Below are 72089 nucleotides of genomic sequence, written 5' to 3'. Positions count from 1 at the left end.
TTGAGTGATAGACATCAGCCACATGTTTTTAAAATGTCAATTAGGGGACCTAGTAGTGGACTTGATTTGATTAATAGAATGAGACCTGGTGGAAACTTGCAAGAAATGTGGGTTCATTTTGATCACATACATAGAGTTTCTGGTTGGCCCACAATGTCTGCATATGTATATGACCCGTATGTGCATTCTCTTTTGACTATTGCCACATGTGAGTTCAAGGTCGAGGATCGCTTTGCTCAGACTGAGTTTTGGAAAAAGTTGAATTCTGTGGTTCATGAAAATGGCTTTGAAACACCAGAGTTTCGTGGATTCATGGCAGATGAGGCACATGCAAATTGGCTTGCAGTGCGTGCAGTTTACTTTGGTGGGGCAAAAAAAAAGGTACCTGAAAAAGAGAGGAGTTGTACTTTCCATTGGGAGCAGAGCATGGTTCACCACACACGTAAGTGTATCCGTCCTTCATTTCAAGAGGAGCATAAATCCTTGTGTCGAAACTGGCGAAATGCACCATCCGACGTGGCTGCAGACAGCTGCAAGAATGAAACTAGAAAATTTTGGCATGCAGGTCATGCAATCAAGGGTGAGATACCATCATTGGAAACTTGGCTTGCTTGGTGGGATGTGAGAGCATTCCATTGGGGATCTTGGTTTGTGAGTCAAGATGAGTCGGGTATTTTTGTGCCACCACTAATCTAGCAGAGGCTAAACATGCAAGTATGCATGCTGGAGTTGGTTTTAAAAGCGAGATATCCCTTTATGAGGCCACAAGATTTGACATGTCAATGGCTATTTTGCAAAGTGTAAAGTGTAATGCATTCTTGAAAGGTATTCATGCTGGAACAGGCCCTGGAATACAAGATATGGCAGAGAGATTCAGTAGTCAAAATACAAGCCGGACATTGAATAGAAAACTAGCAGATCTTGCTCATTCATCTATGGTTGAAATGGGGATTTAGTCTCCGGAGATGCAACATTCTGCAATGTGTAAACGGAGTGTGCGTGCAAAGCGACCACTGCAGGTTGATCCAAGAAAGATCCTAGAAGAGGATAGTCATAGGCCAGAATTTGTAACTGTTACTGAGGGTCATAGTTACAAAAATAAACCAGAAGGTGAGAGAAAAGGAGAATATGTGGAGAGGAGGATTCCAAAGACAGTGTGGGCTATCAGAAGAACCGAACCAGGAAAGAAAATAACTTGTTTTGGACGATTACCAGGGCAAAGTGGAAGATGTGGAGCATACATTAATGCAGGGATTGATAATAGCAAAGATGGAGTACCTGTACCTTGCTTTTGGGGTTGAAGGAAGTATCCTGGAGGTCTTGTGGGTGGGTTTATTTGGTTTTGTAACTCATCCCCAACACAGTCTTGGGAGGTTAATGAGGACCATGTTGTTGGCTTGATTGGCCCTGCTCCAGGAGTATGGCCAGTGGATGAGGGAACTTTGTTGCAACCACAAGAGAAGCAAATCCTTGAGGAAAATGGATTTTCACTTGAATCAGGTAAAAGCTCAATCAAATCAACTACAGCAAATGCAACATCGAGCTCTTTGCAAGCGCTTAGTTCTTTTCGGCCAAAATTTAGAGATGGTAAGCTTGTTAAGTGGAGAGCAAATTTGACCAAAGAGTTCCAGTTTAGCATTCAGAAAGGAAGAACCTTGTCTGCGCAACTGGTTCGTGAGGCCATTGTTTTATGCAATGAGTCTCATATTTTCTATGTAAGTACTGAAGGCTCGCGAGCATCAGGTGTCAACTACTCAGTGACTCTGGGCGAGTTTCCTCGTTGCACGTGTGAGGGATTTCTGAAAAGAGAAAGCAAGTGCTTGACATACATGCCATGTAAGCACTTGTACTACGTGTATTTGCAAATATTGGGATTGGATTCATCATCTCACGAGTTCATTCACCAGGCAGCTCTCACAAAAGTAGAATTATATCAGGCTCTTAGTGGCAGACGCTGCAATGTCACAATTTGACAATCATGTGTGTGAGCATTAAAGGCAGCTGATTTTTTTTTGTCTTTTTGAGATGCAAATCGCGACCAAGCAACAACTAGAAACTTTTTGGTGTATATTTTACATCAATACAGAGATGCCTCTTTCGCTACTATCTAATGGATCGCAAACTATAGCAATATAAAATCAAAGAGCATACATTTTGCTACGAAGCTTGGAGTTCATTGCCATCATTGTTTTTACTTTTTGTTTTGACAGAGTGAATCATTGTAAATTATTCTTACATTTTGTTTCATTGATCGCACATGAAATCCTTATTTTCAGCTATAATCTGTTATGTCTTTTTGATAACAAAAATGTAGTATCCAAGAGTCTTCCATTTAAATGTGTATTGTTATTGTTGCAGTCTAGCATTCTCTCTCTCACACTCTCTCTCTCTCTCTAGACATGAGATTAGGGTGTATATAAATAAACAATTGATTTAGGCATTCCATTTGTATTGATCAATGTAGCATGTATCCTCTTGTAGGTAAAGTTCTCTATATCCTTTTCAAGCACCAAAATTCATTCTTGTCAATATGTATTCAAGAACGTGATCTAATTTATAGTTTTGTAGTTTTCATGGATAACTGCATACAAGACCACCTTGTCTAATAGGAGTACCCTTCTACGGAGTACCCTTCCACCAAGACCTGCTCGGAAACTAGGATCGCTCGGAAAACATCGCTCGGAGAACGGTAACACTCCATCTTGGAAGGTAGTGATCCCCCCCCCCCCCCCCCACCATTCTCTCTCTCTCTCTCTCTCTCTCTCTCTCACACACACACACACATTATCTAAACTCAATCCTTTCACTCTATCGTGGGCTCCACGACTCCACATCTCTATCTATCTCTCCTCTTTCTCTTTTTTTATTATCTCTCTCTCTCTCTCTCTCTCTCTCTCTCTCTCTCTCTCTCTCTCTCTCTCTCTCTCTCTCTCTCTAGGCAATGGTTGCAACTCCTCTTACCTTTGTCCTTGTAGGCTTCCGTCTCTCTGATCCCTACCCATTCCCTATTTGTCGCACGTTTTACACTCTCTTATCTCTTCCTCCCTCCCAATCCCTTTCTACCATTATTCCCATGTTTCTCTCTCTATGCTGACACCTCATCTCAATCTCCCGTTTCCTCCTCCTCTAAAAGTGGTAGAACTAAAAAACAATATCATTTCAAACTAAATTGCAAGTTCATTGCTAGGCCATTGTATTACAAGAAATAATGTCATTTCAAGTTCATCGCTAGGCCATTGTATTACAAGAAATAATGTCATTTCAAATTGAGTTTCCTTTTCACTTTTAAGCCAATGAATCAGAATAAAACCATATATGCATCAATATGTCATTATGTTAAATTTACAACCACAACCATTGTCAAACTATACACAATATTGATCGCCCAACGAGCACTTGTAATACGAAACAATATCAAACAAGGAAAATGCAGTACAAGTATATTCTTCATTACAAATGAATCTCTATTGCAATGTACATTGTACCACATGCACAATTTTGCAATTTGAAAACGTGACTTAAATGGGACCCTTATAGATAGCAAATTCTTGCAAACAATCTAAACCGAGACACGTTGCTACATCATGCACCTTGGTTTGCAAGAAGACAACAAGAAAAATATTAGTATGACATGTTCATTCATTGCCTTCTACAATGCTTGCAATCCCACACCCACATAACCTATTATGCGATGTTTGAAAACACACAATGTTAGTATGACATTTTCCTTCATTGCCTTCTACAATGCTTGCAAACCCCCCCCCCCCCCCCCCCCCAACACACGACCTACTATGCAATGTTTGAAAACACACGATGTTTAAAAATTATTAATTTGACATGTTCATTCATTGCCTTCTACAATGCTTGCAATCCCACACCCACACAACCTACTATGCAATGTTTGAAAAGAAACAAAAAAATACCACATGCTAGTCAATCTAGTATTCACTCTCTATGTAGGGTGTGTCTTTGAAGAAATCTTGAGGCTAGTTTCAAAGACGAATGAAGTGCTTCTAAATAGGGAAGTAAACTACATGTAGTACGTTGTTTTTGCTTGATCCGTTGTAGCTACTCATGTTGATGAATGAATGAAAAGGACTATCCACGGACTTCTTAGGATCATTGTCTACAAGGATATGTCAAGAGGTGATGTCATGAATTGAGTGACAAAAGAGGTGCTAAAGTTTTTCGCATGCAACACCCCATGCAGCAGTCTCCTTCTCTTGACATGCCTTTCCTCATAACGTGCATGGTTTAGCATAAATTTGAACCTAACCTCCTCGTACCTTGCCTCTTGATAGTTGTTTCTTACTTCGTTCAAATGGTGCTATTGCATTGAACTCTACACCCCGACTTCAAAGAGTTGGAAAACAACCTTGAGGAACAAAATCATGCCAGGACGAGTGACACAAGGGTCTAGCCTAAAATACGTAGTTCATGGTACACTTTGATGAAGCATTCTCCCAATGCCAATGCTTCAGTAGCACCCAATTCACATCAAGGACTAAAGAGTTTTTTGCTACTGCTTTGCATGCCTCTCCCAGCATGGGTGTCATTTCCAAGAACAATTGGTAAAGGATGGTCATTCGGTTCTTCTTTTGCATTCTTTAACAATCTTGAGCTTTTGTGTGAGAATGATGAGTTACCTTCAAGGAGTTTTGATAGCTCAAACACCACTATCTCTTCTCTATCTACAAGGGCAACATGTCGCCCCATGCATAGAGATGCTTACTTGATGACTCAGAGTGCCTACAAATGCCTATGATATCATTGCACCCTCCTATGTACATGTTTATCAACATCTCATGAAATTTAGTGCTCCTCTCCATCCCCCCACAAAACGAGAGAATTTCAGTATAAATGTAGTGTTCAAAACACAAATTACACTAACACACTAGAAGCATGTAGTGTTGGATACCTCCTCGTTACCTGTCCAAGGTGTCTCATCTTCCTTAAGCATCCAATGTTCTGCCTCTATATTTTTAAAAAAATCATCACTTACGTACATACGAGAGGCCTGCATACTACCTATCTTTATGTACACAAGTAGTTCCAGAGTCTGTAGTTGCTAGTAGAAATGAATTCAACCTTGACACTCTGGTTCTTGATGCCATTTCAACCAACCATGCAACCCACATTTACTGCGACCATTTTCCATTTTGAATGGAAAGGAGCACACAACCACCACCGAATGGTCCAAAAAAAAAAAATGATGGTCTTAGGCTAGTGTGGACAATCATAAGGCATGGTCCCTCTAGGCTAGCACCACTAGATTGCCACTCATACCCCCCGTTCCCCAAGAAAGGAGGAAAGTTGTGGAAATTGACGTGTGTCAAGCCGATTCCAAGTTGGAACGCTAGACCCTGCAATCGCTATGATAGTCGTACTTGTGGGAAGATGGAAAATGATTGCAATGTAGCATGTAGCGGTCCTCTCCCCTTAAATCCAAGTGTTTTTCTCATCTTGGAATTGATCCTTGATAAGAGATTTTGAAGCTTGTTGTGGGTGCTTGTTTCCATGTGATCAAAGGGATCTACTACTAGCACATTGGCCTCTTTAGCTACAGAATGCATGCAATGAGTATCGAACTTGTTAAAAGTTGGCAGCTTACTGTGCAAACATTTTTAAGCAAACACAACCTAGCAACAAATATGGAAATTGAAACTCCTCTCCACGTGGTGGGGTGTTGCACTGCATAATCATGCCTGAACAACCAATATCGATAAGCATTGGATTTAATTGTGACAACAATAGCTACAAGTAAGGTGGTTACATAGGCTTGAAATTATCCTCACCTCCAACAACAAACAATGGTTCATGTCTTAGGGCCCCAAACTCCACCATAGTAGAATCTCTCCTTGTTGTTTTGTTCCTTGGAAATGTCTACACACAATCTATTTAAAAGGCATGTCACAACTTAGAACAAAGTTTACCTACAATTTCTATCGCTTACCCAACCCCTTTTTTTGAGCCGTATTTTTTGACATAGACAAATCAGCCCTGCCATTGTTTTTTTGAGCACAACATTTTGCTTTGGATCCATTGGACCTTGTTGTGGTGAGAGCCTAGATTGCTACACCATGAATACATCCTCTAGTCTAGTCATAGCCTAGGTGGCATAGACCATGTGAAAGACCATGTGTAGACATGTGAGGCCACATGTGGAGGCATGTGAAGGGTCAATCCTCAAGAACATCACCGATGATGTCAAATGAAGCCTCTCTCTCTCATGCCTATATAAGAAGCCTCTTTGTACTCTCATTTCAATCTAACGCAATCAAGTTTTTTTAAACCATGAATGCTACTCTTGTCTTTTCCCCTTATCCAAACAATTGGTATCAAAGCTATCATGAGATTAGCATCTCCTAATCTCTTAGATCCTAGGTCTTGATTACACACTAATCTTTTGCCTAATTACTCCTCTAATGTGGGCATGTTCATGATGACATCTTGAGCCACTACCCATGTGGTGGAGTCTAATTAAGCACTTAGTTAGTGTGTGCATATCTTCTAATAAGATTTTGACAAGCATCTACCATTAGTACCTCATGAGTCTCTAATTAGCTATTTTCATTCGCACATAATCTTGTGTAGATTTCAATCTAATTCAATCAAGTTTTCTTTCACAATGAATGCTACTCTTGTATATCCCCCTAATCCCAATAGACCTATCTTTGAAGTAGGTGATTTTTAAATCATGAAGTAGTGTTGTCAAAGGATACCGCAAGCAATTAGTTGATAGTTATTGCTATCTGTGGCTATTATTGAGGGACTCAAGCCAGATGGCCTTGGTTGTGCTTGATGTTTTGCCAAATGGACAAGGTGGCTTCCACATTTGAAGGGGCATCGATGTTAGGAGGTTCTCCCCAATGATTTTTGTCAACGGTTTCGTATGCTGTAGTGGCTACTTCAACGATGGTGGCAGCAAAGACGTTGTTTCCTTCCCTTTCTTGTGGTTACTGCTCCGTTGGAAAGATAATTGACATGTAAATCAATTAACAAATAAAAAGGGATACCTATGAGAGCATACAAGAAGAGAAGGCTACCTCACATATGCTGGTTTGTGTAGCCTTTGTCACTTTTAGCCTAGGAGAAGGGGTGGGACATCGCTTCCATCAAGAACATCCTCATCATTTGAGGGCTACAACTTAAAGGGAACTTCTCCATTTTTGTGCTTTGATGGTCGATCCTAAAATTTCATCTTTGAGCAACACTTCAAACTCTGATTCCATCTCCTTTTCCTCATTTGTTTCCTTCTCTTTTAGCAATCAAAGATTTTGACCCTACAAAATGGCCCTTAAGGTTATGTGACACTTTCAAAAAGGGGTCACTTAACGAGGAACTTAGAGGAGATAACCTCCTATCTTTGGCAATAAATCCATTCCCTTTGGGCTTCTTTGAATTGGACTCATTCTTGTCGTGGGAACATGTATTTGGAAAAGTCTACAAATAAAAGAAAGCTCTCATAAAAATCCTTTGGTCACAATACTATCCTTTGTTCCTCTATATATATGTATGTAGTGTGCTTCAAGTTTAGCCAATCTTTGATCAAATCGATTTCTTGTCATTTTGTTTGTCAAATAAAGTGGTTAAAATAACATTACAAAACATCAAAATAAAATATTACAAACTCATACAATTTAATTTTCTGTATGCCTTCAGTCGCCCACATACTGCATATTCTAGTGTCCCGTACTACCATAATTGTAGACCAGAGGTTTCTAAAACTTGTCTCTCCACCCAACCTCTGCCCTTTATATAGGCACCCCTGAGCTTGGTTCAGACCCACCCATGGCCTGACATTACCATTATTGCCTCTCATCCCAATGCCCGAGAAAGACAATAAGAAACCTCTTTCACAAGATTCATTGACAAAATCCTTTATATCATGGCATTTTTGTACACAAACAGAAATCAAGAAACAGTGAGTAACCTGCTAAATCATGATTGAAATGCAATTACACAGAGAATCTGAATTTGATAGCGCATAGAACCTTCATCCTCTTCCATACACAAGATCCCCATAGGTTGCTCCTCTTCCCATGAAGATACGAGTAGTTACAACTTTCAGGTTCTTGAAAACTGCCCAATATCCAAAAACAAGAACTAAGGTATAGACGAGTGTCTACATTAAAGTAATGTCCATAGTCTAAGAAGGTATGCCCAAAACACCGTTTAATACATGGCACAGTCTGGTGGTAAAAAGTTTTTCCCAGCAAAAACATTTGACTCGATACCCACAAATAACCCAGTGCTAATAACTGTATAGAGTGCAAAGTGAAGTGCTTGGAACTTAATCCAAGATTCACAAACTACACACTACATAATCACTAAACACGACCCATTTTCCTCCCAAAGGATTACATTGATATCCCAATTTGCGCACCACCTCACCATCGAGAGTGGTTTATAAATGCACCATTTATTCGCAACATGCCAAGGCTGGGAACCCATCAAGCAAATCATCATCCATGAGAGCTCATACAAAACAAACTTGTATAACCAATGTTCTATGATCAAGCTTTTACTCCACCAAAAATTAGTAAAAATAGAAAAATTCATGTTCAGGATCCTTTGCATCCCTGAAATTTGCACTCCTGAATTCTGCATTGTTGAAAACTGCATTCTTGCAAACTATACAAATATGAAATTCATCAAACATATCCTCAAAAAATATTCCCAAATAAACAAATTGCTTTCACGTACCATGGAAAATATGATCCAAATGCTCCACAAACATCTCCTCTTCAATATCCATCATTCTCGGCAAATTAGAATCAAAACAGTCTTCTCTTTACTCAACAATTTCACTCATCAAAGATTGCAACTTTTGCAAGAAAAACATCCAAAAAATCAAATCCCTTTTTCAAAATCAGGTTCAAAACCTTCATCTCTTGATCGTCATTTTGCAAAATTTAATCCAGACAATATGAGACTGACAAAATTGAATCATCAAAATCAACATCTCCATCGCTTTAAACACTTCAAAATTTGAAGCATCTTCAACTTTAAGCTCAATAACCCTCATCACATACTTCAAAAACATCTCCACAATTAATGTTAACCACCAATTTGTCACAAATAACCTTTTAGATAAATCAAGAGTCAATTCAAAATGAGTTATGAACGGTTCAATATGAAAAAACACCTTGCAAACCATCAAACATTGCTTCTTCAACATCTCCAACACTTGTGGAAGAAGATTAGAATCAACTCTAGACTCCTCTCTCCAAAAAAAAAAAATCATGATCTTTTTGACTCATTTTACGACAAAAAGAACCAAATTGGTCTTTGCTTCTTGCATCCCGCTTCAAATCCCTTTTACAAAGCAGTAAACTCTACTCTTCTTCAAGTAATTTCAGGTCTTCAAGTCCGTTTTCAAATTTCGGTATACATTCAAGAATAAATTCATTTTTCTTTTCAGGTTCACGTTCAAGTTCAAATTTAGGTTCCTCTTCAAAAGAACGGAAGAAATATGACACGTATTCAATGTAATATGACACTTCCTCTTGAGCATCTCCAACATCTGTATGTAGATGAAACACTTGGAGACCTGATTTAGACTCCATATGCCAAAACAATTGATTTTCTCAAAAATCTTGATTCAAGAAACACCTAAATTGATTTGCTTCTTCATCAAACTGATTTGATTCAAGGCATAACAATAACCAATTAAACTCTCCTTTAAACATAAAAAACACCACCACGATGGCTTGCTCATATTCCCCCTCAAAAACGTAAAGAAATCCACTTTTTGTCTGCAAAACACTCCAATCACTGATATCTCCCTGAAATTGACAAATTTCAGGTCCATTTTCAAACTTCTCACACTGCATTAACATTCTAAAGGACTTCACGTCAGTCTTTTCTACTTTAGGTTGCACAACTTGGCTTTCAAGAAAAAACACGCGATCTTTGATTTGAAACATCTTTGCCTCCAATCCACCAAACTCGGCTTCAATTTTGTTAGGAGAGTCACTTTGTATCACAACATGCAAAAGACTCCCAACAAAACTACATTTGTGGATGTAAGAACACTCAAGAAAACCATCATGAACTTCAAATTGAATTGCTATACTTTCTACTCTCACTTGAAAACCTCTAGAGAACTCCTCCTCATAGAGATTAGATAATTCCACTTGACAAAAATGAAAAACTGAACTGAATGGGCTTCAAGTGTTTGAACCTGAAAACTTTTGACTTGTGTTCCTTGAATTTCTTCCCTTATGTCATTAAGCATGAAGACATAAAACCAATGAGATATTAGAATATCAACATCATCTCCTCCATCTGCAACATCATGCAGAAATGTAGAACCATCTTCAAGAAAACCCACTTCACCATCATCAAGAACTTGCAAAAGGCTTGCATAATCATCAGGCAAAACCATCTCCTTGGCATCAACAAAACCATTGACATTAGGAACTTGGAATAAATCATCAAAAGAATACTATCATGAAACTGAACTTCCTTATAAAGGATGCACTTCCATATCTATGACTGAATTCTCAAAAGCACCAACATCATAAAAGATCACTAACATCATCATTTAAGACACCTTCCATAACATCAAAGTTTAAGAAGACTCCATATTCATGATTTGAGTAAGTCTAAGATTCAAATCCTCAATTTGATTATTTTTGTCCAAAACAACTTGCTTAAGAGCATCATTAACTTCATAACAATAAGAAACATGCAAATCGGCTTTAGTTTGAACCTAAGAAAACTCCACCATCAATCATGTTCTCTCTTCTTGATGTTGATTGATTGTGGAAACCAATTCATTTGTTGCAACCATACTTGAATGCCTCTTATTCTCCAACTCTAACGAGAGATTGTTGATCATCTTCACTTGAGAAAAAACAAGACTTTGAAATTCAGCAAATTTAAGTACATAACTTCTTTGCATATCAATATTCTCAGGATCAAGGGCTTGCATTGTGGAACTCTGTAAATCAGGGACCTTTGATATCAAAACTTGCAATTCAGGGACCTAAATTGCAAGATCCTTGTCTTCACAACTTGAATAACTCATATCCACTTTTGGAAATTGGTTTTTAGTCTTCAAGTCTCCAAAAAACACTTTCCATCAACATAAACACCTTCCAAACTATCACTTGTGGGATACTCCTTTTTAAGATTCATCAAAAACTGGTTCATCACATCCTCCTCATCATCAACACACATAATGTCTTCATCTATCATCATCTCTTCCATTTCAATACACTTCAATCTGATGTCTCCCTGAATTTTAACCTCTTCAAGATTGATGTCCAAGGTCAGTATATGGGTTTATATGGGATAATGGTGGCTTCTTTGGCTCTCCCCCACTTGCATTCCCTTCTTCTCAATCACCAATTCTTCTTTCGGGTATCTTTCGTTCTCTTCCTGCAAAGAGGTGAGTCTCTTTGATGTGAGCTTGGGGAAAGTTGGCAATCCTCTTGGCTCTCTTGGCTCTTGAGTTGCTTCTGACTTCCTCCTTCTTCCTCCATCATCTTTTGGACTTCATCTCCCTTGCTTTGAACAATATCTCCTTCTTCAATCAACTTCTTCTCTTCAGTAATTTGTATATCTACAACTTTGATCCCATATTCATCAAGAACATCAAAATTAGGTTGAAAAATTTTAGGTGCTAAAAAATCAGATTCATGCTTTGAAAATTCAAGTTTTGAAACTGCAGGTGCCTAAAAAACTACTGATAACTAAAAAGTGACAGCTTGGGGTTGTTTTAAGTTGGAAACAGTAATAGGTTGTTGAAAACACCATTGAGAATCATCATCACTGAGGTAATCATCAAACTCATCTTCATACTGCTCTAAAATACAGTCACACGCTTCTTGCAACCTTGATATCCGTCGAGCCGTAGAGCATGACTTCCTCTTCTTACCGAGACAAGTACTATGCCACTTGTCTGCATCATCAAGAAGATCAAAAAACCAATCTAGATCCTCTTGAGCATCGCACATGTCTTGATGACATGATGCATCCTAAAAACTTTGCATAATCCGATACAACTCTTTGGACAACTTTGGTATGCAATACTTGACACAAACCTTCTCCTTTTGACAAGGCATACACATGTAAGGACATCGCTTTGCATAGTGCCCATGTTTTTGACAAAGAGAGCACTTCTTCTTCTTCTTTTTCTTCTTTGCCGCCATAAATAAATATCTAAGCGATAGCGAACAACAATGGCCGCATACTAAAATAACCTTTAAAAAACTATATAAAGTTTTGTATTGCATAACTTGCATACTTTCAGGAAACAAAAACTATCTGCAATAGCAAACTGCAATTGCCTGAACTGAATTGCAGTTAACCGCCCAAAAACTGCACATAAACTGTTAAGAACTTGTAGACAACTGAAATTGCACGAAAACCATTTCAGACTCTTAGAACTCTTGTTTTGACCATCCTTTGTGCTCCTTCCACTTTATCCTCATGACTCTACCATCGTAACTTGCTTGTGCCCCTTCTAGGCTCTCTCTTAATCATACTCAAGGCATTAAACCACAGCATAGGATCGCCGAGTGTTATTGCCTCTCATCCCAACACTTGAGAAAGACAATAAGAAACATCTTACACAAGATTCATTCACAAAATCCTTTATATCATGGCATTTTCATACACAAACAAAAATCAGGAAACAATGAGTTAACCTGCATTACTAAATCATGATTGGAATGCAACTACAGAAGGAATCTAAAACTCATAGCACATAGAACCTTCATCCTCTTCCATACACGAGATTCCCATAGGTTCCTCTTCTTCCCATGAAGATACAAGTAGTTACAACTTCCAGGTTCTTGAAAACTGCCCAATATCCAAAAACAAGAATTAAGGTTTAGACTTGAGTGTCTTCATTAAAGTAATGTCGATAGTCTAAGAAGGTATGCCCAAAACACCGTTCAACAATTACTCCCCCTTGGAGAAGCGCTTTTGTCCTCAGAAACAAAGTGAGAATTTTTTCCTTAAGAACACTAACATTTTTTCGAGTGGCACCTTCGTCGGTCTGCCTTTCCACTTGACTAATGATTGATGATGCACATGATGATGCATACATAGATCATGATAGTTAAGAATCTGCTCAAGTTCATGCAGCTAGGTTAGAGGTTCAATGAAATTAGCCAAAATCTATTGGTCAATGACAATATTGTCCCTATGCAAGTGCTTACATAAACTACTTACATGAAATATTGGATGAATGCAAGAGTGTAGAGGTAAGTAGAGTTTGTAATCCACATCTCCAACTCTTTTTGAGTATCTTAAAAGGCCCACAATATCTTGGAGATAATTTAAGTGTTGTCCCAGTCCTTAGACTTTTTGCATGCCCTGGCACACACAAAAATACCTCTTCTCCTTCTATGAAGGTAACTTGCTGACGTTTCCCATCAACATACTTCTTATAATGATCTTATGCTTATAAACAATGTTGACGAGCTAGTCTCAACATTTCCATGTGTCTTGGAGAAAATCCTTGACCTGCTAAAGTTTCCCAATTGCCAACCCCACCGTAATAGGCGACCTAGGTTGAAAACCATACATAAGCATGAAAGGACTAAAAGCGATTGTCAAATGCTTAGCACTATTGTAAGAAAACTCAAGAATAGGGAGACAATCTTCCCAACTTGATTTCTTTTTACTAATGTATGCTTGTAGTATATCCTCAACACTTGATTAACACATTCAATCTGACCATCTGTTTCAAGATGGTTAGCAGTGTTGATGTTGACTTGTGTACCCAATCATTTAAACACAACCCTCCATAAATAATTGTTAAACTTGGGATCACGATCACTCACAATATTGCTAGGAAACCTATACAATTTGTATAGTTTGTCAACAAATAACTTAGCTAACTTTGGTGTCTTAATTGTGGACTTGATGGGAATAAACTTGCAAAGTTTGGTCAACCAGTCTATGACCACCCATACCGACTCATGACCTCATACAATCATTGCCAAATCCACAATGGAATCCATAGAGGTTCTTTTACATTTACCATTAGGAATCTCCAATGGATGCAAGGAGCCTCCTGCTTTCAAGTGCTCCGCTTTATTTACTTAACGTTTTTGGAAATGGAAGACATAGTCTTAAACTTACCCACGTAAACATAGCCAGTAAAATTATTGTTGTATGAGTGCATATTTTTAATTATGCCTGGGTGTTGTGCACTAGGATTTGTCATCAAAAGTCTGTGTCCATCATTAAATAAACTCTTCCCTTTTGGAGTAGGTACCCATCATCTATGGAAAAATTATTCCATCTCTACAACTCATCACTCAAAAGAGGAGAATTGGGTATGGAGGTTGAAGACACACTACCAACATTGGGGTGAGAAGGATCTCTCATTTTCACATGGCTTCACACTTTAAAGTATGTTTCATCGTGCTCATATTTACCCTTGAGAGATTTCAAAAACTCACTACAAAGCTTAGCGAAAAGAAGAAAGTTGGTCTCAGACATATGACTAAGAGCATCAACTACCACATTTTATCGTCCTTTATGATATCGGAGATTTGCACCATACTCTTGAAGAATCTCAATTTACTTGGCCTTTCGACCCTTCGAATTTGTTTGTTGTGTAAACCATTTTATTATTTCATGGTCAAACACAATCTCAAACTAAATTGAATCAAGCTTCTTTCTTTCAAATGCAATTGGATTTCGCTCCTTTAGAAGACGAGGCAAAAGGACTGCTCCAATAGCATGATTACTAGCATCTATTTCTAACATGAATGATTCCAAAGGATCTGTTGTGATGCAAGGTTTTGTTGCATATTTTGTGTGAATAACCTCTTCCACCTCATGTGTCAAACCATGTGAAGAACCTCTTACAACCTTTGTGTAAAGCACAACCACTTGTGTTTATGCATAGGTACCCACATCTTGTGCTCAAGTGTCAAAAGGCTCTGTAATTGTATAAGCCTATATAGAGGCACATTCTGGTGAATAATATCATTTACAGTATACCCTATTCTATTGTGCAATAGTCTCTCTCTCTAGCTCTAGACTAACCTCTCCAAAGCATGCCATTAGCATGAATGGCACACTAACCTATACACCATAGCTTAACAATTGGTATCAGAGCTACGGCTTTTCTCTCAATCATCAAGGTGTTATCTCCATCGACATTCTCTTGTGACGCTAGATCACCTCATCAACAATCTCTCCATCAACAATCCATTGGTTTATGAGCTTCTTTCTTTGATTGCTTTAATCGATTTGTTTTTCTCTTTGCTTTTCAATTTGGGTCTGTTTTATTATCTGCATGTTTTATGCTTTGATTGCGTATATGTGCATCATTTCATGATGTGAGGGTGTGTGTGTTTAAGACAACGAGAGAGATCTTTTAAGAATGCACGTCTCTGTGTGCTGAGAGGAAAGAAGTGTGTGTGTGTGTGTGTTATACAAATAAGAAAGCAAAGAAACAAGAGAAGAGAGGCTTAGAGACAGCTTGCTCTTGGCCATTCTTAGCCCGAGCACCCTCATCCTTTTCAATTGGGTCTTCAACAACACATCCAACAATTGCTTGCTATTGCACTTCAATACTCGACATCAAATCAACACACAACCGAACACCCTTGTGCTCTCAACCACGTCACTGCATACGTTTGTTCTGCAACTTGGGCATCCCAAGTGAATGTGGCATCGCCATGGTTTGAGCAACACCCTCATCTATAGTCCTATGCCCCGCTTCCCCCTCTCTATATAGCGCTCCTCGTCATCACCTACACCTGCAAAATCCAACCCGCCTTGCCCTCTGCAAGTTGTCAGAAGCCACGGCCCACCACCTCAATTTTCTACCGTCTAGACTCTGCCATCGCTTGTGGCCATCAATATAGGCTCAGCTCGTTGCCACTGCATACCCTCTGGCCGATCGCTCTTGAAATCCCACGTGAATGCGGCATCGCAATGGTATGAGCAACACCCTCATCTATAGTCCTGCGCCCCCCCTCCCCCCCCCCCCCCCCCCCCTCTCTGTATAGCGCTCCTCATAATCACCTACACCTGCAAAATCCAACCCGCTTTGCCCTCTGCAAGCTGTCGGAAGCCACTGCCCACCACCTCAATTTTATGGCCTCTAGACTCTACCATCGCTTGCCTCCATCAATAAAGGCTCAGCTCGTTGCCACTGCATACCCTCTGACCCATCGCTCTTGAAATCAACTCCTGCTACTTAAGTCAGAAACCCTACCAGAGCTTCAATTACCTTTGCTTATTATCGCCATCATTGAGTGCACGTCCACCTACAACATGCACCATCTGATCAAACCACTACCTACTGACAACACAACGTGTTTGCTGCTAATCACCCACACTACCGAGCCAGGAGAGCCTTTTCTTTTCGACCCCATCGACAACCCGCCAAACCAACAAATTTCCACGTCAGCATTGCAGCCTTATAAAGTTTCAATCAAACTTGTAAGCTCTTTAGCTTGAGAGCCATTTCCCGCGGATGGCATAACTCAAAACTTAAGCTTTAGCGCGTCATCTTGCAACGCTTTCACCCGAAGGCTTTTAGGGCTCGGTCCTCCAACTCCATCTCGGCCTTGTCCCATGAGCTTCATGCTCCTCCAAAGCTACAAGCCGATAGCACACTCGAGACACTACATGTTATGTATGAAATATTTGTGTACATAAGCACCAAGCACACGGGTTCTAGACACTGCTTATACATCATGTATACGATAAGACCACCTGTGACCCGCACATGCTCACACACAAGCATCACACAAATGATGAGTACCACTATTCCACTGTATGTGTATTTTACCCATCCGCCATGGAGATTGCATCTTTGTCAGAACGGGCCAACAATATGAATGACGAAGATCAACATCAACATGAGAATGATGAAGCAAACATCAACAAACAAGGAAGCTCTTGGCATCCAGCTAAAGGGATGGCAGTTGAGGCTCTTTCTCCACCATATTCAAAATAATTTAAAAAATAAATAAATTAAAAACGCATAACATAAATAATTTGAGGGCTTTTTCCCACACGGTTTTTCCCTCCAGTGTACATATATGTGCATTGTGTCTTTCTTTCCAACAACAACATCATCAACATATTGGCTACAACAACAAAGTACAACAACTTTTGCAGATTTGTGCGGGGAGAAAATACTCCAACAAGCAACAAACCACATGTGCTGAGCATTCTCTCAATTGTACCTTACCCTCTATTTGTGCCAGGGGAGGCTTGTGTGTGCCTACACCCTTTGTGTTTAGGGGAGGCAACTTTATGTTCAAGGGGAGGCTTGCCTCACCCTAGTGTGTTTTTGAAGGGAGCATTGTGTGAGTGATATGAAACCAAAACCCACATAGGGGAGGATTGTTGGGATACGAGGTTTTGTTGCATCTCTTGTGTGAACAACCTCTTCCACCTCATGTGTCAAGCCATGTGAAGAACCTCTTACAACCTTACTCTATTAAAAGAAATATATATATTAAATATATAATATACATATATAAAGATAATACTAATATGACCATCATCAAACCAACATGCCTAATCATTACCTCTTAAGGATAGGATTAAAACATCCTAATTGAAATATTTGGTGGATTTTTAGCCAAACAACAACTGAGTGCAATCAAAATAACATATTTTCAAACTTCTAACGAAGAGTTATGTTCATAGGCTTGATCGAGGTGAGTCATAACATCTTACACAATCTAAACTACAGTAAAAGTGTATTCGTGGGCACATACCAAACTGAGAACCCATTGAAAATCACTTACGTTGACCTACCATTCAAATTTTTCTAATGGTTGAGTGAGTAAAGATAGCCAATAATAAGGTAGGCAACAAGCATGAGGCTAGCAACCATGGAGATGGGAAAAGTTATGTGTTGTTATACTTGGGTTAAAAACTTTTTAAGAGCTTGCACTTCTACACTCTCAAAGTACATGAGTGAGTGAGCATCCTCGATGAGTGTCTTCAATAAGATGGTTTAAGCCCCAATACCATCACAATGAAACCTTCAACAAGTTTATTCTTATGACTATACAAAGTCAAGGTTCAAGAACAAGAGATGCTGCTACCCTCAAAGTGGGTCGAAAGGCAGATCTCTAATGGAAGAGAGAACAACGGAAACAATCTCTCTAGTTGTTAAAAGTTTACAAGCTTTACACTAAAATAAAAAATATCCTCATAATTTGTCTTGTGTGGGTTATAGCAATTAATGCTTTTGTATGGACTCCACGCATGACAATTGTAGTAGGCATTATAAAGGTTAACTCCCATAATCCATCACACAAGCATTCGAACTAAGCATCTTGAAACCATGTATACATGATCTACCAAGGTTTACACCTCTTGTCCAACTATGAATGTTTGGCGCACTTGCACAAAAGTTTAATTGTGCGTACAACACTCCAAATGCAAGGCTATAGAAGAGATGGCTCTTGCAACACGAGGAGCAAGACTAGTTAAATTCAGGAGTGCAAAAGTCCCCCGCATTTACTGTAGACACCAGGATTTCGTTCACTGGGGTCACTCTACCTTCCGTGAACTCCCCACCGTCGCACCTTCCGGTTCTGAGAACTTCTGACCGCCCTCCCCCCCTTCTCTCTCTCTCTACACACGTGGCCAAGTACAAATTATCCTAGCAAAGAGTGTCGTAGACGTCTCCCGCTGCCCCCGCATTGCAAGAAACAGCGATCGACAAGCTCCATGGAAGCTCTGCCCATCCCTACCTCCTTCTATGGCAGTAGTAAGCTAACGCATCACGAAGCATTCTGCAGAAAATCGGCCACCCTAAGCGCGCCTTTCATTTTCGAGAAGAGAGCTCGTAGCGGGCTTGTATTTGCCGCAATCGCACCCCCTGCAAAGCCATCCGAGAATCCAGGTACTGATTATCTTCAAGGACCTGAGGAGGGAGAAATCTCCTTGAAGCCTCCAGGTTTTGGAGATGAGAGCTTCCAGAATGTGCGAGAGGATGTTGATGCTCAAGCAGCCGTGAGGAAGTTCGTTTGGAAAGATCACTGGTACCCAGTTTCTTTGATTGAGGACCTTGACCCCTCTGTACCTACGCCCTTCCAGCTCCTCGGCATTGACCTTGTGCTATGGTGCGACCGTGAAGGGAACTGGAAGGCGTTTCTGGACAAGTGTCCACATCGGCTTGCCCCTTTGTCTGTACGCCATCTTACTGTTTTCCTTTTTTCTGTCTTGATTGCTGGGTGTGAGTGTATTGATAATCATATGGACTTTGTTACATATTGTCTATGATTTACAAATACAGACACAACAGCACACAAAACATGCTGCACACTCATACTTAGAACTATAAGTGCACATGCTGATATACCAAGAAGCATCACACACATGCTTTTGCATTTCACAAAAAGCACAGACACCATGTCAGGTTTCAGGGCACTCAAGAATCCGCATGAAAATAAGAACATTGTTGATATCTATGATGTTTTATGTCAAGGCACTGTATTCACAATATGGATCTTTACAATGTTACCTGGTTCGGGAACTCAGGCAACAGAAAGGACGCTTTTGGACTTGATTTTCAAATTAACGGAATATAAGGGTGGAAAACCATAAAATTAAATGTGTAAATTGTTAAGCTTGTATTACAAAGTGCAACAAATGGATGTATGGATTTGCAATCCTAGGAGTGACAGTCGATGGATATAGGGATTTTGTGCAGTCTTACTAGGATATAGTCCACTGTCAGTTTGTCACAGCCGAGTTCAGACGTTTTCTTAGTAAGTACTGGGTCTAGAATCTGCTCTGTAAGTTCAATGTTCTGATTGAGTTTATGCCTGTCTCAGACCTGCAGGCAAATAATGCCAGATAGTTGGAGCAGTTTTGATAACTAAATACACCAAGAACCATCTGCTGCTGCATCTTCATAGTGCTTTTCCGTCATTTGATTGTGCTATGGGTGCAAAATAAGAATTTCTCTGGCAAATAACAATTTTTTGGGGAAATATTTAGGAGACCTTTGTAGAAGCTTTGAGAGAACAGGTCTACTACTATAGCATAGGCTACATCATAGGCTTGAACCCTTTTTTATCTTGTTGATGGCAGGAAGGAAGAATAGATGAGAATGGATGGCTGCAATGCTCATATCATGGATGGTCTTTCAAGCCTGATGGAAGTTGTGGTTGTATTCCTCAAGCAAATTCTGACGGCCCAGAGGCAAAGGCAGTTTCATCATCAAGAGCATGTGTGGCTTCATTCCCAACTCTTGTATCTCAAGGGATGTTATTTGTCTGGCCAGATGCAAAAGGATGGGACAAGGCTCTTCAAACAGAACCGCCAAAGTAAGTTTGTCTTAATTTTTTGGTTATGTTTAGGTTCTTAGAGTGAAGACTTCTAATTCCTGCTGCTTTTTCCAGGTTACCTTCCGTTTTTGATGGTGATCCTAATTTTTCGACCGTAACAATTCAAAGGGATCTGTATTATGGGTATGATACTTTGATGGAGAATGTTTCAGATCCCTCTCATATTAACTTTGCACACCATAAGGTGATCTTTAGTGGTTTTTACACATGTTCATGCTTTTGATTGATTGAGAGAGAGAGAGAGAGAGAGAGAGAGAGAGAGAGAGAGAGAGAGAGAGAGATTGAATTATCGTCCACGGAGGTCAAATATGACCTATGGGACCAAGAACAAAACATTACAATTGCTTTGTCGAGTTGAGAGTGTGGGATACATATCAGTTAAGGACTGAGGGTCTGTCATGGGATAAAAGAGAGGGAAAGAAAAGGAAAAGGAAAGAACCTAGGGAGGATTAGGTGGGGAGGGGGCTGGTTTGGGAGATGGAAATTCTTGAATGATGGCTTTTCCGCCTTGATAGACCGCCCATTTACCTTCATTACGGGCATCGTGCATCTTCTTGAGTTCGCTTGCCTTAGCCTTGAGCTAATTTACAGTCAGTCCTTCGGCTATCCAAAGCTTTCTTCCTTTGAGAAGGCGGGATTGGCGTAATAGCTTCGTGCGCTCCTCTTTGTCCTTGAATGTGAGGATGCACTGCTTGGGTGGAACACGTCTATGTGTGTTGTTTATCCAAGAAACGTTTTCGGGCTTGATGTGGATGGGTTGAAGAATGTCGTTGAGCTTGGTGATTGCGTCTTTAAGTGTGTCCTCATCGGTGCACCCTGGTGTGTGGAGCCCCCTGATTCTAACTTTAAGACCTAAAGATTCTTGTTTTCTGCATTCTTGTAAGGCCGCGTGTATCGTGGTGTCGATCTTTGTATGTGTCACCTTGTGAACTTCCTTGACCATCTCTGTGAGGGAGGCTTCAACTGTGTTTGTTTTCGCAAGTAGAGCTTGGCTTTCTACTGCGTGTTTGTCCTCAAGCTTATGCACTCGTTGCTAGAGTGTTTCGTTCTCCTTGATGAGCTCTTGAATCCGAGCCTCCAAAGCTGTGATCCGTGCATCTTGGCGGGCACGGGGGTCTTTCCTTGGTGCAGCCGCCATCGCAAGAAAGCTCGTGTATGGGGGTTGGGGTACCAAGGTCCAAAGGAAGCCATTGTCTCTGTCTGCAAGTTTATTCTCAACACAGTGTGCTAGGTTGCTTGGTTCACCACTCGTTTAATGAGAGAGAGACAGAGAGAGAGAGAGAGAGAGAGAGAAAGAGAGAGAGAGAGAGAGAGAGAGAGAGAGAGAGAGAGAGAGAGAGAGAGAGAGAGAGAGAGAGAGAGAGAGAGAGAGAGAGAGAGAGAGAGCGCTCCAAGTCATCATTGAAGAGGACCTTTTGCAGTCGATCTGTAGTTCAAGGTCGTTGAAGCGTGCAGAGGTGCGCCGACTTGGTGCAACAGAGCGACTTGGTGCAGCAGGGCGAAGCAGACTTGATGCAGCAGCGTGAGTAGGGCCGACTTGATGCAGCAGCGCGAGCAAGGCCGACTCTGGCTGGAGTTTGAGTAGGGCCGTTGTATATTCATGCCCCCCCTCCCTCCCCCCCCCCCCCCTCCCCAAGGGCAGCCCCTTGCCCAGGGGTAGGGTTGCGGCTGAAGAGCTATATTAACGTGATTTAAGGGTTGAACTAGGCCAGACAAAATGATGTATATGTGTGTCCTCTGAGTATCCAGGCAAAAGGACAAAAGTGCTGAAAGTAAACCTACCACAAAACATGCGGGTGTGCGTATATGTTATGAGGGGTGAGCGAGATGCAGCTCCGACTCTAATGGGTGTGGAACTATATGCAAAGAGGAGTACTTTAAACAACCATGATATGCAAAGGGATAGCTAGCTCCATCCGATACCAAACGGGAGGTATAGTATGACATGCATAGGTGGTAGGGAGTGAAGTGTCTCCCCCCCCCCCCCCCAACCCCACCCCACACACACACACACACACACACACACACACAGATTGTATCATCGTCCTCAAAGATGAAATACGACGGTTCCTATGTGTAATAGGACTTATTTTGCAAAGTTTTGATAAATATTTTTGTTTAGAGTAAATTTTGTTCATTCTAGCGTTTTTCCATAGTATACGACTTCATTCTAATCGTTCTTGTGAAGTTTCAAATTTTGACCCGGGACACCCCTCGGGAGCCAGTATGGTCAAAATTTGGAAAACTTTTGTATGTAGCAGTTGTAGTCCTCAACACGAGGGAAAATATTGCTTCTCTGTGTTTTTGCTGATTCCTGCATTTCGATGCCCGTTTCAACTCGTAGATTAAAGAAAAAGTGAGAAAATGCTGTTTTAGACTGTTTTTGTGAAAATTGCTGACTTGTAGGTAATTTTTCGGGCAAAGTGAGCAGGATATGGATTTTTTGCATCTCACGACTTTCGAAGAGCTCGATGAGACGAACAAATTCATGTGAGACAGACCCGGTCAAATTCTGAACTGTTTGGGAGTTACGGCTCGCTGAAAATGGCCAGAAATTGTGGACTTTAAAAAAAAAAAAAAGTTTCTAAATTTGCTTACTCGCGAGTGTGGGTTGCGTTTTGTGGTTCTTACGCGTTTGAATGAAGGACGTCTCTTTCCAAACCTATTTTTGGGCCGCTTTGCTAAAGACTAGAGGAAGGACGAAAATAGCCACTTTTTCTCGCGTGAAGAAGACAGCCTGTATACAGATGGAGGCGATTCTACTGTGATGGCGCCTTGTGATTGAGATTGAGAGTGAGAGTGAGATTGAGAGTGAGAGTGAGAGTGCAATTGAGAACTGTGCACAGATTGAGAGTGAGATAGCTCGGGGGTGGTTGGGAGGTTGATACGAGCTACGCTCTTCTTGTACTCGGGAATTGATTTCAATATACATCTCTGATTTCCTGCGTCTACTCTGTGTACTTGCAAATTTCTGTTATTCAGTTGTTGTATTCTCGTGTCTCGTCACACTATGGGACCACATGAAAGTTGAAATGGAAAGAGGAATAGGAACTGGAAGGGGAGGGTGCGCAACGGTCCAAGAACGGGAGGGGGGCCCAAATGGGAACGGGGCCGGAACGGTTGACTAAAGAAATCATATAGGTGTTTTTGGCTTCCAAGTGAAGTGCCCAATGTGATCCCATTATTTAGTTTGGCTTTTAGGTATTTATTTTACTTATTTGTCAAATTCTGGGTAGGGCAATTTACTGAGGTTGCTACATAAGCAACCCCTTGAATTCTGGGTAGGGCAATTTACTGAGGTTGCTACATAAGCAACCCCTTGCCTCCATTGTATACACATTCATTTATTCACTGCCAAGGTTGATTGGTTCAGGAGACCCTCTCTCTCTCTCTCTCTCTCTCTCTCTCTCGTGCTCTCTCCTTGGTCTCTACGCTTCCGCATTGTCGACTTTGACATGGTATCAGAGCCTTGGTGGAGGCGGAGCTGATTAGAGAAGAGAGCTTGAGAAGATCGTCTTGTTGTCAGCAACAATCTCTCCCCTTGTTGTCCCGAGCATATTAAAAAGCTGCCCAACTGGTGCCGGAGGCCGGGATCCCCTCCTTCAGCCTCCTGCAGCGTTTCGAAACGCTGGGCGCCAAGCCCTTTGGTGTCGCCCCCTCTACCTGGCGTGCTTTTTGAAACGGTGCTGCCGGCAGTACCAAAAGGCCCCCTTTGTCGCTAGCGTTTCAGCTCCCGGCAGCCAGTGGCCACGCCATCTTGCTCTCCGGCATCTCAGAATGTTGTCTGGCAGCGGTGTGCAAAGGCAAGACCCACTGTCTGACTGTCTGAAGCGTTGCAAAATGCTCGCATCCTTTAGCCCTGCCGGTGCTCCACTACGAAGCCTCACTTGCCCGCTGGTTCTGAAGGCATAGTTATAGGGAATGACCATTTTCAGGTCCCCGTTCCCCGTTCCCATCCCAATTTCCCGTTCCGGATCCCTGTTCCATGTTTCAAACATGAGTATCCGAAACAGGGAATGGCATTTCATGCATGTTGCCGTTCCCTGTTCCCTGTCTGATTTCCCATTCCCGGTAACTATGTAGACTGAAGGTGCTGCCGCCAGCGTTTTGAAACGCTAGGCCAGCGGACAAGCTTGGCCTCCCCTCTTCCAACCAATGAGCCCAGCGTTTTAAAACGCTATGGGCTGTGAGGTCACCCTTTGGAAGAAGAGGAGGAGGTAAGGCTTTGAGCCCATTGCGGCGATTTTATTGTGGAGCAGTTTGGGAGACGAAGAGGTGAGCAACTTTGGAGTTGAAGAGTTGGATAGCAGAGGGTGCAAAGTAGCTTGGGAATTGCAGACGAGTGGAATGGCTTGGAGTTTATTTATCGTCTTGGTTCGTGCGGCCACCCCTTGGAGTGCAAGAAGGCTTCGCGGATCACCAGATCTTGCAACTTCAACATGGCCCCCCCCTTGCTCGAACTCCGATGACATTGACCAAAACGAACAAGTGGCTATGGAATTTGGAAAGCAGATCAACCATCAAGTTAGCGGCCTATGCATTGTCAAAGTTCTCAAGGAAATCAACAAATTGTTTGGCTTGATATTGTGAAGCCAAAAGCAAATGGACGAGTTTGCTAGAGGACACAGGCACATGCAAGCTTGACAAGGATGGCAGTACCAATACTCATTTAGCTCACGAGGTCCGACAACTCTTGTTATAAATGCGACACGACGCTTTGTTTGGCTCGAGATTTTGAAGCCAAAGACAAAAAAGATTTGATAGAGGAGATCGGCATGGCACATGTGACGGTGGCCACAGTGGCCTCGAGGTCAGATTTCCAGCCAAAGGGCAGTTGCTGCCACTAGCAGACAGAGAAAGGCTTGTGAGTGTCGAGAGGGGGATGGGGACGTGGCAAAACAAGGGACGGGGACAGGCCAGGGGACACGTGTTAAAAAACACTTGGTCTATACTAGACAACACTAAGAGCTCAAGATTACAAAGAAAAAATGGGTTTTGCACTCATAAATACCAAAATATGACATGCAGTAAGAACGCGGCGAGCATGCACCGCGCATGTTGATGTGATGATCAATCATCATACTTAGAGGGAAAAAATTAATGATGTATAAGTGAAGAGTGGATTAGTAGATTCTAGTGGGCAACATTGACATATATATCAAGACTCTGAAAGCCCTAGAAAAAAGGTGTGGGGTCCCCTGTTCGCGTCCCCCCTGCATGTGTCACCAGGGACCCGCGTCTCGGGACGCGTCCCATGTGAGGGACCCCTTTGCGTCGCGTCCCCCAGCCCCATCTCGTGTCCCCCAGTCCCCCATTCCTTCCCTATAAAAAAGGACCACGTCCCCGGGTCCCCTGTTTCTATGGTTTGGACCGGTAGGTCGGAGTTCAATACACATGCATCTAGCAGGAACCAATCAGACGTGTCAAACACTATGGATGAGTGCACCAATCCATTGTTGTTGGTTGGATTATGGACAGGATGTGTTCCATAGTTCATTATCTAGGAGTATTATATTTTGGACGCGATATGTTCATAGTTCACGAATGGGGATTATTGGACGTATTGTGATCTACAGTTCTATAAAGGTAACCGATGCTCAAGATTGCATTCTCAGGTACAACGTTGAGGGTAGTAAATCTGAGGTGTATCAAGCATTACCGGTGTTGCTGGGTTGTCCATGGTAGCTTCTCCATCGACTTGGTCTCACTATTGATGTCCACTATGAGATGCAGAGAGGGTGTTAGAGCTTTGGCATCCCAAGTGCAATGTGATCCCATTATTTAGTTTGGCTCTTAGGTATTTATTTTACTTATTTGTCAAAGTCTGGGTAGAGCAATTTTGAATTTATTGAGGTTGCTATATAAGCAACCCCTTCCCTCCATTGTATACACATTCACTTATTCATTGCCAAGGTTGATTGGTTTAGGAGACTCTCTCTCTCTCTCTCTCTCTCTCTCTCTCTCTCCTTCTTCTCTCTGTCGTGCTCACTCTCCTTGGTCTCTATGCTTCTGCATCGTCGACTTTTGACAATAGGTTGTATGTATTATAAGCTCATATGTTAGTGGCAAACTATAAGCTAAGCTTTTGAATTCGACCACTCTAATTAGAACCATATTTCTGCGGGAGTGATGTGGGTCTGCCAGGTGACATGCTGCTTGCCGATTCTCTGAGGCGATTGCTTGGATTCTATGACGCATTGGTAAATCATCTTGAAATTTGAGCTTGCTTGGTCGTGGGTGGTACGTCAGGTTGTGGAATTATGCTCGTTTGCAGAGGCAAGAGCCTTTTGCATACGTAAAAGTTAAGGGACAGGTTGCAAGATGCTATGGTGAAGTTCAAGAAACTATCCACCTATGGATGCAAAGTGGATGGAAGAGCATGAACTGTCAGAGTCACCAAATGTATTGCAGCTTTACCTTGAGGCCTTTGGGTTACAGCCTACGTATGCCCCAACCCAATGTTTGCAAAGGAGGGGTAATGATAGAGCTAGCACATCAAATGTACTCATGGATTCAGTGCAAGAGCAGTGTACAGTTTGACAAAAGTATGAAGGCCTCATTAAGTCATTTGTATCTATGTATGTTACGACCTTTCTTGCGGATACATGCGATGATAAAAGAGTGTTGATAGCACAAGATCATCAGTGGCGTGTATTTATGGTATGCAATCGAGGACGTTTGCGATTTCAAGAGGGGGGTATGTCACGAGGACGTGGCAATTGCTAACCTTAGTTGTTGGTTTCTTCCAATGATTTTTGTTTTATTTTTGAGACCCTCTTTTTGAAGTTGCAAATGGTCGGACATTGTATGGCCAATGTGAACGGTAGTTTCACCCGCAGACGGGAAGTTGGTCGGCACTGGAATTCGTACAGTAAGAGGATGTCTAGGCTCAGAGCAAGATCATACAGGTCCCCCCCGTCGCACTTAGCAAGTTGGTGGATACTAGGAAGTGAACTCAATAAAGGCATAAAGTCAAGGTGGGATCACCAACAGAAAGTATCCGACAGTTGGGCCACATTGTACTTTTGGATGCGGTCCCAATGAGGATAGATGGTCAGAAGACCAGCGAGAGCCCGACGGAAGCATCTCCTAAAAATTAGGGAACTGCTATTTTGGGCTGTGAAATGTGTTCGCGTCATTACCTTTGGTATGACCAAGGGAACATTTTAGTACTCTGCTGCAAAGTAAACTGATGCATAAGTTGAGAGATTTTTAAGCAGGAAACCCAATGCGGGGAAATTGCATGTATGAGTGCCAAGTGGCACTTTGTGGTCAATTTACCAAGTCTGGGAGAACAGAACCCGTAACTGACTTTTGAGAGCAGTCTTGGAGGCTGTTAACTTGGATTTTCAGCCATTTCTCTCCATTTTTGAGCTTCCCATGACTTTGCCTAGGTCCAAGGAGCTCATTTTCAGCATTGGAAGGCATCAGATGCGTGTTTACAGGGCTGTTTTGCTGCGTTTTCAGCGATACGCAGGTTTTGGCAGCCATGGAAATCTTCCTCTTTTTGCATCTATTTGTTCACAGATGCATTACAGGTCAAGGGCAGAAGAGGGGACGCTCGATTTATGCTGGGAGGATGCTTCATTGAGAGCCTGTCACAGGTTAAGAGCTATGGAGTGCTTTCTTTCCCTCTATGTACAGTATGGTGACGGGAGTGATGCCCCGCACGCTACATACTGCTCTCTCTTTCTCCCCTACGTGCAGTTATGTGATGCCCCACAAGAGGGCTACTCATTTGACTGATGTACAGTTGTGTGGGTTCATGCTTTTGTGCTGAGGCAAGAGCCTCCTTGAGCAGGAACAGGGGTAGCTAACTGCTGCTCCAAAGCAGGCACTGGTGAGGGTCATAACCTCACCGTACAGGTGCAAAATCAGCGCTGTGTATGCGCTGTAATTTGACTGTTTTTCAGCCATACGGACGCCAGGATCATTGGGAATCGTGCCCCACTGGCAAAGGACAGTTAGGGGACTGTTTGGGGTTGAAAACAGGGCAAAAACCAGTAAATACAGCGTGCTGAATTTACTGTTTTTGGACAGGAATCAGAGGGTATACGACAGTGCAAGCGAGTTCCAGCAGGGGAATTGGTTTCGCGCAAGTTTTGGGGCTGTTATGTTGCCGAAATTTGGCCAAATCAAATGGTATCTAGGTGGATACACGTGAAGGATTCCCAGGACCTTACCTTGTAATTTACCCTCCTAAAGAATAAAGAAATACCGAAAGGGGCGCCAATTTTGGGGCCTACAGGTTGTCGGCGTCTGCTCGGAGCATTCTAGCTTCCGAGCCGTGTGTGTATTCAAGTGTTAACTCCCGTCGCAGGTTCTCTTTGCAAAGTGCTCTGTGTGTGTGTTTAAAGTAAAGAATTTCGGGTGAAAGCCAACGCCTACCGCCCTACGGGCCGGTTTCACCCTCTCTCAGCAAGACCCTCCCCAAGCCATCTTGGTGAGGCCACATCGCCATCAAGCCATCTATCCCTTGGCATTTCCCAAGCTTCAGCCATCGCCAGCAACCCCCTTTCTTGGCGTTTTCCCCACCTTAGCCTATCGCCATCAAGCCCAGCCAATAGCGTTTTTGACTCAGCGATCTCAGCCAACCCTTAGCGTTTTTACTAACGCTAGCAAGGCCTGCAGAATCTCAGCGTTTTCAGCCACCAAAACGCAGCTTCAGCCCACAGCAAGGCAGCGTTTTCAGCCCTCGACCTCAGCCCCAAAAACGCAGATTGACCAGTGCAATAACCCAACGTTTTTGTCAGCTATATGAACCTCTTCAAATCAGAGAATTTCAGCCATAAAAACAGCAGTAAAACAGGGATTTTCAGCCATAAGAAAACAGCCCAAAATCTTCCAGATCCTCAGCAATTCCCCCCTTTGTGGACAACAGATAGAAGAGGACCAAAAACAGCCCTAAAGTCATCATCGTCGTCATCGACCTAGTCCCCGTTGCAGTCCATGCATCATCATTGTACACCTGTGTGCAATCAAAGTTAGACCACTCTCGCCGACGAGAGTGGGGCCTTCGGAGGAGGGTTTTACAACCTCTCGAGTGTCGTATCTCTTTTCTCTCCTTCTCTCGGTCTCATTCACTTGCACGCACAATATCCACTCACTTTGTTCGTGATCATAGCACTCTCCATAAGACGGAAGGTTCTCTCCTTCCCTAAGAACTAAAAGGAACCTTGAGCAAATAAAGATCACTAATCTTGAGAAAATACAACATTCATTCCGCTGCACCTTACATTGGTATCAGAGCTTTGGAAATGTTCTGCATTACTCAAGGAAAGAACCACAAGAACCACAAGAATTTTTTTGCTTGTTGCGGTCGCACGAACCCAAGTTTACTTGGGCGTGTCGATTCCTAATCGTGTTTTGTTGAAGAGTGACAGGAATCCCAAGAAAGAAGGGCTTGTCCAGCCTCTCATTGAGAGCGGAACGTGCACTTAGCGGCCGGCCAATCGACGTGAGGTGGGAAAAAGCAACCTTGGTGTGAGTGCAAGGCCGCCAAGGGGTGTGCCCGTGGAAAAGAGTAGAATTCGGGTGAAGAGAAGATCCTTCTCAAACGCGATTTGCAAGCGAAAGAAAACCTCAAGAACCTCAAGAACCTCAAGACCCTCAAGAACCCAAGAATCCAAGAACCAAGACCTTCAAGAACCCAAGTTCCTCGTGAACTTAAGAACCAAAGATCCTAGTGCATGGTCGTCACCCGAAGTGGAATGGATACTTCGCATACAGGTCATGAGTATGAGAGAGGCGACAAAGGATTCTCCCCACCAGGAGATTTTTCCAACCCTCCCCCTTCGCCATCATCTCCATAGGAGTTGTTCTAACTCCTATGGAGATGATGGTCGAGTCAATGATGGACATGATGCTGGTACAACAAGAAGCGACTCGCGTCACTTTGGAGGCGAATCGCGTTGCGTTGGCAGAACAAGAAACCAATCGCCTTGCTTTCGAACGCGAGCGCGATGAACGAAATGAACGAAAAGCAGAAAGGGACGCCGAGCGTGAAGCTCAAAGGGAGCTACGCACTCAAGAATTTATTTTCCACGTGCTAGCCTCGAAGACCGAACCACCCAAAGATCGTCAAGTGGCGCAAGCCACGACACGGATTCCAACCATCCAGTCCCAGAGAAGTTGACTTTCAGTAAGTATGACGGTAAGATGGATGCTACAGTTATTCATTCTTGGTTGCATTAATTTAATGCTTATTTTGCGACAACTAAGAAGACAAGAAATAGCAAGGTTTTGACGGCAGCTATGTACCTTGCCGGTGATGCCATCAATTGGTACCACGCATGGCAAGAGGCACAGCTAGCCGCACACCTAGAGGCAGCCGACGGATTCACGCCCCTTTCCTTCGATTGGGCTGATTTCCAAGACAAGCTTAAGGCACGGTTTATGCCACCTCAGTACCTCGCACGATTGGCGCTCTCTTAAGCAAAATGGTATGCCAGTCATGTCTTTTTCTAATTTTGTTTTGCAGCTAGGCACTCAAATTACGAAAATCGGATGATGAGCGCAAAGAGGCTTTTCTCTTTGGCTTGGACGAGTATATCAAGTACGATGTCGAGGTACTCGATCCAATCGATCTCAACAAGGCGGTAGCGATTGCTCTCGCATAGGAGATGAAGCACAACAAGGGAAAGCCGAAGGAGAACAAGACTTCCACATGTACCTCGTAGACTTCTCAGAACCCTCAGAGCGGTAAGAATGGTAAGAATGATAACTCTACTAACCAATCTTCCAACAGTCTCTCATCAAAGAATTCTTCCAATGAATCTAAGGGTAAGGCTAACACAATTGCTAAACCTAAGCTTACTCCAGATGAAAGGTAGCACAAGGAATTGTAGGAGGATACATCACTTCGGAAGAACAAAGCACTTATTCCAAGGAAGGTCGTTGTTTTCATTGTCATATTAAGGGTCACATAAAAAGAACATGTCCTAAGCTTGAATCGAATGAATCTAAAGAACCCACAACACCCACTTCCTCTGTCAATGCAATGAATGATAACACGAGAGTGCCCCAAGTTTCTCAGGACCCTCCCATTGATGAATCTCTCATTAAATGTTATGGTCGTACGTCGGGGCACCGTTTTGTCATATTGTTTGACCCTGGTAGTATGCATGATGTGATCAGTTGCTCTCTTGTTGAGAGAGCCCGCCTCGAAGTTAGTCCGAGATCTCCTATCGAGGTCTCTGGATTTCGTCCCGGTATGGACGCTCTCATCACGGAGGAGTGCCTTGATGTGTTGTTTGCAATTCAACAGATTGCCTTCACTAGAAGATTTGTTGTTTCTCCTCTCTCAGGATGTGATATGATTTTGGGCATTCGATGGTTTCGTGAGACTAATGCTGTCATTGATTTTGAGGCTAACACTTTTAACTCTCAATGCCAAAAGTGATTCTCCTACTGTCTTTCATGGAGAGGACATTGCTCCTTCTCCATCTCTCATTGCTAATATGTAGGACAAGATTGAAAGGATTCAGGAAAAGGAGACTCTGACAGTCTCTCTTTCTCCACAGCATGACACACAGAATTTGCATGATTATGAGAAGCATGATGATTTGAATGATAATGATGTGCATGATGATTTGGATGATAAAGACAAGCATGATGATTTGAATGATAATGATTTGCATGATGGTTTGGATGACAATGACAAGCATGATGATTGGTATGATCAAGATGTGATTTCTCCCAAGCATGATGAGTTGCATGAAGAAGATGTGATTGTTCACAAGGATGATGTATTAGTGGATGCTTTTTCTAGTGAAACTAATCTCGTTGTAGATTCGATCAATCACGAAGAACCGATCTTGACTTTCGAGTCGAGGTCCAAAGAACCCCCACAAGACAATTCGATCATTCAGGAAGAAGCGATCTTGGCTCTCAAGCCTTGGTCCAAAGAACCCTTACAGGAAGTATTATGTGTTCGCATGATTGATACACACGCATTGTTCGAATGCTTCATTCGTGATTGTTTCTTGTATTTTAGTCAGCATCGTTAGGTGATCCCTTTTCCTAGGCCTGACATATTGTATGCTGAGCACGTTTCTCTCATGGATAAGCACGAATGTATGCGGATTGTTCATGAAAAGCTGAAAGGTATGTATGTAAGGAAGTCACATTCCATGTCTCTTCCTTGGCATGACACAGTACCCGAAAGAGCACATGAAAGTGTGAGCACCAAGCATGGGCATTTCCGTTGTGAATTGCCACAGTTGATTGCTCTAGATCTTAAGAGAAAGATTCGAGCGCATTGTTTGCTTGTGTTTGATGAACGGGTTGTCACTCCGTCTCTATGTTCATCGACATTGCATATACAGTCTTTAGAGAAGACAAGGATTTTTTCCTTCACTTTACATGGAATGGGTATGTTCATGGTTTTGTGTTGGAGATGGTTTCAGGAATTTTCCGCCATGGAGATTCTTGAAGACGGAAGAAGCCGGTCTCTAGACGAAGTTGAAGCATCGAAGGAGCCACAGAAGACTTTGTGTCACTTTCGGCGCGGCCCAAAGAAGCAAGCGTTACAGACCTTTATGAAGTTCAAGTACCGCACAACCCACACATCAGAGTGGGCCGGCGAAGAGTCCCTTCTAGGATTCTGGATGCTGTTGGCGATCTCCCTCGACGCCATACAGTTCGGTACCAGTACCTCACTTTGAAAAGGAGGGGATGCCACGTGACACATCCCAACCCTATGTGTCCGTGGACAAGCTACACCATAACAGGGTTTCCGTCAGTCAAGTCGGTTTAGATTAGAAGTGATCTGGCACTTTTGTGAGTCTATTCGTAGACCGTGCATGCCCAGTCACTCAGTGTAGATGCATATCCTCTTGTTGCACATTGCATAAGCATAATCATTTCCATCAGATTCCATCAGAGTCAGTTTGGGAATTTTTCAAGTGACTTTATCCTATTTTTCCCTATTTATGACATTTTTCACTTATTTATTAAGTGACTTTTGTTGGGAACTCAGTAGGGCAAATTGGGTAAGTTAATATATAAGCAAACCCAAGTTAGCACAATAGGGCAGATGAGCAAGGAGCACAGCAGGCTACCAAGCAACATGTGTTCCTTCCCTCTCTCAGCAAGACCCTCCCCAAGCCATCTTGGTGAGGCCACATCGCCATCAAGCCATCTATCCCTTGGCGTTTCCCAAGCTTCAGCCATCGCCAGCAACCCCCTTTCTTGGCGTTTTCCCCACCTCAGCCTATTGCCATCAAGCCCAGCCAATAGCGTTTTTGACTCAGCGATCTCAGCCAACCCTCAACGGTTTTACTAACGCTAGCAAGGCCTGCAGAATCTCAGCGTTTTCAGCCACCAAAACGCAGCTTTAGCCCACAGCAAGGCAGCGTTTTCAGCCCTCGACCTCAGCCCCAAAAACGCAGATTGACCAGTGCAATAACCTAGCGTTTTTGTCAGCTATATGAACCTCTTCAAATCAGAGAATTTCAGCCATAAAAACAGCAGTAAAACAGGGATTTTCAGCCATAAGAAAACAGCCCAAGATCTTCCAGATCCTCAACAATTCCCCCCTTTGAGGACAGCAGATAGAAGAGGACCAAAAACAGCCCTAAAGTCATCATCGTCGTCATCGACCTAGTCCCCGTTGCATCAGTCCATGCATTATCATTGTACACCTTTGTGCAATCAAAGTTAGACCCCTCTCGCCGACGAGAGTGGGGCCTTCGGAGGAGGGTTTTACAACCTCTCGGGTGTCGTATCTCTTTTCTCTCCTTCTCTCGGTCTCATTCACTTGCATGCACAATATCCACTCACTTTGTTCGTGATCATACTAATCTTGAGCAAATACAACATTCATTCCGCTGCACCCTACACCGACGCACTAGACATGATATGTCTAACACTTGTACAAAATGACAGTCACATCACAGGACATCACATGACAAATTACAAACAAATCCATTTTAAATCTCAGACCATGACCATCGGCAAGGTATTTAGTAACCGTATCTAGATCCATTCCGGACCTCACTGATGCCCAATTAACTAATCCTTATTGCAATCATGTCTATAGAGATTTATGAGGCCGAAATCCTACAGTCATTTTGTCTTTCAGTTCCTGCACTCAAACAAGTCAAGTACAAATCAATCATATTCATTTTTGGGAATTCCTGTCATAAAGTTATACAACAGAATACTACTCAACCTATTAGTATCCTTGAAACCCAAAGGCGACATCATTGACTCTATTCAAAATCGGGGTAATCTGTTGACAAAAGAGCGGAGTGAGCCCCCTCTTGTGCAAACCCGTTGTACTAGATTCACCCTCGCTGAATTCGGGGTTATATCGGAGTAGACTTATGCTAAACCGAATGCTTCAAGGTAAAGTTCTAAAATCTGAGGAGTGTCTGCTAGGTCCTCCTCCTCCATCCACTTCGCATCCAATGCAGGATAGTTCTTGAATTTAAACAAGAACCGCCTAATCGCTTTACCTTTTATCTTTTTGTCCTTGTGTGCCAAAATTTATTCTGGAACGAGTATCTCCTCGCTTTCCTCCACTACGGATTGCTCATCAGGCTCCCCATCATTGGGCATATCGCCTTTAAAAGGCTTCAATAGACTCACATGAAATGCATTGTGAATCTTCCAAGTATCGGGCAGCTTGAGTCTAAAGGAGACGTCATTTATCTTTTCTTTTATCTGGAAAGGGCCATAATACCTCCTATTGAGCTTTGGGAAAAGCCGCTTCTTTCCTTTTATTCTTAGGCGTGCCTTATCAAAACGTAAGAGCACCCAATTGTCTTTCTTCAATTTCAAATCTCGTCGATGTCGATCTACTGCCTTCAACTGTCGTTCTTGAGATTTCGCTAAAGCCTCCCGTACCTTGGCAAAAGCAGTATCCAAGTCCCTCATGTACTGGTCGGCTTCAAAAATGTTATCTTTAGTGCTAAGAAAGGGTGGAACCTTTGGAGCACCTTCAATGATCTCAAATGGCGCCTTCCCCGTCGAAGAGTGGATTGTGTTATTGTAGGCAAATTCCACCAAAGGCAATTTTTTTCCCATTGAGTCTTTAGAACAACTGAATTTGCAATCTGAGATTGCCCATCTGTTCTGTTTGCGGGTGGAATGATGATGAGAACTGTAACCGTGTGCCAATGTTCTCCCAAATAGCCCTCCAAAACAAACTCGTGAATCGGGGATCTTTGTCGGAGACTATTGTCTCAGGCATGCCTTGTAGTCGAAAAATCTGTGCAATGAACAGTCTTGCTAAATGATCCGGCTTGATTGTTTTCTTCACTGGAATGAAGTGAGCTTGCTTGCTAAATCTATCGATGACAGTCCAAATGCCATCATGTCCACTCTGTGTCTTTGGGAGATAAAAAATGAACTCCATTGCAATACTTTCCTAGGGGCGGGTGGGAATGGGTAAAGGCTGTAGTAATTCCTGTCACAAAGTGATAACGTGGCGGACAACAGAAACCCTAATTTCTACTGGAAACCCTAAAATTCTTGCAAATCCTAATTTTTGTCAGAAACCCTAATTTCCGGAAATCGAAGAGGCTAATTTTTTTTTTAAAAAAAAATGATGAGCGACGCGAATTTTGCTTTAAAAAAAAAAAAGAAGAGAAAAAGACTCTCTAAGAGAGAGAGAACCGATGCTTTTTATTTTAAAAGCTTTTGGGGCTTTGTTCTTGGGCATCCCTTGTAATCTTTAAATTAGTGGTGAGGGCCTCACTTCTCAGAGCATCTGGACGCAGAGTCTGAGAGTGAAACCCTAGCCACTCTCTTGTACTATGATGATTGATTAATACAAAAAGAAATACCGAAAGGGGCACCAGTCTTTGGGGCCAATATCTCTAGGCACGGAACTCCGCTGGCCAGTGCAAATCTATTGTGATCTGTGAATTGTTTTGAAGTGGTTATTTGGTGTTGTCGCGATTGATGTTTGACTTGGAGTATCCAAGTCTGTTACAGTGGTATCAGAGCATGGCCGATTTCTCTCCTTCTACGAGAAATCCGATCCCCGATTTTTTTTTCCGCGGCACCTATGGCTTCAGGCAATGATCAGTCGACTCCCTCTACATTTGGAGATGCGGGCAGGGATCACAACGAACATTCCGACAGAGAGTATGGCCCGCCTTGGCCTACTTAGGCGGAGTGGCGAGAGATGGAGCGTCGCCAGCTGATTAGCGATGCAACAAAGATGATGCTCAATTTTGCCAAGGACTCGAAGATGGCAAAATATATGAACCAGACCTCTTTGGAAGAGGTATAGATGGAGTGGCAGAGAACCACAACACCACTCCCGAAACCTGCTCTCAAGAAACCTTCTGCCTCCAAGAAAATATACGGAGAAGGAACTGGAGAACGTGGTTGATGCACGGATTGCTCCGCTTTTTGACGCGCAAAAGAAAGCCAAAAAGCACGGCAAAAAGCAGAAGAAAAGCACTGACTTTCCAGGTTATTTGGGTAGTCAGTCGACTTTTGACAAGGCAAAGAAATAGAAGAAGCGTGTTCGATTTGAAGGAGTACCCAATTCTTCTTCTTCTTCTTCTTCTGATAGTTCTTCTAGCTCCTCGGATTCGAGCGAAGAAGACAGAAAAGGTAAAAAGCGAAGCAAGAAACAAAGCTTCGGAAAGGGCAAGAAAAAGGCAAAGAAGGCTACATCTCGCCCAGAGACTGACAGTTCTACTGAGGACTCGTCTACAGACAGCTCAGATTCCGATGACGGAAACTTTTATGCGAACAAGAAGAGTTTTTACAAAGCCAACCAGTATGACTTTCTCGAAGATAAAAGCAAGAAAGTCCGAGAGTTTAAGGAAGGTGGCCACTCGATCAAGTTTGATACTTTTTCAGGATACTCAGATGCTTTGAAGGCTTTGTCTTTTATACAGCAGTTTGACATCGCTTTCGCGGGAGGACGCTATTCAGAGCACTCCAAGATTCGGAGAGCTACCTCTTACCTTAAGGGGAATGCTCGTACTTGGTGGTCCACGCTTCTTTTAACAAGAGTGTGCTAGTTAAATGGCTGAAATTTAAGAAGCTTTTTATTTCTTGTGACGCAAGAATATGAACGAGATATACGAGCTGCTTGGAACCATCTTGAGATGACCAAGAAAGATACAATCAATGCTTATTGTGAAAGATTCTGGAGCTCTTTTCTACCCGCCTCTTCATTCAAGAAGATCTTGTTCAAAGAACAGATTGAGCGGTTTACCTTGGGTCTACCTACAGAGATCCGAGATCACTGCTTGGAACAGAAGTCAGCTTCTATTCAGAAGTTGATGAGTCATGCGAAGCGGGGCTTTGCCATTCACTCTGGCAGTCTGACCTACCCCACAGATGAGGCCATGACACAATGAGCTGAACAGACTTCTGGGAATGAAAGTAGAAAGAAAAAGAGCAACCCAGAGAAAAATGATGCACGACCCAAGCTTACTCCTGAGGAGAGAGCTCGCTTCATCAAAGAGGGGAAGTGCTTTGGATGTGGGGAACAGGGACATATCTCCGCGAAGTGCCCTAATAAGGCACAGAAAGAACAGAATGATAAAGACGACGACAGGTCTGAGAGTTCGAGAGAAGCTGAGGAATGTGGCAGAAAAGGCAGATAGAAAAGCAGAACTGGTACCACATGGCGTGGGACCTGCACTGAATCTAATGAATGAAAGTACAAACTTTGCTGCTTTTGGGGCAAAGTGAAGGATCAGGAAGCTCTTTTGAAGGAGCCAAGGCCAATTTCTTTTCACTTGGAATTGGTGGCTCGATTTGGAATTACGCTCGACAGACTGACTCCACAGGCGGAGGTAGTTCGACTGGCACCCGAATGGGATGTTGCCATTACACCGAGCATTGGCAAACTTCGTTTGCAATGACAGGGGTGTTCAGGGCACGTGAGTGACGTTCTACTCAGGATCCCTTGGTACCACAAGAACTACGCCGTGGTTGACTACCGGGCCGAGAAAGCGACTTTGATAAATGAAGGGCTTATAGATTGTACTTGATGAACTTCAGTTTCTTACTCATTCTTTTGGGAGAGAACTGAACGATGGATAAAGGTTGAATATGTTTTGACCTGATCAAAAGAACGCCAAGATTTTTCTCCACACTCATGCCGATTGCTTTTCAGAGGGCCTGAAGATCAAACCATTGATCTGATACCTGGAAGCACGCCACCGAATCGGCCACCTTATCGTGTGAGCCGAGTACAGAATGAAAAGATTATGAACCAGTGAAAGACCTCTTGGAAAAGGGTCTTGTCCAGCCTAGTACTTCACTGTATTGCTCTCCAGTGGTGTTGGTTTTGAAGAAAGATAGATCTTGGAGAATGTGCATTGATTATAGATCTCTCAACAAAATCACCATCAAGAACAGATTTTCGATTCCTAGGATCGATGATATACTCGACATGTTACAGGGATCCTCGTGCTTTAGCAGGATTGACTTGAAGAGTGGATATCATCAGATCCGAATCGCGCCAGAAGATGTCTACAAGACAGCTTTTCGGATGACTTTTGGGTTATTTGAGTTTTTGGTGATGCTTTTTGGCTTAACCAATGCTCCTGCGACATTTAACCGGATGATGGACAGGATTTTTCGAGAGTACAGGCTATTTGTTGGCACTTTCTTTGACGACATCATTGTTTTCTCCAAGAATGAGGCAGAACACAGAGATCATCTGCTTCAAGTCTTTCAGGCATTACGAGATCACACGTTAGTGATTAATGCAAAGAAAAGTGATTTTTTCCTACCAGAGATACACTTTTTGGGACACATTGTGTCAGCGCAGGAGTGCAAATGGACTCGGCCAAGATAGAGACTATCCGTGATTGGCTCGATTTGAGAAATGTCCATGAAGTTAGAAGCTTCTTGGGACTGTGTTCGTACTACAGGCGGTTCATACGAAAGTTTGCAGAGGTTGCTTCCCCTTTGCATACCTTGACACAGAAAGGAGTACCTTTTTCGTGGGGACCCACAGAGGTGATTGCCTTTCGGACATTGAAAGAGAAATTGACTACGGGACCTATTTTGACTTTGCCGGACTTGCAGAAGTCATTTGAAGTATATTGTGATGCTTGTGGTCGTAGTCTGGGTGTGGTCTTGATGCAAGAAGGCCATGTCACAGCTTATGAGAGCCGTTTGTTCTCTAGGCCGGAGATGACAGCACAGATCTATGAGAAAGAGCTTTTGGCGATTATCCATGCTCTTACTCAGTGGCGGCATTACCTACTCAGAGCGGATTTTACTGTCTTTACAGACCATCAGAGTTTGCGCTACTTCTTGTCACAGAAGCAGCTTTCGGAAAAGCAGATGCGATGGGCGAACATCTTGTCACAGTTCCACTTCCAGATTGTCCATGTGCAGGGACAGAAGAATGTGGTGGTAGATGCTTCGTCTCAGAAGCCGTTGGATCTGGCTATTTCCGCGATACATCATAGGAGCTTCGAGGATATGGTCGATCAGTATGCCACAGATACAGATTTTGCAAATATTTTCAGACAAATACGGGATGGGGAGACAGTAGTCGGATACTCCCTTCGGGAAGGCTTCTTGATGAAAAAGACTATGTTGTGCGTTACACAGCCGTTGAGGGAAAAGGTTATGACTAAATGCCACTGTCCACCTTTTACGAGTCACCGCGGCATTGCTACCACCATGAAGGGGGTAGAGAAATACCTCTTTGGGCCGAGACTCAAAAAGGATGTGGAAGAGTTTGTGCGCAGTTGCTTGGTATGCCAGAAGGTCAAGTTTGACAGGCATAAGGCATAGGGATTGTTACAGCCTTTACCCATACCCACCCACCCCTGGAAAAGTATTGAAATGGATTTCATTTTTGATCTCCCAAGAAAACAGAAATGATCACGATGATTTTCTGATTACATGGCACATCTGAGACAATTGTCTCCGACAGAGACCCCAGATTTATGAGTTTGTTTTGGAAGGCAATTTGGGAGAACATTGGCACGCAGTTGCAGTTCTCGTCATCGTTCCACTTGCAGACTGACGGGCAATTTGAGATTGCCAATTCAGTGATTTCAGATTTATTGAAGTCTTATATCTCGGATCAGAACACTCAATGGGAAAAGAACTTACCTTTGGTGGAATTTGCCTACAATAACACGATACACTCTTCGACGGGGAAGACGCCATGTGAGATTGTTGAAAGTGCTGCAAAGGTTCCATCCTTCCTGAGCACGAAAGATTAGATATTTGAAGCGGATGAATATTCGTGAGATTTGGATACGGCTTTTGCCAAGGTTCGTGAGACTTTGCAGGAGTCTCAAAAACGACAAAAAAAGGTAGCGGATTGCCATCGTCGCGACTTGAAATTGAAGGAGGATGATTGGGTGCTCTTACTTTTGAGAAGGCACGCCTACGAAAGAAAAAGGGAAAGGAGAGGCTTTTTCCAAAGCTTAGTATGCGATACTACGGGCCTTTCCAGATCACTGACAAGATAAATGATATCTCTTTCCGATTGAAACTGCCAGATACTTGGAGGAATCATAATGCATTGCATGTGAGTCTCTTGAACCTTGTTAAGGGTGATGTGCCTGATGATGGGGAGCTGATGAGCAACCTGAAGTGGAAGAAAACGAGGAGATCCTTGTTCCTGAACAGATTTTGGCACATAATGATACGAAGAAAGGTAAAGTCCGAAGGCGGTTCTTGGTTAAGTTCAAGAACTTTCTTGCATTTGATGCGAAGTGGATGGAGGAGGAGGACCTAACAGATACTCCTCGGATTGTGAAACTTTACCTCGATGTTTTGGTTTAGCATAGTCTACTCCAAACGGAACCCAGAAACTCAGCTTGGCCGAAGATTTGGTGCAGTGGGATACACAAGAGGGGTGTTACTCCGCTCCTTTGTCAACAGATGCCTCGATTTTGATACTAAAGTCACTGATGTCTCTTTGAGCTTCAGGGATACTGAGAGCTGACAGTATTCTGCTGGATGACTTTATGAAATGGAATTCTTGATAATGATACTGATTTGTTCTTGACTTCTTGTGAGTGTAGGAATTGATAGCCGAAATGACTGCAGCATTTTGGTCTGATTGATCTCGAATAGACATGGTTGCAATAGGGGTTAGTCAATCGAACATCGATGAGGTCCTGATTGGACCTAGATGTGATTGCTAGCTACATTGCCGATAAATCATGGTCTAAGATCCGAATGAATATTGAATGTCATGTGATGTCTGGTGATGTCTTGTGATGTCGTGTGATGTGACTGTCGATTTTGTACATGTGCTAGATGTGTGTTCCTAGTACGTAGGTACTAACAGTCAGTGTCTGGTAAGACGGTTTATGGCTTTTGTCGGTTTTGCAGGCGTAATCGCGGTCGATTACAATGCTTTCAAGAGGGGGGTATGTCACAAAGTGATGATGTGGCGGACAACAGAAACCCTAATTTCTGCCAGAAACCCTAAAATTCTTGCAAATCCTAATTTTTGTCAGAAACCCTAATTTCCGAAAATCGCGGAGGCTTTTTTTTTTTTTGAAAAATGATGAGCGACGCGAATTTTGCTTTTTTTTTAATAAAAAAAGAGAAAAAGACTCTCTAAGAGAGAGAGCTTTTTATTTTAAAAGCTTTTGGGGCTCTGCTCTTGGGCATCCCTTGTAATCTTTAAATTAGTGGTGAGGGCCTCACTTCTCAGAGCATCTGGACGTAGAGTCTGAGAGTGAAACCCTAGCCACTCTCTTGTACTATGATGATTGATTATACAAAAAGAAATACCGAAAGGGGCGCCAGTCTTTGGGGCCAATATCTCTAGGCACGGAACTCCGCCGGGCCAGTGCAAATCTATTGTGATTTGTGAATTGTTTTGAAGTGGTTATTTGGTGCTGTCGCGATTGATTTTTGACTTGGAGTGTCCAAGTCTGTTACAATTCTTGTGTCGTATGCCTATCAAACTTGACCTTCTGGCATACTACACACTTGTGAACAAAGTTGTCCACATCTTTCTTGAGTCTCGACTTGGAGTGTCCAAGTCTGTTACAATTCCTGTGTCGTATGCCTATCAAACTTGACCTTCTGGCATACTACACACTTGTGAACAAAGTCGTCCACATCTTTCTTGAGTCTCGACCAAAAGAAGTAACGCTCTACACCTCTCAAGGTGGTGTCGCTGCCGCGATGCCCGTAAAAGGTGAACAATGGCATTGAGTCAGAACCTTTTCCCTCAACGGCTGTGTGACACACAACATCGTTTTCTTCATTAAGTAGCCATCCGGTATGAAATATCCTGCTACTACCTCCCCATTTTGTATTCGAGTAAATACATTGGAAAAATTTGGATCTGTGGCGTACTGATCAACCATGTCCTCGAAGCTGAATCGTGGAAATAACCAAGACTAGGGGCTTCCGAGACAAAGCATCTGCCACCAAGTTTTTTTGTCCCTGAGCATGGACAATTTGGAAGTGAAACTGTAACAAGATGTTAGCCCACCGCACCCGCTTTTCCGAAAGCTGCTTCTATGACAAGAAGTAACGTAAATTCTGATGATCAGTGAAGACCGTGAAATCGGCTTCGAGTAGGTAATGTCTACTGAGTAAGAGCATGGATCATTGCCAAAAGCTCTTTCTCATAAATCTGTGTTGTCAATTCTGGCCTTGAAAACAATCGGCTTTCATAGGCAATGACATGTCCTTCTAGCATTAAGATCGCTCCAAGACTACGACCACAAGCATCACAATATACTTCAAATGACTTTTGCAAGTCCAGCAAAGTAAACACTGATCGAGTAGTCAGTTTTTCTTTAAGTGTCTGAAAGGCAGTCACCTCTATCGGTCCCCACGAGAAAGGGACTCCTTTCTGTGTCAATATGTAGAAAGAGGAAGCTACCTCTGCAAACTTTCAAATGAACCGCCGATAGTAAGAACACAAGCCCAAGAAGCTTCTAACTTCATGAATTCTTTAAATCTGGCCAATCATGTATAGTGTCAATCTTGGCCGGGTCCATCTGTACTCCTCCTGCTGAGACGATGTGTCCCAAAAAGTGTATCTCCGGCACGAAAATTTCACTCTTTTTGGCATTGATAACTAATTTGTGATCGCGCAATGCCTAAAAGACCTGTAGCAGATGATGTCGATGTCACCAGGAGGTGTATTTTTCCTACTACATATTTTTATTTATTTTATTTTTTACTTGTTTTCCCCGGGACCCTTGAAAAGGTGCAAGTGGACATTGCATGGCCAGTGTGAAACGGCTGCGGCCGAACGGGTTTCTCACATCGGGAGTCTAGGTCGGTCAGTATGGGACTTGTCGGGCCAATTAGCACTGAATTCTGATGAGTATGGAAGTTTGTGTGCGCAGATGGAATTAGGGCCACTCGGCAAGTCACTTATAACTTTTTAAGTCAGTAGGAACTAGAAAATTAACTTAGAAGGGGCAAACTGGACACATGGCGGCTCCATGTGGATTTTCCACTTCCAGCATGAAGAGGGGGCGCCCAATTTGAGAGAGGAGGTTGATTTGACTCACAAGTGAACTTACAGTGTGTGTGTGAGTAGTGGGTGCAGGTTTACAGCTTTAATGGAATGCTTGCCTTCTCCTTTGCTCTATGTAGCGTGACGACTTGCTCTCGCGCATCTCTCTCTCCTCTTTGCACATATCGTAATGCCCCACTAGTTGGGCTATTCAGATGATCATGTACAGTCGTGTGGGTTTTATGCGCGTTTGCTAAGGCAAGAGCCTACTAAAGAGGAACCGGATTAGCTAATTGCTAATCCTCCACAGGTACGCACAACCCCATCGTGAAGGAACATGGATTTCGAGAGTTTTGTTGTCCAAACAGATCATCAAACCTCGCGATATTTTCTCACACAAACGAAGTTGTCTGAGAAGCACATGCGATGGGCAAACATCTTGTCAGTGTTCCATTTTCAGATTTTGCATGTGCAAGGGAAAAAGAACGCGGTGGCTGACGCGTTGTCACGAAAGCCCCAAATTTCAGTAGTGTCAATTCCGTACCATTGTGAATTAGACGAAATGAAGAAACAATATGCTGAAGATTCAGATTTTGCAAGGATCTATGACCAGCTTGTTGATGGGCAACATCATGAGCATTATATGCTTAAGAATGACTTTCTCACGATGCATGGAAAGTTGTGTTACTAAACAGTTACGGCCAAAGGGTTTAATGGAAAGTCATGCTCCACCTTATGCTGGGCATCGTGGAATTGATGCAACAGTGAAAGGGATTGAGGCATTCTTCTATTGGTCAGCTTTGCGTCAAGATGTCGACACATTCGTAAGATCATGCTTAGTATGCCAAAAAGTCAAATTTGACAGACAAAAGCAACCCGGGATTGCTGCAGGTATTGCCGATCCCTGATAGGCCATGGGAAAGCATAGCAATGGACTTTATCTTTGATCTTCCAAGGACGCAAACATGCAATGATAGGATTTGGACTATCATTTGTAGGTTCAATAAGCAGGGCCATTTCATTCCTGTTAGGAAGAAGATAAAGTCAGAATACATGGTCAAGATATTCATGAGTAATATCTTCAAGTATCACAGGATGCCTCAATCAATTGTAAGTGACAAGGATCCACGTATGACGAGTCTTTTCTGGAAGGCATTGTTTGAGAACATGGGCACTACGCTAAAGTTCTCTTCTTCGTTTCATCCGCAAACTGATGGACAGTCAGAAGAGGTAAATTCTATTGTCCTGGATCTGCTTAAATGCTGTGTCAGAGCACAAGGCAACTTGGGAACACCATCTCCCATTGGTTGAATATGCTATAATAACAGTGCGCATACGTCAACCGGTAAGGCACCATTTGAGATAGTGGAAGGAGGGAAGAAAGTCCCGCCTATTTTGCAGACTAAGGACAAGATATTTGAGGTAGACAAGTATGTGCAAGATATGGATGAAACATACAGGAAGATAAAGATTGCTCTTGAGTCAGGCTAAGAAAAAGAAAGCTATTGATCGTCACTGTCGTGAACTTGTATTTTCACTTGGTGATTGGGTTTTGCGCTTGAAAAGGCAAGGTTACGGAAAAGGAAAGGCAAGGAATGTTTGTTTCCTAAGCTCAGTATGCGATATTATGGTCCTTTTCAGATTTCAAAAAAGATCAGCGATGTAGCTTATAGGTTGAAGCTACTAAAAGGCTGGAAAATACATAATGCTTTTCATGTCAGCCTTCTAAGGCCCTTTGTTTGTGATGTGTCAGAGAATATGCCTGATGAGGAATAGCCCGAAGTGGAAGAATTGGATGAGATTCTTGTTCCTGAACAGATATTGGCACATAAAGAAAGGAAGGTTAGAGGAAAGGTTGCAAGACGCTACTTGGTGAAGTTCAAAAACTATCCATCATTGGATGCTAAATGGATGGAAGAGTCTGAATTGGTTGATTCACCTCGACTATTGCAACTATATCTTGAAGCCTTTCAAATGGAACCCACAGTGACTCGATGTAGCTCTATGGCGCAATGTGAGAGCATGGTTCATGATGCTTAAAAGAGTAGTTAAGCAATTGTATCTACTCTTTCCATACAGAATTTGGCTAGAGAAGTTTGTGCTTTAGAGTACACCAGAAGACTTCTATGCTTGATATATGTGTGGTAGCCAGGTTGGTGGGATTGTTTAATCGTCCAACACTACATTTCCGGAAGCATGTATATCTTGGATTACCATCATAGAATATATGTGATATCAAGAGATATCAGCATGTATTATTAGCATGCAAGCGAGGTCGCTTGCAATATTTCAAGGGTGGGGTGTGTCACTAGGAGGTGTATTTTTCCCGTTGCCTTCTTTAAATATGTACTACATATTTTTATTTATTTCATTTTTTACTTGTTCTCCCCGGGACCTTTGAAAAGGTGCAAGTGGACATTGCATGGCCAATGTGAAACGGCTGCGGCCGAACGGGTTTCTCACATCGAGAGTCTAGGTCGGTCAGTCTGGAATTGATTGGGCCAATTAGCACTGAATTCAGAGGAGTATGGAAGTTTGTGTGCGCCGGATGGAATTAGGGCCACTTGGCAAGTCACTTATAACTTTATAAGTCAATAGGAACTAGAAAAATAACTCAAAAGGGGCAAACTGGACACTGGCGGCTCCAGGTGGATTTTCCACTTCCAGCATGAAGAGGGGGCGCCCAATTTGAGAGAGGAGACTGATTTGACTCACAAGTGAACTTACAGTGTGTGTGTGAGTAGTGGGTGCATGTTTACAGCTCTAATGGAAAGCTTGCCTTCTCCTTTGCTCTATGTAGCGCGACGACTTGCTCTTGCGCATCTCTCTCTCCCCTTTGCACATATCGTAATGCCCCACTAGTTGGGCTATTCAGATGATCATGTACAGCCGTGTGGGTTTTATGCGCGTTTGCTAAGGCAAGAACCTTCTGAACAGGAACCGGATTAGCTAATTGCTAATCCCCCACAGGTACGCACAGCTCCATCACGAAGGAACGCGAATTTGCTCGCGTGAAAACTCCTCCAAATCACAAGGCAACTGTCCCATTGTGTGCAAGAGGTCTTGGGGAGCGTGTTGATGCATTAGCTCCACCCAAAACAGAGAAATACAGCCTGCTGTGTAAAATTGCAGGTTTAGGGTTTCGCTCCTAAAGTGCACCAGAACTTCACAAAAGCTTCGAGGAAGCTAGAGTGTGGTTGTACAGGTGTTTGGGAACTTTTTAGAGCCTGTAACAGTGAAAAACAGCGCTATGCGTTTTCTCACCAGCCCACAGAAAAGCTCTAGAATTGCATGGGAAGTCACCTCGGACTTGTGCTTTTGGTCTAAACAGGTTATGTTGCCGTTATGCTATCGAAATTGGGCCAAATTCTGAAATTACAGCCTTAGACAGGTTTGGACAGCTTGTAAAGTTGCTTGGGGATTTCCCATCTCAATCGAATAAAGAAATACCGCAAGGGGCGCCAATTTTGGGGGCCAACAGGGTGTCGGTCATCATTGTGCACGGCATTTTAGCCGCTGGATGCAAGTGTCAAGTCTCTCTTTTCCATCAGGACTTTGTGTGTAATTAACAGGTTGTAGATTTGGTACCGCCCTTTACTGTGTACAGGCCGGTTATAGTCGATGTTCTGCTTCATCCTTGAAGAAGACTATAATGTCATCAAAGAAAGTGCCAACAAATGATCTATACTCTCGGAAAATCTTATCCATCATTCGGTTGAAAGTCGCTGGCGCATTGGTAAGGCCAAAAGGCATCACCAAAAATTCATATAAACCGAAACTTGTCCGAAAGGTCGTCTTGTAGACATCTCCCGGAGCGATTCGGATCTGATGATATACGCCTCTCAAATCAATCCTGTTGAAACAAGAGGATCCTTGAAGTCGGTCAAGAATATCATCGATCCTTGGAATCGGAAATCTGTTTTTGATAGTGATTTTATTGAGAGCTCTGTAATCAATGCACATTCTCCAAGATCCGTCTTTCTTTAAAACCAACAACATTGGAGAGCAGTAGGGTGAAGTACTCGGCTTGATTTCCAGAAGGTTTTTCACTTGGTTCATGATCTCTTCATTCTGGGCTCGGCTAACACGGTAAGGTGGCCGGTTCGGTGGTGTGCTTCGAGGAATGAGATCAATAGTGTGATCCTCAGGACGAGATGGGGGTAACTCGTCTGGCAGGCCCTCAGAGAAACAATCAGCATGTGTGTGGAGAAAATCTTGGCGTTCTCTGTCAAGCTCATACATGTTCATTCTGTGTTCATCATTTAACTCTTTCAAGTAGATCGAGTAAACAAAGAGACTGGATTTCATTAATTTGGAAATGACCGAAGCCGATAGAATAGGGACACTTGCCCTTCAGTTTTACATCAAGTACAATTTTTCGGCCCTTCTCATTCGTCAAGGCTGCTTTCTTTGCTCGATAGTCGATCACGGCGTTGTTCTTATGGTACCAAGGGACTCCTAGGAGAACGTCACAGCCTTCCAAAGGTATGATGTAGAAGTCCTCGTGCCCTAAATACCCCTGACAATGCAACCGAAGTCTACCAATGATAGGTGTAGTGGCTATGTCTCGTCCGGGTGCTGCTAGAATTGCCTGTGCTGGTGGTCCCATCCTGTCGGGTGTAATCTCGAGCCGTGCCGTCAATTCAGGTGAAATGAAGTTGGCTTGGCTCCTCCATCGAAGAAAATCAAGGCTTCTTGATCTTTCACTTTGCACCAAGCTCGGCAAAGTTTTGTACTTTCATCTATTTGGCTTGGGTCAGTACCCATGCAATCTGGTACCAATCCTACTTTCATCTTGCCTTTTCTGCCACGTTCCTCTGCTGCTCTCGAACTCTTTGGCCTGTCTTTAGTAGGTCCTTGCGGTGCCTTTTTCGGGCACTTTGCGGGGATGTGCCCTTGTTCCCCGCAACCAAAACACTTCCCCTCTCTGATATAGTTTGCTCTTTCTCGAAGAGTCAGTCGGGGTTGTGCATCCTTACCCTTCTTTTCTTGGGAACTCTTTTTCTTTCTACTCTCAGTGTTGGAGGTCTGTCGGGCTCTCTGAGTCAAGATCTCATCAGTGGGGCAAGTCAAATTTCCCGAATGTATCAAGAGACCCCGTTTTGCATGACCCATTAATTCTTGGATAGAATTTGACTTTTGCCCCAAGCAGTAATCTCGGATCTCTGTAGGGAGTCTGCAGCAAAACCACTCAATCTGTTCCTTAAAAGAGACCTTCTTAAATGAAGAGGTTGGTAGAAAAGAGTCCCAAAACGTCTCGCAATAAGCGTCCAAAGAATCTCCCTTGGTCAACCGAAGATGCTTCCAAGCAGTTCGTATATCATGTTCGTACTCCCGGATCAGCCAAGAAGAAATAAAGAGCCTTTTGAATTTCAACCACTTGACTAGAGCTTCTTTCCTCAGAAGAAGAGTGGACCACCATGTTCGAGCATTTCCTTTGAGAAAAGATGCAACCCTCCTAATCTTGGAGTGCTCTAAATAATGCCCTCCAGAGAAGGCTATGTCAAACTGCTGGATGGAGGCCAAAGCCCTCGGAGCATCTTCTCTAGATTCGTCCAGTCGGTCCCAGTTTCTCTAAGGGACAAGTGTTAGGGAGTGAGGGCTGTTTTGTGGCTATGCCCGGCTAGTGTGAGGTTGTTTTCTTATGTCTGGTTGTGTTTAGCCATGTTTAGCCTTGGGTTTGGCTTGGTTCCATGGCCATTAGGCTCTTGCAGGCTGGGGGGTATTCTTCCTAGTCTTGCCAGTATTTTTCCCTTGAGCCCTATGTGCATCTGGTGCCCTTTTCCCCATTCTCTTCTGTGTTCCCCCTATTTACCAGGGTCGTGGTGTTGGACGAGTGGGTCGGGCAGCCAGCCCATGTGCATATATATGAGCAGGGGGGGGGTCACCACTTACAGCATAGCTGTAGAGCCAAGAGGGGGGGCGCCCTCCCTTGATTGTTCCAGAGGGGCCTATAGCAGATGAGCAGATGGATAGGCAGCCAGCGTTTTTACTGCAAATCAGCCCAGCATTTATGCTCAGTAGTTCAGTCCCAGCGTTTTTGGGCCAGGCCAAGGGCCTTTAAAAAACACGCTAGGGCCTCTTCTCAAGGCAAATTAGCTTGGGAGGTTGCCACAGAGAGGAATCTTGGACATTGTACTTGTTGAAGCTCAATAAAAACGAAATACCGAGAAGGGGCACCAATCTTTGGGGCGAGTGCTCTTGTGCGCTGAACTCCGCTTTGCCGTGTCCTCTCTCTCTCTCTCTCTCTCTCTCTCTCTCTCTCTCTCTAGCTGCCCCTCCTATGGAGATTGAGGCGCCCACCAGACCAGTCTCCTTTGTGCATAGCTTGTGGGACACTACTAGAGACAGATACGCTAGACTGGCCCTTGAGTCTTCCAGATAGTTAGCTCTTCAGGGGGACACTTCATACTGGTATGCATAGATGACATCATGGTTTCAGATGCATGGCTTCAGCATGGACATGCTGCCCCCTTTCCAGTACTCTCTTCAGACACCCTTGATGTCTCTTACACTGGTGGAAATTACTAGACTCATTCGTCAGGACCTGATCCAGTTGGATACCAGGAGGACATGGATAGAGCTGCCACAGGAGTTGGGCACGAAGATGGCTTTCTATAGAGACCATCTTCTCCACCTCACAGGAGATGGGTTTGTGATTCGACCTAGCTACATGGATACACATATGTCTCATGGTTTGAGGTGTGCCATTGGTCAGATACGCACATCCTCACATCAGCTGGTGATTGAGACTGGTAGATTCAGAGGGATACCGGATATGCCGTTTATGCCAGCTAGAGCCAGAGACAGAGCTACATTACATATGTCATTGCACAGTGTACTATGAGATTCGGGGCCGTTTCCATTGCTTATTCAGAGAGGGTTTCGGTCCTTTCTCTAGGGTCATGAGTTATGAGGATCAGAGATGTCTTGGGCTATATCTACTTGAGTTACACAGATATAGAGCACTTTACTGGGGAGAGCTAGAGAGAGACAGTCCCAGAGACGGATTACAGATTTCTTTTCACTAGATATGGGACAACCAGAGGAGCAGCCATCACTGCAGAGCTCTGCCCACACTCATTCGACCACTATGGGCACTCTCATCGACCGAGCACTGGAGCTACGGAGATCCAGACGGCCACAATTGAGGAGAGGGGCTACACAGCATCGACGGAGACTACAGCAGAGGATTCGAGCCATACTCTCTCGACATCCAGAGTGCAGATGAGGATGGATTCTAGTAGTAGTAGTGTATTTTTGTTCTAGTCTTTTTGTACCCAGACATGGTATCAGATTCACAATTTTGTAATAGCTTGGTCTCATAGGTCATTTTGGCCTTTTGAAGACGTTAATATAGCATTTCATTTCATTTCTCTCTCTCTCTCTCTCTCTCTCTCTCTCTCTCTCAGTTCAGCTCCGTTGTGTTCAGTTTCTGCTCTAGATCTTCGGCTTGGGTTGTCAAAGTCTATTACACATAACGCCTTGATGCAAAGATTACTTATAAAAGACTAGGAGAGTGTCGAAAACTCCCCTTGAGTTGAGAATGCAATAAGTGTGTAAGACCATGTGACATAGAGACTAGTAGGAAGCATTCATCTTCGAAACTTTGCGAGAGAAGTTTTGAAACATTAGAAATGTTTCGCAAGTTTCTTCATTTGAGAAACGAGTTTCTTGGCAACTACGCACCTAAAGAACGGGAAGGTAGGGGCTGTTGTGTGAGTGCACATGCAAACACATAAGTTTTAGTGGAGTGAACTGATTGTTTCTCCCTACCGAATGATGCATTGGATGTGGGAATAGGACTGACATGTTGCACTTATCCTAGGCTACATGCTGGTGTTTTTGGATGTCCACCAAAAGCGTAACAACACCCATTCAAACACATGTATTATGCAAAGAGGGTTCCGATTGAAAAACACCTTATCTGTTGGACTTGAGGTTGTGCAAACAGACTCGCACAATTGCCAAATTAAATCCCCTAAGCTTTGTAGACACTATTTGGCACTGGAAGTAGGTTTAGCATGCCCATGTGGCACACACACCCAATGTGCACCTGACAGTCATTCAATCGCGGTAGACTTTGCCTGACTAATCTCCCTAGGTTTTCTAAGGGTTTTACTGACATGCCCACATGACAGGTCAAGTCGATGTGTGCTAGTTAAATGGAGATTACCTTTTAGAATAGGCTAAAATGCATATATGAATTGTACAACCATGTGATTTCTTCTTGTTTTAATGAAACATTCTCATCCAATCTTTGTCAGCCAGTTTGGTTATCTTTACAATTCTTGAAGCAAATTAGTTTATTGGAACTTCATGTGCATATTACACCTCGCAAAAGTTGTTGGAGAAACAATTTGTGCATTATGTTGTCTAAGTTAAGAGAGTCTTAGAAACTTCTTCCAGGCTCTTTACCTCGGGATGCGGAAATTTCTTAGTTGCACAATAATAGAATATATGCCAGCATACCCCAAATTATACACTATCCTGTGCATGCAGCCTTGTATTTCATGTCTCATTCAACACCAGTAAGGAATATATGGAGTGCAACTTATGAGATACTGAGGTTTGGGAGAAATCATTGTGTTCGTCAGTCACATTGTCATGCAGCGGGGCTCTTTGTGTAAATTGTTTTTTGAATCTTTTCTTTTCGCAAAATGTCACAGGTGACGGGGAGAAGGGACAGAGCTAAGCCTTTACCGTTTAAACTAGAGTCTTCTGGTGAATGGGGATATTCAGGTTCAAATTGGGATACGCCCAAAATAACTGCTCAATTTTTGGCACCATGCTATGCAATAAATAAGTACTTTCCTCTCTGAGTTGTTATTTACTGCCTTTGAATAGTTCAGATTTTATGCTTATAACTGTGATCCATGGCTTTTTGTTTTCCACCCCTTTTCAACCTGTCCAGGATAGAAATTCCTGTGAAGAATTTTCTATTTGGAGAACAGACTTGGGTTGTATGGATCTGCTCCTTCAATGTTCCACTAGCTCCTGGGAAAACTCGTTCCATTGTTTGCAGTGCCCGTAACTTCTTCCGCTTCCTCATGCCTGGGCCGGCATGGTGGCAGGTATGACACACCATTTCCTATGTGGTCCATGAGGTTTTGCTGCATCCTTATGCACTATCAATTTTTTTAAAAACGAGCAGCAGGTTATCTGCCCATGCAAAGATTATAGGTAGGAAGGTTTTTGCCACTTTCTTCTGAGAGACCATCATTATCTCTCAAAAAGCATGCATAGCATAACTTCATTCCTATGCCGCTCTCATCAGTGTAGGAAGGTATGCTGCCTTCAGATTCCTTTTCCTAAGGAGCGCCATCACCCACCTGTTCAAGTTTCTCCTGACCTGGAGAGTTCTTTACGTAAGCGTCTAGTTCTGTCCCCTTGTGTAGGTAATGCCTTCAGGCTTCACGAATCTCGTTGGCTTTCGGTGAGATTTTTGTAGTCACTATTGGTGAGGTAAACCTGCACACATGCATAGCCAACATGGGGAGGAAAGAGCTTGCACGTGCCACATTCGCATGTCACCTTCCATTCGTCCTCAATGAAAGCAATATGTCTTTTACAAACCTATGCCTGCAGTCAATCAACAAGTGATTCTGGTGTTTCAGTTGGTTCCTCGATGGCATGAACATTGGACCTCAAACAAGGTTTATGATGGGGACATGATAGTTCTGCAAGGCCAAGAGAAGCTTTTGTATGGCAACAACACAAATGCTGCTGATGTAAACAGCCAGTACACAAAGATTACCTTCACACCAACTCAAGCTGACCGCTTAGTCCTTGCATTCCGGAACTGGCTGCGCCGCCATGGGGGTGGACAGCCAGATTGGGCTCCTGGTAGCGTTGGGGGGCCGCTTCCCTCGACACTTTTGACAAGGAAACAGGTAATTTTTGGTGCTCTTGTTGTCAGTGGTTTCAATGGCATATCTTGATGAGCTTCTCTGCATTGGTCCATACTAAAACATGGACCAATTCAGAGAAGCTAATCAATATATGCCATTTCGTTCTCTGGATTTGTCCATGCTTCATCATGCGTGTTTTGAGTGTCAAGTGAGCCTTGTATAACTAGCTCTTTGTGCTCAAATTGACAGATGCTAGATCGTTTTGAGCAGCATACACTCAAGTGCTCTTCATGCAACCGTGCCTACGAAACATTCAAGCTTCTTCAAAAGGTGTTTCTTGGGTCTGCTGTCTTATTTGCAGCTACCGCAGGCATACCGCCTGAAATAGGAATTAGAGTTCTACTGGCAAGTGGAGCAGCTCTCAGTACTGCCTTTGTCTTCCTGTTGAAAGAGCTGGAAAAGAATTTTGTCTTCACGGATTATGTTCATTCAAAGATTGATTAGACTAGCAATATTGTATCCAGGGGAACTGCATTATTTCACTATGTACAGGAATTGCTTGTAACATTACGATATGTGTACAGCTCTAGATCCTTTGTTCTTTGATGGCAACTTTGCGCCTTTCCATAATGTTTCTTGTTGATATGCTTAAGTCTTAATTTCATGTGGAGTGTCATTTGTCATTGTTCCTTGTTGATGGCCAATAAATGACATTTTGATAGCAGTTTGTTATCCTTTTTTGTACCTAATTTGCAGTCAGCAAAACTTCTCATCATATCAGCGAGGTATCAGCATCGATGTGAATCATTTGAAGATCCAATAAGTGGCATGATACTGTAAATACTTTTATCTAGTGCATCAATTAACAAGCATAAGGAATGTTAGAGAAAGAGAACTAAGTACAGCAGGGAAGAGAATTGTTTTGGTTTTTTCAATCTCAAGATTTAGTATTAAAAAACGAACGATGATTTAAAGGTATCCACTCACAACCATCCTGAACTTTTGGTTTGCTTGGTATATGCATGAGGTGAGTCAACACTGGTATGCTCAAGTCTTCTAAGCATGTTGGAAATGGATGAGAATAACATCAAGACAAGACTATAAATCTAGGTGGTAATTTCTGATATGCAAGCTTTGGCTTTGCCCTTGATGTTGAAGAAGCTTAGACATATGGTCAAGGTCTTAAATGCTACAAGGACGACAGACTGCCAAGGCTGCTCATGAACCATGTTGAGGATGTCTAGTACTCATTAGAGATAGTGGTTATTACAAAAGTTTGATCATTTAATAGTGAGAAACACTGAAAAACTGGGCTTGGCTTGCATTGCATCTGCGCTTGTTAGCTTAGGCACACGTGATTCCATAAGCTATCTATTGTGCTTGCATCCATGATGTAGGATGAGGTTTGCTTGTTCAAGACCAAAAACTGCAACAAGAGTAGAATAGACCTAAGAGAGGCAGTTATTATTGTCTTTGAAAAGCTGAAGTCTGCCTATGAGACAGATCAATATACATGGGCTTGTCCTTTGAATGTCCAATAAAATGATGGAAGGTACGAAGTATAAGTGCCATAGGAAAGCCCATAGGCTCTCTAAGAGAGAGAGAGAGAGAGAAATGAAATGAAATGAAATGTTATATTAACGTCTTCAAAAGGCCATAATGACCTATGAGACCCGAAAGTTACAAAGTGGTGGATCTGATACAAAGTCAGAGTAACAAATAACCTAACAAGAGTACAAAACAAAGATATATACTATGGGGTCCTAAATTGGTCGATGTGAGCCAAGCAAAATACTAAGCGAAAAAATGGGTGGCTTGTTGGGATAGCTGAATCACAAGAGATCTATCATCGGTCGTTGGCGAATCTCATCAATTTCCTCCATGGTTAGTAGTCTGACCAGGCGTCGTGCATGCCTGGCCAGCCTGGCCAGCGTGCTCCGAATTTTTTGTTGTAGCCTCCGTCGATGTTGTGTAGTTCTTCGCAGTCGCGGGCGCCTCGATTTCCCCAATTCAATCGCTCGGTCAATCAATGTGCCTCTGGTGTGAGACGAGGGGGAGCTCTGCTGTGGGAGTGACTCTTGCGGTTGTCCCGTGTCTGCTCTGAAAAAGTCTGTGATCCGTCTTTGAGACTGGCTAGCCTCTCCATTCATCAGGCTATCTCTGTGTCTGCGCAGCTCGAGCAAGAACAAACCCAGACATCTCTGATCTTCGTATCCTATGACTCTTGAGAGTGGTCCAAAACCCTCTCTGAACAAGCAATGGAATCAGCCTCGTATCTCGTAGTAGACGGGGCAGCGGCATGTATAGTGTAGCTCTGTCTCAGGTTCCATGTTACACAAGGGGCACGTCCTGTCTTCTCTTGGTACTCCGCTGTATCTCCCAGTTTTAATCCGCAACTGGTGAGAGGATGTGCATAACTGGCCAATAGCACATCGTATCCCATGAGACAAGTGGGTATTTATGTATTTGGGTCTCGTCACAAAACCATCTTCCGTAATTTGGAGAAGACGGTCTCTGTAGAAAGCCATCTTCGTGCCCAATTCCTGTGCTGGTTGTATCCATGTCCTCCTGGTGTCTAGCTGGGTCAGGTCTTGGCGGATGAGCTTGGTGATCTCTGATTGTGTAAGAGTGAGAGATGGTGCATCCAATGAGTAATGGAATGGTGGCAGCCTGTCGATGCTGCACCCATGTGCCTGAAACCATGATGTCATCTCCCCATACCAGCTTGTTGTATCTCCTTGTATGGCTAACTGTCGAGAGGATTCAAGTGCTATGCGAGCATATCTGTTTCTAGGAAGTTTCCATGTGCGGTTTATGAAGGAGACTGATCTGGTGAGCGCCTCCACCACTAGTGGGGAGGCTGCTAGCTCTGCTCGGATAATGGCTCGTGGTACTGATGCCTCGGCTCTAATGAGCCGCGAGATCATAGAGACGAGAGGTTTCTCCATGTTCCCCCATCCGTCTGTGCGACCCGGCCTCCCGTGGTGATCCAATGAAGGTCCCCATATCTCGGTTCCATAGAGCAATGCTGAAGCCACCATGGTGTCAAAGAGCCAGAGCTTCGTCCGGGGCTCTTGAAACTGAACCTGCGAACACATCCTTTCCAATCTACCCAATGCTGCGTGGGCTCTAGTAAGTCTGATCTCAGCTGCTCTTTTGAGTGAGAATGCATGTCCACTAAAAACCACTCCAAGGTAAGTGTAAGCGTTTGTGTACTCCACAGTCTCGTGGCCGTATGTGAATGTAGGTGCTGACCTCCTGATCCACTGTGGGGTGGTATTAAACACCATAACCTTGGTTTTACCCAGGTTGGCAGACAAACCACTTTCGTGGGCAAACGTATGCAAAGCATCCAATTGACGTTGCATTCCCTCTGGGGATTCAGAGATCAACACTATGTCATCAGCATATAACAAAAGTGGAATCCATGTCCCTGCCAATTGAGCACCTTTATCTCCATCGGTGTCAATGTAGTCAGAAATCTCATCCACATACATACCGAAAAGAGTAGGAGAGAGCGGGCAGCCCTGCTTCACCCCAATAGTGGAGTGAACCGGAGTAGAAAGTCCCTCCGGGGTGCGTACATGCCCTACTACTGATCTGTACAATGCCATGATCCCCCAAATGAGTTCTGTGGGTACTCCCATTTCTTGTAGTCTGCGCATCAGTCTAGCTCTGGGTACTGTGTCGAAAGCTTTGCGGAAGTCCACAAAGCTACAATAGATCCGTCTCCCATGAGATCTTCCTTCCTCGATGATGGCCCTGAGTGTCAGGATATGGTCAAGAGTAGAGAAGCCTCTCTTGAATCCTGCCTGCCCAGTTGCACGTATTCCCTCCCTCTCTGCCCATCTACTCAGCTGTTGCTCAACAATGGATGCATACAACCGTGCCAGTGTGTGCCCAATCATAATAGTGCGATAATTCCCAGGCTCCATGGGGTCTCCTGATTTGAAGATAGGTACGATCGTAGATAGGCTCCAAGTGTCCAGTAGGCCCTCACACATGGCATGGTTAAACATAACTGCTAGAAGCTCTGCTAGTAGGTCTTTGGCATGCATGAAATGCTCAGCGACTAGGCCGTCATGATCATATGCTCTCCCAGTCTTCATCTTGTCAATAGCTTTCTTCACCATCTCAGCGGTGAAAAAGACTCATGCGTGTGGGCATGGATCGGGGGGGTCAGGGAGGGGCGGCTGTCCATGTACTGTGTACAAAGATGATGCGTACTGACCCCAGGTCTCTACGGAGGAAATAGCAGGGGGGGAGGACTGCTCATGAAAAAACCGCCACGCCTCAAAGCGAGTCCTGACTTAAGAATAGCTGATATAGATCCTGCTCGAGTCGAGCCAAAAAAGCCCTCTTCTTCCGCTGCACCAGGCGTCGGAAGTCAATCCGTGACTGCCTGTGAGTGACGTCCCCCAACAACACCTCCTTCTGAAGTCTGGCTCTAGTCTGGCGGCACTCCTCATCGTACCAGCTGTTCTGAGGCATGCTCCTGTTAAGTATGGAGCCTGATTTACCCTTGTAATTTTATGTGGTAAAAGCACACATTTGTAAGGCCCCCACTATGAGGAGAAGCCATCATGCGTGAAGGAAAATCACTAGTCAGAAACCAAAATTTTCACGGCAAAAAATCAGGGGCAACTTTATGGGCCTCGGGGGCAGAATATTCCTTTTCGCCGGAATATTATGACCGGACGACGGCCGTAGAGTGGTAGGAAAACGACCGATCGGTTGGCCGGTGGCCGGTAGTCAATGGCTGGTGGCCGGTGGTCGGAAGTCAATGGCCGGTGGCTGGTGGCCGAATTCAAAAGCGGATTTGTCTTCTCTAGGGCGGCTACACATGGGCGGATTGGAGGGTCCGATTTGGACTTATTCACACAAGGGTGGATTGGAGGGTCCGATTTGGACTTATTCACACAAGGGCAGCTACACATGGCTGCCTCTCATAAGAGAGGGTAGCCCTTTTGGCCTATAAAAGGAAGCCATTTCTACACACATTATATAGTGTAAAGTTGATGCAACAAGGTGAGTGTGAGGTGGTGAGAGTGAAGCAAGGCAGGAGCTCCATTAAGGGTATAATCCCTTTGTAAACTACTTCTTGTTTTGAAGTACTAAAGCCATTGAGTGGCTGCTTTCCCGTGGACGTAGCCCACATTGGGTGAACCACATATATCGTGTGTACTCTCTCTCTCTCTCTCTACTCTATAATCTCGTGTATGTAAATTTGTCTCTCTCCATTAAGTAATCTACTCAATTATCTATTTAGCTACGTCTTATTTCTTAACAACTGGTATTAGAGCAAGGTTTGCTCGTAGCTAAATTATCTCAAGGAAAGGATTCCTTGAATTGAGTGGGAGTTATGGCGGAGGAAGGGAAGCTCAAGATTGAGAAGTTCAACAGCAAAAACTACCAACATTGGAAGATGCAGATTGAAGACTATCTCTACCAGAAGGACCTCTATTTGCCACTAAGGCGGTCTTGCAAAGAAGCCCGCAACGATGGCAGATGAAGCACGGATTGTCCTTGATCGAAAGGCACTGGAAACAATCCGGTTAAGCTTGGAGTCAACGGTGGCCTTCAATGTTTCGGAGATGAAGACCACGGAGGACTTGATGACTTCTACGAGAAACCATCGGCATCCAATAAGGTATTTCTTATGAAGCGCTTGTTTAATCTAAAGATGACAGAGAATGGTTCAGTTGCAGAACACCTAAATGACTTTAACACAAATATAAGTCAACTTCAATCGGTGAAAATCAATTTCGATGACGAAGTGCGAGCTCTCCTTAGACTATCATCTCTACCGGATAGTTAGGACAGCCTTGTGATGGCTGTAAGTAATTCTATTTCTGGCACAAATACTCTTAAGTTTGATGATGTTGTGGGTGTTCTCCTAAGCGAGGAAATACGAAGGAGAAGCACAAGAGAATCATCAAGTGCTGCACTGTCAGTAGAAACATGAAGAAGGCCTAAGGAGAGGTTCAAAAACCAAAAGGGTCGTGATCGCTCAAGGCGGAGCAAGTCACGCACAAAGTCAGTTCTTGAATGTTAGAACTGCGGCAAGAAGGGCCACGTCAAGAAGGATTGCTGGTCCAAGAAGAAGAAGGAGACAGAGTCTCAAGACAACAAGCCAACATCGGAGGCCAATGTGGCAGGTAAAGTAGAGCAAGATGCTCTAATTCTCTCATTAGACAATGTGTCTAATTCCTGGATAGTAGATTCCGGGGCTTCATTCCATGCAACACCACATAAGCAACATTTCCAAGATTACACCAAAGGTAATTTTGGGTATGTATACTTGGGAGAGGATGAAGCTTGTGAGATTGTCGGCAAAGGATAGTTTCTGTCAAAACTGTTAACGGAAATGAATGGAAGCTTAAAGATGTTAGGCATGTTCCTTCTCTTCGCAAAAATTTGATCTCTACAGGACAATTAGACGATGAAGGTCACAACATTGCATTCGGACACAAACGGTGGAAGATCTCTAAGGGATCTTTGGTGGTTGCCAAAAGAGAAAAGGTCGGTACACTTTACTTTTGTACTGTTAGCACGCAACCTTCAGCTTGTGCAGCAACTACAGAAGTTGACAGTGCGGTGTGGCACTACCGGCTTGGGCATATGAGTGCCAAAGGAATGCAAATCCTTCAAACAAAGAAGCTTCTACTAGGTTTGAAAGAAGTGGACTTACAGTTTTATGAAGATTGTGTTTATGGTAAACAAAAGAGGGTAAAATTTCAAAAATCAAGAAATGAAAGAAAAAATTAAAAACTTGAGTTGGTTCATTCTGATGTTTGGGGTCTTGCAAGTACACCATCATTTGGTGGCTCATTGTACTATGTAACATTCATAGACGATGCGACTAGAAAAACATGGGTTTATGTCATGAAGAATAAGTCCGATGTATTTTCCATATTTCAAAGATGGAAAGCCTTTGTGGAGAATAAAACAGGTACCAAGTTTAAATACCTCAGATCCGACAATGGAGGTGAATATTGCAGCCAAGCTTTTGTGCTAGCAATGGCATTCGGAGGCAAAGGACAACCCCAAGGACACCTCAACAAAATGGGATTTTGGAAAGGATGAACATGACAATCATGGAGCGAGCACGAAGCATGCGGCTATATGCTAGCCTACCGCTTGAGCTTTGGGCGGAAGCTGTAAGTACGTCTCTGTACTTAATCAATCGTTCACCCTCAACGGCATTGGATAGGGGAGTTCCAGAAGAGGCAAGGACAGGTAAACCGGTGAATTATGCATTTTTCAAAGTGTTTGGGTGTGAGGCTTTCATGCACATAGATAGAAGCCTAAGATCAAAGTTAGATGCAAAGTCCAAAAAGTGTTTCTTCATTGGCTATGGAGAAGGTGACTTTGGGTATCGCCTATGGAATCCTGAAGATGGTAAAATCTTAAGGAGTAGGGATGTAATTTTTAACGAACAAAATATGTACAAAGATTACTTGGAAAGAAAACAAACAAAAGAAATAGGTGATGAGTACATGGAGCTTGAGGACGGTGAAGACTCAAGGACTGCAAACGGTGACAATGTGCAACAACGTCAACCAAATGAGGAGCCTCAATCTATTCCCCGAAGATCTACAAGAGCAAGTAGACCTCCAGAAAAGTTTGTTCCTTCCTTCAACCATCTCTTGATCTCAGATTCTGGAGAGCCGGAATCATACGAAGAAGCTATGCAACATGAATCCAAAGAAGAATGAACGAAGAGCATGCAAGTGGAGATGGACTCACTACATCGCAACCAAACATGGGAGTTGGTTGAGTTGCCTAAAGGTAAGCGGGCACTTCAAAACAAATGGGTGTACAAGGTGAAGGAAGAAGAAGGTGGGAAGAAAAGGTACAAGTCTAGGCTTGTAGTAAAAGGGTTTTCTAAAAAGAAAGGTATTGACTTAAACGAAATATTTTCTCCTGTTGTAAAAATGAACTCAATTAAGCTTGTCTTAAGCCTTGTGGCTGCTCATGATCTAAATCTCGAGAAAATGGATGTAAATACGGCATTTTCTCATGGTGAGTTAGAGGAGGAAATCTACATATGCTTCAACGAAAGGGGTATGAAGTAAAAGGTAAAGAGAAAATGGTTTGCAAATTAAAGAAGAACTTGTATGGTTTAAAGCAAGCATCAAGACAATGGTACTTGAAGTTTGATCGATGGATGTTGGATCATGGATTCACAAGATGCAACTCGGATCACTGCGTCTACACGAAGAATTTGGGAGATGGGAAATTCATCATCCTAATGTTGTATGTTGATGACATGTTGATTTCAAGTGCTAACATGCAGGACATCAAAGACATAAAAGAGGAGCTGTCCAAATCTTTTTCAATGAAAGATTTAGGTGCTGCAAAGAGGATACTTGGTATGAAAATATCAAGGGACAAGACGAAGAAGACAATAAAGCTATCTCAAGAAGATTACATCAAGAAGGTACTAGAAAGGTTTGCAATGCAAAATGCAAAACCAGTTTCTACACCTTTGGCTGGTCATTTTAAACTAACGAAGGATATGTGTCCAAAGACACAAGAGGAGATAGCGTATATGTCTAAATTTCCATATGCTACAGCGGTAGGTTCTCTAATGTATGCTATGGTCTGGACAAGGCCAGACATTGCACATGCACTGGGAGTTGTGAGTAGGTTCATGGACAACCGAGGTAAAGAGCATTGGCAAGCTGTGAAGTGGATACTTAGGTATCTAAAAGGGACAACAACAAATGCTTTGTATTTTGGAGGAACTGATATTTTTCTAGAAGGGTATGCTGATGCAAATATGGCAGGTGACAAAGATACTTGAAGGAGCACTACTGGCTATGTGTTCACGGTTGGAGGCACAACAGTAAACTGGGCTTCAAAGCTGCAGAAAGTGGTTTCACTTTCTACCACGGAAACAGAGTATGTAGCAAAGACGGAGGCAAGAAAAGAAATTCTATGGCTTCACAGATTCTTAGAAGAGCTTGGATTCAAACAAGACAATTGTGTCTTGTACAGTGATAGCCAAAGCGCTATCCATCTTGCGAAGAACTCAACCTTTCATTCAAGGACAAAGCACATTGAGGTTAGATATCACTTCATACGCACTCTTTTGGAAGAGGGACAACTAAAGCTAGGAAAGGTGCATACAAGTGAAAATTCTGCAGACATGTTTACAAAGGTGGTCAACAAGGAGAAGTTGAGCTTTTGCTCATCTTCAATCGGCATTTAAGGATAAGAAGCCGAGATGGAAAGTAGTCAACAAGTTTGGTTTGGAGATCAGTCTCCAAGTGGGAGATTGTTAAGTATGGAGCCTGATTTACCCTTGTACTTTTTTGTGGTAAAAGCGCACATTTGTAAGGCCCCCACTATAAGGAAAAGCCATCGTGCGTGAAGGAAAATCACTCGCCAGAAACCAAAATTTTCATGGCAAAAAATCAGGGGCAACTTTAAGGGCCTCTTCTGCCCCCGAGACTTTTTTTTCCTCGTCGGAATATTCCTTTTTGCTGGAATATTATGACCAGACGGCGGCCGGGAAGTGGTCGTAAAACGACCAATCGGTTGGCCGGTGGCCGATAGTCAATGGCCGGTGGTCAGAAGTCAATGGCCGGTGGCCGAATTCAAAAGCGGACTTGTCTTCTCTAGGGCGGCCACACATGGGCGGATTGGAGGGTCCGATTTGGACTTATTCACACAAGGGCAGCTACACATGGCTGCCTCTCATAAGAGAGGGCAACCCTTTTGGCCTATAAAAGGAAGCCATTTCTACACACATTATATAGTGTAAAGTTGATGCAACAAGGTGAGTGTGAGGTGGTGAGAGTGAAGCAAGGCAGGAGCTCCATTAAGGGTATAATCCCTTTGTAAACTACTTCTTGTTTTGAAGTACTAAAGCCATTGAGTGGCTGCTTTCCCGTGGACGTAGCCCACATTGGGTGAACCACATATATCGTGTGTACTCTCTCTCTCTCTCTCTACTCTATAATCTCGTGTATGTAAATTTGTCTCTCTCCATTAAGTAATCTACTCAATTATCTATTTAGCTACGTCTTATTTCCTAACAGCTCCCTGATCGGCGGCTGTGCTCAGGCTTGGTGTGTGGGTATGCTTCTGCTGTTGGTGCCTCATGTAATGTTTGTGTCAGTATAGTAGTTAGGTCGTCCAGAGGTCGCCCCGGGTCCTCAGTGCATAGGCGTCTGTAGATTCCGTCCATGTATACAGAATCCATCTCTCGTGTGAATGTGTAGTGAGTGGGGGACTGCTACTTGTGGCCTATGTGCTACATTGAACTGGAAGGAGATGGTCATCGACACCAGAGCATGATCCACTGCCACCCCGTCACGTCTGGGCCCAACTGTGAGATCCTGGATACTAGAGATGAGATTCGGCTGTGCCATGACATAGTCCATAGTGCTGGATCCATGTCTCTGTGGGAAGCATGTAAAATCTCTGTAGGCCGTTCAAGATGGCCAATCCATGTGCAGTGCCCATGTCTATCAGGTGTCGCCTATACTCAGTATATTCCACATCGTGTGATAGTCTGGAAAGGCCCGTCTCTGCTACATCTAGCTCTCTTAGCATCTCCTCTGAAGTATCATAAAACACTATCTGGTGATGGGCAGTCCTAGCATTGAAGTCCCCTAGGATGATAATGTCACCATTCCTAGAGAACTCCCATATGTCATCATCCAAAATAGAGAAAGGGGACTGTCCTCTGGGCGATGCATAAACTGATGTACTTGGGGGAAAGTAGCAAATAGCTAGATAGAGGTATCTGCCTGTCTCTGCTTTCAGTCTCACCCACATGTACCTAGCTTGCTCGTCCCTGCGGGCTATGTGTATCAGTGGCTACAGATCCTCTCTAAATAACACTGCCACTCCCCCCGAGCCCTGCCCTCTGTGCTTTGAGCGTGTCTCCTGCCTGTAGGCTGTCTCCCACCTGTATCCACTGATGTGTGGCATGGATTTCCCAGGGGCCTGGTGTGTCTCACAGTAAAAGATGATGTCTCTTCCAGTTAAGCTATCCTCATAAAGACGCATAGATCCATTGCAATTCCAGGTAGCTACTTTGAGTGTGGTCCCATAAGTCTCGCATCGTCATGTGGAGCGTCGCTTTAGTATTACCACTTTTCTGTCTCGATAAAAAGAGATCTTGCCTTTTCCCCTTGCTGCTCTAATCTCCGGCATTACTTCCTGCATATGAGAAATCTGCGAGAGGGTGAGATCATCCCCGAGAAAGATGCCAGTCTCTTTGAGACTTGGTCTTTTCTTCAAGAAGGACTTCTTCGCTTCCATGGAGGGAAAACAGAGGATGAGTGCTCTTTCTTTTGAGGTTTCTCCACTGCTTCCATTTTTCTTTATGTTGCCCACTCTCCATGCCCTTGTGTGCGTTGGCTCATGAATCCCCATCAAGGCTGTGAGTTCTTTTACTTCTTCGTCCACATTGCCTTTGTCTTTAAGACCGCAAATTCTCACATGTAAAGCGCGCACCCTTCTCCTCTGCTCCTCCTCAAGTGTCTGATTAATGATGTTGCTGGGTGTGGACGTGGACGTTATCTCCTTGCCTTTCCCTTTCTTGGCCACCTTGATCCATTTCTCGGCTTTGTCCGCCTTCTGTTGAGTTTTGGTAAGAACATCCACCCAAGAAGTCGTCATTTCTTTGTGCTGCTCTTCTCCCTCTTGGATGGCCCATACTTGCTCCTTGATCGTGTTGATTTCTTCGATTACTGAGGGTTGTAGTTCACCCTCTTCCAGTGTGTTTCTTGATCGTGCTTCGGCGAGATCTTTCTTGAGTGATGCGATCTCTTTCTCTTGGGTCGTCACTCGGTCTTCCAGCGTGCTTATCTTGCTCTCTTGGATCAACACGCATCCTTCGAGCATGTTTATTGTACCCCAGAGATTGCGGTTCATCTTGGTAATGGTCTCCGTCATTTCCTCTTTGCATTTTTGAATGGCATCCTCTAGGGGGTCGGCTTTATCGTTCATCTTCCTCATGCTTGATCGCCGTCCGCAAGGGGGGGGTTAGATGTACGTGTGCACCCACACTAGCAGCAGGCGGGGAAGCTGGGCGAGTGGGGGAGCCGTCCGCAAGGGAGAAGACGCGTATACGCCCACACTAGCGGCGGGCACGGCGAGTGGGGGAGCGTGAGGCGATACGACTAGAGAGGGGCGTCGATAGTTACAGACGGGAGAGAGGGGGAGAGAGGGGGGGTAAAGTATGAGGGGGGGGGGGGGGGGGGGGGGGGGGGTTGAAACCCTATGCGTAGAGGAAGGGGGAGGGACATCCTATGCGTAGCATGTGGGGAGGGGGCGCGGGCCTACAATTAAGGTTTTTCATTAAGGTCAAAAAGTGGTATATATACCTTACAATTCTCAAACCCTAAAGTTTCAAAATCAACCAACTACTCCATCTAACTATCAAAACTGGGATACAATCTGGAAACTTCTATAAGTCCCAATATTTACAAGGTGAAAAATCAGGTTTTCTCAATAAATGAATAACTACAAAAATAATAATCTTCCGAGTAGTTAGTTGCCTTGGGGTGTGCCCAGCTTCTAACACTCCCCCCCTCCTTGCTCATGTCGTCCCCGACATGGCCGCTGATCCGCTTCTTCATCGTATGGTTTCACGCATCTTGATCATTGATTCGTATCTTGCATACAGGTTCATCATTGTTGGGCCGAAAATATCAGTGTTTATGGTGAAGAAGCCTGTGTAGAACGCTTTTTCAAAGGCCTGGAGGTGATAGGATGGTAGAAACATTATCCTTTGATACAACGCATGTATCACCTCCTTGGAAGGCTGATCAGACAGATCATAAGCGCATCTGTAAGTATGTTAGAAGAAGAAGATACTGTCTGTCACCTGGCCTGGCTTGAATGTCTCAAATACTGCTAAGAGGGTTTTGCAGATTTTCTTCATCAAGCTGCACGAGGGCTAAGGTATTTGCAAGAACCGCCACTCTATTCAAGGTATCAAGGAGAGAGTAAGCCATCGACTCAAGGGTCAACAGAGCCTGGAGGGCCACCCATAGAACGAGTTCGAAGAGATGAACCATCTTTGGCGAGAACTGTTAGAAATTATGGCTTAGGAGCACCACTGGGAGAGGAACCAGCCTATTACAGAAGACCGGAGGAGGTATATCGATTAGGACGTCGAGATCCAATGATGAGGTTTGTAGACCATCGGAGAATCAGACCTTCTCAAGTGCAAAAATGGATAAACCTGGTAGATGGTCCAAGATTGGGGTTACGACCACCTATACCTCAGACATGGCAAGACAACAACTAAAATATACCTGAAAGACCATAGTTACAAAGATGTGAACCAAACACCTGTGGAAGAGTTTGATTCAGCTACAGTAGCAGGATCAGAACTCCCAGCATGGTTAGGGCAACAAAAAGAGCTATGGATGTGCGGAGCTTCACATTGTGGAAGCTTAAGAAGAGAGGAATGCGTCTTAGAAAGAGCAATTGAGGACAAGGAGTATATTCCGGAACCTTTCCCTAAAGATGCCTTGGAACCTCTAGAATGAGAACACATACTTGCAACATTGGATGTCTGTACTATTGCAGATAGTCCAACAACAAAATTTTGCGATAAGGATGGCTATGATGTGCTACCCTACTACATGGTAAACATTATACCAGGAGAAAATGAGAGGATAGAACCACCAGAAAAAGAAGAGTTTTATAACTCCTCTGAACATGTGGAAGTAAATGATGATGCAGATAATGAGTGTTCAGACACCTCAAGTAAGCGTGGAAGGGAAACTGAGAATATCAATTTTGCTAATCAACACCCTAGACGCAAGGAACGCTATATAGGAGGAAACGAGCAAGAAACAAAGTGAGAGAGAACCTGATGCCCTGGATAAAAGGTAAAACTCACTATTTGATGCTTGTAAAAGCAGAGGATTATGTAAAAGATCAAATATCAGGAAGATTCTCAAAAGATCGAAGGAAAAGAACGCGAGAGGAAATAAAACAGGAACGAAAAGCTAAAACAGAAACAAAATCATAAAAATCTAAAAAATAAAAAAAAGAAACAACAAAAGACCAAGAGTGGACCAAATTGGAGCGTAAACAGAAATACCAAGAACTGAAACGGTCTTTACGTGAGATATGGACTACTGAAGAAAATAGTGATGGTAAAGGGGAGTCCGAAAAGGGAAACATGAATGTACCATCACACTATCGGAAATTTACCATCCAGGACAGAAAAATCATCATGACACCACCAGTCAGGGAAAGAACCAACCAAGAATCTTACGATGGGCCAGAAAATGCAAAAAGGATAGACCTTGCAGAACCAGGTGAAAAGCCTCAGTCGGTCTATATAGCAAACGATTTAGAGCCTGAAGAAGAAGAACGACTAACCCAACTTCTCAAGAAGTATAAAGATGTGTTTGTATGGTCCTATAAAGACCTCAAAGGAGTTGATCCATCGATATGTCAACATACAATTCCTTTGAAATGACATGCAAAACCTAGCAAACAACGTCCTTATACTTATAATGACACATTTGCTAAACGAATCAAAGAAGAGATTGATAAGCTGATGGAAGCTGAATTCATCTATGAGATTGAACATATAGGTTGGGTGTCACCCATTGTGGTAGTTCCCAAAAGAACGGAAAACTGCGAGTGTGTGTAAATCTCAAAAAGGTAAATGCAACCACCATAAGGGATAATTATCCCTTGCCAATCACAGAACATGTACTTGAGCGGGTGGCTGAAAAACGGGCTTATTTCTTTCTGGATGGGTTTTCAGGATACAACCAACTGGCAATAGCATGGGAGGATCAACACTAAACAGCGTTTGCCACAGAATGGGAAATTTATGCGTATCGAGTTATGTTGTTTGTCTTAACTAATGCCCCAGCTACCTTCCAAAGGTTAATGACGCACGCGTTCAAAGAATACCTAAGAATATTCTTAGAAATTTACATGGATGATCTTTGTGTACACTCTCTTCTACGAGAGGAACATATTGACCATTTGCAAAAGGTCTTTGAAAAATGGAGGACATATCGAATCTGCCTTAACCTTGAAAAGTGTATCTTTATGGTTAAGCAAGGCTGCATCTTAGGACACATTGTCTCATGAAATGGCATAACCATTGATCTAGACAAAGTCAAAGTCATTGTAGACCTACCCAAGCCTACTAATGCTAAACAAGTGCAATCCTTCATGGGACACTGCGGATATTATCGAAGATTCATATATATGTATGCGGTTATCGCACAACCTCTGTATCATTTGCTAGTCAATTTCGATTGGACCGAGGAGTGTGAAACTTCATTCCAAAAGCTGAAGAAAAACCTTACATCAACACCTGTACTTAAGGCACCTGATTGGGAAAAGATATTCCATGTTCATTTTGATGCTTCTGCATATGCAATCGGAAGTATTCTGGCTCAACCTGGAGACGGAACAATGGATTTTCCAGTTTGTTATGCAAGCCGACAGTTAAACAGTGTGGAAAAGAACTACACAACCACCGAACGGGAAGAGTTAGGAATGATTTATGATGTAAAGAAATTTCGGCATTATTTGCTCGCAAACAAATTTGTGTTCTTCACAGATCATCAAGCTCTTTTGTATCTGGTAAATAAACCGTGCAATACAGGGAGAATTGTACGCTAGTTTATTATATTACTAGAGTTTGATTTCACAGTGGTGGTCAAAAAGGGTAAAACCCATCTACGAGCATATCATCTTTCAAGGATACACAATGGGGAAGCTCCTGAACGAGTAGATGATGACATACCACATGCTTATCTTTTCAATGTTGAAATGGTACCCAAATGGTCTCAGGAAATTGTTAGCATTCTTTCCTTTGGAAGTAGATTTGATAATACGGAGTACAGATTCAAACAACAAACAATTCGACAAACAAAAACTTCCAGTTGATAGCAGGATGACTGTATCATCTAGGCTCATACCAAATCCTACGATTATGTATAAATCCGGAGGAATTTGAGTGCTACCTTGAGGAATCACATGTCCAAGATTGTGCATTTCATTGTTCAACAGTGAAAACACACCAGAGACTGAAATAATTAGGGGTTTATTGGCCAACTATGTATGCGGACACGCATTCTAATGTTACCAATTGTACTATATGTAGTGTCAAACGACCAGTGAATCACGCGACATTGTTTCAAGTAAACATTGCACCTGCATGGAGTCAATATATCATTGATTTCTTAACCACCATGACGTTTCCTGAGAACATAACAAGAGCTCGGAAAAAAGCTATAGAGCTGGAAGCCCGTGACTTTCAGATAATTGGGAACCAACTCTATAAGCGAGGAAAGGACAATCAACTTAGAATCTGTGCAAGTGAAAGCAAATACCTGCTGATTCTAGAGCATGCACATAGCGAAATAAGTGGAGGCCATTTTTCGAACGATAAGATGACAAAAATTGTCTTAAGCGCAAGAATTTGGTGGCCTACATTGCATATGGATGCTGAAGAGTTTGTAAGGCGTTATGACGCATGTCAGCGCACCAAGGTACTGTTAAGTATGGAGCTTGATTTACCTTTGTAATTTTCTGTGGTAAAAGCGCACATTTGTAAGGCCCCCATTATGAGGAGAAGCCATCGTGCGTGAAGGAAAATCACTCACCGGATACCAAAATTTTCACGGACAAGAATCAGGGGCAACTTTAGAGGCCTCGGGGGCGGAGGCCCCCGAGACTTTTTTTCCGCTAGAATATTATGGCCGGACGGCGGCCGAGAAGTGGTCGGAAAACAACCGGTCGGTTGGCCGGTGGCCGGTAGTCAATGGCCGATGGCCGGTGGTCGGAAGTCAATGGCCGGTGGCCGGTGGCCGGTGGCCGAATTCAAAAGTGGACTTGTCTTCTCAAGGGCGGCCACACATGGGCGGATTGGAGGGTCCGATTTGGACTTATTCGCACAAGGGCGGCTACACATGGCTGTCTCTCACAAGAGAGGGCAGCCCTTTTGGCCTATAAAAGGAGGCCATTTCTACACACATTTCATAGTGTGAAGTAAATGCAACAAGGTGAGTGTGAGGTGGTGAGAGTGAAGCAAGGCGGGAGCTCTATCAAGGGTTTAATCCCTTTGTAAACTACTTCTTCTTTTGAAGTGCTAAAGCCATTGAGTGGCTGCTTTCCCGTGGACGTAGCCCACATTGGGTGAACCACATATATCGTGTGTACTCTCTCTCTCTCTCTCTCTCTCTCTACTCTATAATCTCTTGTGTGTGAAATCTATCTCTCTCCATTAAGTAATCTACTCAAAAATCTATTTAGCTACGTCTTATTTCCTAACAGGTAGCGATAAAGAGAGATGAGATGCCACTACGGCCAATGATGGGAGCAAGAGTATTTGCAAAATGGGCATTGATTTTGTGGGACCTATCTCACCCCCTGCATATCGCACCCATACCCAATATATCATTGTGGCTACGAACTATCTCACAAAATGGGTCGAAGCCAAGGCAACGCAAAAAGCAGATGCACGCACCAATGCACAATTTTTGTATGAGAAGGATAGAAATGACATGACAGACAAACAACAATGCAACGAAAGAATTCAACCGAAGCAGATAGTTCAACCAAAAACCAAGGGCATAAAATAGATATGGATCCCAAAGAAAATGCTCAGCAACAACCCAAATGTTACTCGCATTTGGATACCAAAACAAAAGCAAAAGGAACTCCCTTCAGTACAAGCAACAACGGAAGGCAGACAGCTGCATATGGAAAAAGGCAACCGACTTATGTGGATGCCAATCAGCCACAAAACAGTGGCAACAAAAGAAGTAGCTAAATATCTACAAAAACCGGCAAAAACAAAATACCAATGGAAAGCAAAGGAAATACGGTCCACGGCCATTCCGGCCAAGCCAATCCTCTCCATGAAAACAACTACGACTATATCAACAGTAGCGGCAAAGCAATTGCCTATGGCAAAAAAGACAATTAAACAAACAGCAGTAGAGTTACAGCTGTTACTTGCAAAGAAAATAGGAAACCTCGACGGCGATGCCAATAAGCATCTTGCTTATTCCCTTCTCTTGCACAACATTAATTTTTCCATGCATTGACCGAATATGCATAAATTAGGGCCACATTAATTGGCCAAGCATTAGCACACATTTTTTAACCTATGCACGATACATACTCCGAGGCGAGACCTTGTCGTCCAGGAGGACTCCAGCTAGGAGGGGGGAGGCATTCTTAAATGCGGAACCAATAGTAGAAAGAGCAAAAAAGGGCATGATTTTCGACTATTTTAAGGGTTGTTGTTTGATTGCGAATTTCTGGACTAACCCAAAGTACATATGCCCTTATATAGCACGTACCTATAGGTATATGGGGCCAAACGCGAAATCAAGCCCCTAGGTGTGCGTATATAAGTAGAAATAGCCATTTTTCGGGCAAAATATTGGTAAAACAGAGAAATCCAGCCATAAAAATTGCATGTGAGTGTATATAATGTTTTGCGGTGATGTTTGTGATTTATTATTATTTTTGGAGATTTTCTGGGTTTGATTTGCTATTTTCTTTTTAATTTTG

General features: G+C 43.3%; 1 protein-coding gene across 1 annotated transcript; it reads left to right on the top strand.

Annotated features, from left to right (window-relative positions):
- The first annotated feature begins 18548 nt into the window (after positions 1–18548).
- ACD1 (Pheophorbide a oxygenase family protein with Rieske 2Fe-2S domain-containing protein) lies at positions 18549–54195 on the top strand. Its single transcript, XM_086519632.1, has 7 exons — positions 18549–19143; positions 20050–20285; positions 20361–20490; positions 52371–52507; positions 52616–52775; positions 53319–53594; positions 53802–54195. Exons 1-7 carry the CDS (start codon positions 18682–18684, stop codon positions 54054–54056), a joined length of 1656 nt encoding a protein of 551 aa, XP_086375758.1. The 5' UTR covers positions 18549–18681; the 3' UTR covers positions 54057–54195.
- Positions 54196–72089: the final 17894 nt, after the last annotated feature.

The sequence above is a fragment of the Adiantum capillus-veneris genome, chromosome 9, assembly GCF_014529385.1.
Source record: "Adiantum capillus-veneris isolate H3 chromosome 9, ASM1452938v2, whole genome shotgun sequence".
Classification (NCBI taxonomy): Eukaryota; Viridiplantae; Streptophyta; class Polypodiopsida; order Polypodiales; family Pteridaceae; genus Adiantum; species Adiantum capillus-veneris.
Note: the sequence above shows the minus strand (reverse complement) of the source record. Positions and strands in the feature narration are given on the sequence as shown.

Coding starts and splice junctions, on each gene's coding strand:
- ACD1 (XM_086519632.1), top strand. CDS start 18,682: ATGGAAGCTCTGCCCATCCCTACCTCCTTCTATGGCAGTAGTAAGCTA. Junction 19,144..20,049: donor ATCGGCTTGCCCCTTTGTCT/GTACGCCATCTT, acceptor TGTTGATGGCAG/GAAGGAAGAATAGATGAGAA. Junction 53,595..53,801: donor CACTTTTGACAAGGAAACAG/GTAATTTTTGGT, acceptor TCAAATTGACAG/ATGCTAGATCGTTTTGAGCA.